Consider the following 72,089-nt stretch of genomic DNA (forward strand, 5'->3'; position numbering starts at 1 on the left):
GATTGAAAAGTCATGTCTGTCATTTTTGCAGAAGTTATTACCTGTGGGAATTCGTGGGAAGCTGACATCTAATGTATGTGTCGCCATATCCAAACTTTGTATATTTTTTAAGGATTTGTGCGCTCGGGTAGTAAATCAAGATGTGTTACAGAAATTAAAAGAAGACATTGCTATTATATTATGTAAATTCGAGCAGATCTTTCCACCATCAATTTTTGATGTCATGGTCCATTTGACAATACATTTACAGTGAGAGGTACTATTGGGTGGACCGATGCAGTTCTGTAGGATGTATCCAGTTGAAAGATATTTGGGTCAACTGAAGCAGAGGCCTGTATACACGATGAATGGTTAACATTTTGCTCTCTATATCTTTGTGGTGTTGAGACACGATTTAATTGTCAAGAGAGAAATGTTGATCTTGCTGCTCCGCCTCCTCGTGAGCTATCAGTGTTTTCTTAGAACGTACAACTCTTGGGTGCACAAACGGGTTACGATTTAATTGATGGAGAGTTAGGTAAAATTTGGTGGTATGTGCTAAATAATTGCCGAGAGACTGATGATTATCTCAGGTATGTCGTTTCATGCTTTGAATAATTCTAATGTTCTTCAAGTTTAACTATAACTATTGTGCTCAAAATAAACTTCTCTTGCATTTATCTATAATAGTGAGCACATTGACAAACTTGGGACGGAAGATGTAAAAAACATAGAGGCAAGACACAAGGAAGAATTTCCCGGATGGTTTGAAGAACGTGTATGAACTAAAATTATATATATATGTGATATTTCGATGGTTTTAACTCTGGATAATGAAATAATAAATATATACTATTTCAATTGTTAGATTTTGGAACAACGTGCTCGTGATTCCGGATCAATTTCTTCTTAATTGTATGCATTGGCCCGTGGTCCCTCCAATAGAGCACTTTGATACACTACATGCACGGTTCGAGATTATAGATTCCATACTCTGGACCTTTAACGTAATAGAAAGACTCAAAATTCTGGTGTGTTGATCGATGGGAGTCATGAAACAGATGATATTGACTATTATGGTGTCATACGTGATATTATCGGATTGAAATATCTGGGTGAGTCTGTAACATATTTCTTTAAACGTGATTGGTGGGATCTAGGCAGTAGACTAGTTTCAATACATAGGGATAATCACTTTACGAGTGTCAATACTGCATCTAAATGATACGAAAATAATCCATTCGTATTGGTTTGTCAAGCTACTGAAGTCTATTATTTGATTGATCCAATGAAAAGTGCTGATGAAGATAGTGGACAGATAACTTCGCGAGTCGTATAAAAATTTATCCTTCGAAATATATATGAAGTAGGAACCAGTGCAAATTATGAGAATAGTGGAGATGAAGATGACACTCTGATTATAGAGGCATACCAGGAAGATGGAGAGGGTATTAACTTGTTTGTTGACCTCGGTGCACTAGAGTTGCTCCCCTTGTGTAGAGATGATGTCCCACCCATCCATCACTATCCGTCCGTATTAAATGATCATTCAATTCAAGTAAGTGAGGAGGAAGAAGAAGAAGAGTCAGAAGATGAAGACAAACTAGAATCTGGCCAGGAGGTGGATAAGGAGGATGAAGAAGAGATGCATGATGATGATGAAGATGTTATTGAGGGAGATTCTGAAATAAGCATGGAAAATACATCCGAAGATGAAGAATAAAAGTAATAAATATTTTATTCATATAAGTGACTATAAAATATCTTGAATTTTTATAATTTCTTCTAATTAGTTTTCTTTGATATCATTAATTATTTTCAAGAACGCCGCCAAAATGACAACGAAGAAATGTGCCTCTGCCAAGTCCAAGTCCCGAACCCATTGAGGACTCCCCACTCGAGGAATCCGCTCCTAAAGATCAAGTTAACATGCAAGAGAACAACAGCGAGTCGACACCTACTAGTAAGGAAATATTATCGTTGATAATTAATTATATAGTTAATACTTTTATCTCAATAACTATATAACTATAATTATACTATCTATTGTCATGTAGTTAATGCATCTGCACGTCGCGGACGTGCCTATACACGTGGCATCTCTCTTGAGAAAAATAGAAGGCATGGAAAACTCAAGATCACCATTCCTGATAATTCTACTGGAGGAGTGGATGATAGTGTAGTAGCGCTTTCCTCCTATATTGATATAGTAGTTCGAGCTTATACTCCATTTTATATGCGCTCATGGCAAGATGTTCCGAATGAGATTAAGGAGCACATTCGAAGTCATGTGCTAGTGAGTTTACTTTGAGAGTACATTTTTTCACCTAGATTAATATATCATATTTTTTACCCGATTCACTTTTTAGGATGAATTCAACCTCAACTTTAGCCGTAGCGAGGATTTGAGAACCGTGAATGAGTTGATGGCTACACTATTCCGACGTCACAAGGGACGATGTCATGACCACTTCAAGAAATTTGAAATGTTGGAAAATGCTGCACAGTCTCCTTTCCAGCAAATGAAATTAGATGATTGGAGAAAATGTTGTGATCTTTTCGCATCTAAAGATTATCAGGTATTTTACATTTATATCTTTTAATTATTTACATTCATATTCATTTTATATATTATATGTATACATATTACAATTAACATTCTTAATATATTTTGTAGCACTTGAGTTATACAAATGCACATAATAGATCTGCTTTGACTGTCCACCATCGTACCGGTTCAAGGTCATTCCACCATCTTGCTGAAAAAATGGTAATTAAAAAATTAAAGAATTCATTTATTTTTTTGATATTCTTTTATTTAAGTACTAATATTATCTTTTTAAAATTGCTAATGTCGCTTTGTTAGAAACGTGATGATTCTGAAAACTTTTCCCTCGTTCATGTCTATGCTACTGCTCACACTGATAAGCACAGTGAGTGGATGGATCCTGTCACTGTAGATAATTATGTAAGCAATGTTAATTTTATTAAATAAATTATGTAACATGTGTATAATTTATTTTTTATTTCTATTTATTTTAATACGTTACTTATTAATGATCATTACCTTTCAAATTGTAGGAAAAAATGATGGAGATGCAATCGGCTTCTGGCAAATCCTCTCCTAGTGACATATACATATTCACGCAAGTGCTCGGGTTGCAGTCTAGTATGGCAACAGGTTTGGAACGATCTATCAAGCATAGATGTTCATCCTCCTCAACCTTATCGACTTCACAAATTAATAATCTTACCAAAGATTTAGAAGGTGCACGGCGTGAGAATGAGTATATGAGGTCGAGATAGCAAGAGTTAGAGTCTCTCTTAGAACGATAGTCTCATTCAGAGACGCGCTTGTAGGACCAACAGAGAGATCAGAAGGAAAGAATACGCAGTGAAGTCCAAGAGCAAGTACAACGGGAGATGATGGTGCAAATGGAGCGTGTTATGTCGTTGCAACAGAATCGTGGTGGGCGAGGAAAAAAGAAGAAATAAATTTTATCAGTAGTGGTGGCTAGTTTTAATATCTAATTTTAAAATTTTATAAGACATTTGTTAATTGATGTTATGTAATATAATACAATTGGTATGCTTTTAAATTTCATGAAATTAGTATTTCTGATATGTACGTCCGAATATAAAGTAAAAACGTTCGAACGTTGCTTCCCATTCGAACCAAATTTCGAATGTGAATACATAAAATTGTATAGTAACATTCAAACATAAGAATCTACGTTCGAACATACTGACCCTCAAACGAACAAAACATTTGAATGATTAGATGATTAACGTTCGAACAAACCTCCGAACGTACCATTTGCATTCGAAATAACGTCTGAACGTTAAACCTGTTATATATGAACATTGGTTCATTAATGTTCTTATGGATATTCGAACGTTTATTATAATTAACGTTCGGATGCATAAACGTTCGAGCGTAAATATGATAAGTTCGAACTATAATCAACGAACGTCAACTTCTCTCATTCGAAAGCCAAACAGTCGGGTTTTCATTCGAACGTTCAATTGGACGTACGAACGTTACTTTTTGTGACAGTTCTCAACTGTCACAAAAAAAGAAAACGTTCGAATGGAAACCAAACGGAACACTTCCAACCGTCACTAAAAAGTGAAGGTTCAACAGTAAATCGTCACCAATTATTTTCTGTGATGTACATTAGGTGACGGTCGTGGTGGCGGTTCAAACCGTCACCAAATATCTTTAGTGACATTTTGGTAATTTTTATTGACGATTTCCTTTGTCACAAAAGAAAAATTGTGTTGTAGTGACCATGCCAAAATTTAGGAGAGAAGGGAAGGATAGAGAGAAAGGTTAAGTAAGATGAGGCACAAACTAAAAAATAAATTAAAAAAAAGAGAGGCTCAAACTAGTGTCTTGAAAGTCTCCCCAATCAGACATAAATGTTGTAGAAAATGCCGCAGTGGCATAAACTCCCCAGGCTCTCTCCAGCCATACTCTCCCATTCCTAACGATGCTATATTTCACAAAGGAAAAACCCATCTGTTCATTCATCAATTGCCTCCCTTGAGCTGTGATCAGCCCACTAATTCCCGTCGAGACTTCTTTTGTTGTTGAGTAAATGGTGCATCCCTATAACAGCAACACATCGATATTCTAATCTTATTGCTTAGCGCACGTACATACAACTTGTGAGATAGATATATAGGTAACTCAGGTTGTTGATTTTTTTTTCTTAGACACTCAGGTTGAATTAGTTCGGTAGTAGTGACAAAGATCGATGCAACCTTCAACCGTAAATGTGCCATTAAGACTTTTACCATCACAACAACTTCTAGGATTGGTAGATGAAAACAAGAAGAATCAATTTCTAGACACCATAAAAGAAGAATTGGTTTCTAACAAGATAGATGAAAACAAGATGATGTTAAAGTAATGCCTAAATGGAAAACAAACTAGCAAAACATGTTCTTGATGGATAAGGTACTCCTACCTCATAGAAAGATCTGGGACTTCCAAAAATGAAATCGATAGATCCTTGGATGAAACATTGTTTGAAATAATGCCTCCCACAGTCATCATTCGTTGTGTCTTGGGCTCCATAAAATCCACATCCATGAAATGTAGCCCTATCACAAGCAATTCAAAGCGCCACTGCTTGCCTTCCAACTATTCCTTGGGGTGGGGAAGGAGCTGTGTTCTTTTAGAAAAAAAAAAAAAAAAAAACATACTAAACGGCAAAAAATGGCACCCAAAGCTAATGTAAACTTCTAGGCTACATCATTATGAATTCAGAAAAGATGGGTTACCTTAAAGCTAATGTTGTAAGCAGTGAAGTTTTGTGCAAAGATGGCAACAGAAGAGCTGTTGGCAGTTCCTCCGGTAGAGTTTGCAGTGCCATTCCATGCTATAGCTATGTTAAGATATCCCTGACCTTGAAATATCAAATTTGACTTGTTGGCATCTACTACCACTTTTTCCCTACCAACATATAAACTTGGTATTCAAGTTTTAATGAATCTGACACATTGTAGCTTCATGCATGACTACACATGAAACTCCTTGTTTCCCTAATCAATTCTGAGGGGCAAAAAAACATAAAGGGGTTGAAGACTTTTGCATGAGATAATGACCTATTGGTACCAAAATCAATAATGATAAGGGTCCTAGAGGGGCTATTCTTAGGAACTGCCTTTGCTGCTTTTTAGACGCTACTAAAATTTGCGCAACCCTTCAAGTCGACTGTAAGAATGAGGGACACTTTGTAGATGTATACGAACCTAGACTGCCATCCTGTTCTTTTCATATTTGCTCTTAGGCTTCTTCCGATGATGGTGGCTCGACACGATATGCAATTCTGCTAGGTACATGCATCTTTGCGTACCAATCGGCGCATGAAGATGACATGGCAGGAGCTTTATTTTTTTAAAAAAAATGAGTTACCGTACTGGAATTTTATCGTTCCTCTCTCCCCTGCAATTCTCTCTCTCTCTCTCTCTATCTCTCTCTCTCTTTCCTCCGCCTCCTTCTTAGAGGTTCCTCGGTGTCTCTCTCTCTGCTTGATCAGCTTGTTGAGTTCCATCGTCACCTTGGCCAAAAGCTCCCCACTCCTCAGTGTCGAATCTGGCAGTTCTGGCAGGTAAGAAGTTTTCTCCCCTGTAGCATCATCCTTCAAATAATTTTCAACACAAGATTACTATGTAAATGGGAAATGACTTTAAATGGAAAAAATCGTTGAACCTTGTTACAAAGAAGAAATGTAACTGTGAAAGTCAGGACGCGGAAAGGGTGATCGAGGTGAATTTTGTTTTTAAACCATATGGGTTAATTTCTCTTTGAATTTGGTTATGACCCTATTCTTCCGGTCTGAAATTAGCATTTGGATTCGCACAATGAGGTTGATTTGTTAAGTATTATATAACATCCAAATATAATTTCTCTCCTGGGTAGCTGCATTCATGCTAGATTTATTGTATATACATAATGCAAAATGGATTTTTTACAAGACTAGATTTATGGTAAAATGGATTGTTGCATTCATTGGACTAGATTTTTTGCAACACTGGATTTTTTGCTAGACTAGATTTCTTTGTGTTGAAACTAGTAAGAAAATAAGTGTAGCACAGGTGTTTGTAAGAATGCATCAAAGAGAAATTATATTTGAATATAAGTGTTCCTCGTCTATTATATTTCCTCAGTACAGTAGCACTACTATTTATAGCAGAAATGTATCATTTACAAGAGAATTATTCTAGAAGGATCTATAATATTCCATATGGAGCAGAGTCAGTTATGGCATGCTGTTGAGAATGATCAGCAGATGAAATGGAGGTGGCATTCTGCTGAGGGCATGCAGCAAATGTAGTGGACTTGGTTTGTGAGGTGTTATCCTCTAAGGCAGGTACACATGGTCCAACATTTTGTCTATGAATTGATGCAAAATGGGTCTTTGGAAATTCAATTGTCTAGTAATAGGTTTGACCATATGAAAGATGGAAGCTTACAAATGTTTTTTAATTAAATAATGCTAATTTCTTTATTTTCCAAATTTAATTGATATGAATAGGACCTTCTCGTGGTTCAGCATTAACTTGGCATAGGTGGATGAAAATTGTTGTGTTTGCAGCAAGGTGAGCTTGTTTGCTATAGTTTTTTTTTTTTTTTCTCTAAATCATTGTATTGGGACTTCTATGTTAACATGTTGGAAAATATTGACCAGATTACAACTCGGTAAAGGAAAGCAAAGAGGTGTGTCTTGAGCGTGAAAATGCTTTGTGTTAAGGCTTTTGAGTTTTAGATTGGATAACATAGTTTAACAGGGTAGGGGACCTGGATGGGACACAACCGGAGGGCGCGGATGGGACACAACTGGAGCGCTTCTTGTAGTTCTGGACTTGGTGTTACAGTCTTGTTGTTGAAGTACCTGAGAAGCTTTGTTGTAATGCTTGAACTTTGTTAGTCAAGTGGTTCGGATTTGGTATTGGGGACTTTGTTAAACTGGGTTGAATACTGTTGGTGTTGTTTGGTTGTTGAAGATCTAGAGTTGGTATTATTAGGTATTTTTGTTGTTATCTTCTTTAAGATTTGGTGTATTTTTGTTGTTATTGAAGCTCCAGATTTGTTATTATAGACTTTGTTATTGACGTTTTAGAGGTTGTGGTGACAAATATTTTGGTTATTGAAGTTACAGTGTTTGTGTTATTAGTGACTTTGGCACTAATGGATTTGGTCCTACTCTCTCAATTAGTTCCAGATTTAGTCTGCTCGATTACAATATGTTTTCGTCAGTGATGTATTTTAGGATTTGTTTCAAAAGACTGAATCTAATGGTATGCATCTCACGTATCCCTCCCATGTATGTCCCCTTATTGTGTTTTTAGTTGTAGCTCGTAGATCAGGTAATATGGGAACAAACAAAGTAATGAGAAATGCACAATATTTGCTTAGATAATGTCAAACAATTTCAATTGTTTAGATGTCAGAGAAAAAGTAACCATAGGAGCAACATTTCATTAAATTAAAGCAAAATATAAAAGGAAGAAATGAGCCACAAATATCATGATACCAAAAATGGGTGGTGAGAAGACCACAATTGAGGTTGAATTTCTAATCTAGTAAAGTATGGTGGCAGACTTACGTGCTTCCTGATTAAAGTGGCTGCGTGGGGCTGAAGCTCCAAATTAATTCATGCATGCAGTGCACACAAAGTTTTAAGAAAGCAAATAGTCATTCACCGGAACTACAGCTAGATTGACCAAAATAAGGTTTATCCTTATCCCCAAACCCTTCATCTGACATCTATACATGAGAGTGAAACCAACATCAAACACCAACACAAATAAAATAAAATAAACACCAAAATCCATCAGCAAGAGGTATTGACATAGTGTACAAACACAACAGTTACTACACAATTTACCACACAAATTACATGATCCAAAAGTCCATTAGATTCCCAACAGCATTCTCATCATTCTCTTGTGAAGCACCATCTCCCTCTTCTTGATCTCATCAATTCTCTTGTGGACCTAGCAATCAAATGACCATAAGTAATAACTTGAAACAAAGCACAGCGCTAAATGCCCGAAACACAATTTTTGAAAGAAATGAACGAATACATATATCAATAAAATTCAGAGAATATGGCATTTGGCAAATCTAACAATGATATCAAATTGATATGGACTAGGAATTAAACCAAATTAAGCAGAAAAAACAGCACTAAAAAAAACCCACCCACATCGCACTTCGGGCAAAGCTAGATCAATAGACAAGTAAGTTGCAAAGACCAAAGTGTGTTTGATTGATTATACCAATGGACAGTTGACGAATCAATAGAATAAATTTCAAAATGCCAGGATATGCAGCACATAGATTGAACCTTCATCCACCTCGCTAAACTCCAAATTAATATCCTTTGAATATTTGTTAAAAAAAAATAGAGAGTGAAAGTAAACGAAAAGGTGTTCAAGAAAATTTGTTGTATAAAAAAAATGCAGCAAATTTTATTGAAACGCTCCCCCTATGACTAGGAGCCAATAAAATACGAGAAAATTTACCCAAGTTGCAATGAAAAGGCTAGCAAGGAAGTCTTCAACATTTCTGGAGAAAAATACATCACATTTGATGGATTAGCAAGAGCCTGTGCAAAGGTAATACTTGCAAATATATATCTCAATGTCCATACAACAAAGAAGCCCAATGATTTTGCTCAAGCACATAAGTTTTTATTTCAAGTAACTTCTCGACAGGGTTGTAGTTCGACAGGGTTAACTTGTCGAGAATAACAACATGTAGCCATTCTTGGTAGAGAAGCAGAGCATAGAAGGAAATTGTGAATTGCGTACACAGTTCTATTCCACATATCCCACCAACGTTTATCTTTGAAAAAGGCATTGCCCCAACGTTTATCCTTGAAAAAGGCATTGCCCGAACGTTTATCTTTGATATTGAACTTGCATAATTGAAAATATAAAACTTCGAACTGCTTTAAAAACCTAAGTAAATACGTACTAGATCAAAAAACCTAAATTCAAAACCTAACTTTTAAAAACCACAAAATCAAAATATATCCACGACAAAAAATTAATCAACTTAAATTTATTGAAACTACTGCTCTGAGAGAGAGAGAGAGAGAGAGAGAGAGATACCTTAGTGAAACCTAAACTGCTGACGAGAATTGACGGGACTTGCAGGGGCACTCCACGGCTTAAGGTTTAGGGTTCATAACAAAAACTGGGAGAGGAGAGAACGAGAATCGATGGAAGAGTAGAAGAGAATGGAGGAGAATGGAGAGGGAGAGAGAAAGAACACGGAGAAGAAACAACCAATGGAAGAGCCTCCCCCAAAACGAACCGTTTTCTGCCCTCCCCCATTTTCGCCTGGCCTTTATCTCCATCATCTCCAAAACATAATCTCCATCCCAAATTAAAACGCACCGTTTCATTAAACGGTACTGGTGGGCAGATTGGTGCACAATCGGTACGCTAAATCGCCTTCATTCGGACTTTTCCAATTAAAACAGTGGGTTTGGGGTGTTGTACTTGTACTTTGTTTTTTTTTATCATGAGCCAACGAGAGTAATTGCTACATTAATTGGTGTGAGATGTACGATATATGTGGGGGACTTTATATGATCGATGTTGGTTGTGAGAAGATGACATGACTCAAAATAGTGGTAGAGGCTAAATAATTTTGCTTAAAGAAGTGATCAAAAGGAGAAAGAGAGAGATGGAGGCAGCAATGAGAAAAGGAAAATTCAAAGATAGGCAGAAATATTGAAAAAAGGAGAATTCAGATGCTGTGCAAAAGCAAATGCAAAATAGCATCAAGTATCAACGATGAAAGCACATAAAGTACAATAGTTGTGGGTGGGTGTGTTTAAATATGGGGCTCTACGTGATCCCATGATCATGATTAAGCTGATTGTGTTCTTCAAGGTTCAGACAAAAGGAAAGGATAGTTTGTATTCTTCAATTGATGATTGTGTGTCTTTGATTCGATCAAAATCTAGCCAGCGATTTTCATTTGACTGCTGGAGGACAAGGCTCTTCACATTCAGGAAAGACGACAGCTTCTCAATGCAAGAAAACAAGATTTGGAAGTAGCCCTATAAGCTAGAGTTCTGTCACATAAAAACTAAAGCTTGTGTGCAACGCTCCGGCCCCATAGGGGTCGGAGAGTTACTTCCTATCACTTACTTCCTGTCACTTAAACTGACATTTCAACAATATAATTATAGACGCCTAATTCCTAGTATCATATAAAAATTTTGACTCAAACTAATTTCTTCAATATAACCAATTTTCTAAAATGCCAAGTCATCATAACACATTAAAATTTCTTAATAAAAATCATCAATACTCATAAAAACTTTCTATGCTTAATCCACTATACTTAAATCATCTCACCCAATGCCTTATAATCTTGATCCTCAACTGAACCATCAAAATATCTGAAAAATATTGTGGAGATAAGAGGTGAGTTATCAACAAATCAGTAAGCAGAGAACATATATTAGTATGTAAACATAAGCATTTACAAGATTCGGAATGCAGAATAAAATATTTTCTTTCAGAATGCAAAATCACAATATTTGCTTTCAGAATGAGTAATCAAAACGTGTTTTCAAAAATATCATAGCAAAACTTTCATAAAACTTTCTTATTCAAAAATCATTTGGCATATCAAAATCTGAAACATCATCTGTATATCATATCAGAGCATCATATTGGGATAGATACCATGTTAACCCCTAAGCCTCATGGTATGGTTATAAACACCGTTATACTTGTAGTTGGGTCATATACCATGTTTAACCCTTATGGTAGGGTTATAAACCACCATTATACTCGTGATTGGACAGTATACCATGTTTCACCCCTATAGTAGAGTTATAAACTACCATTATACCCATGGCTGGGCCATATACCACTATTATACTCATAGTGGGCCCGTAACGAAAACCAAACAAAATATCAAGATCAGACTTTCTTCAGAATACAGATTTAGAATCTCATGCCAAGGTTTTTAGATGCCACAACATATTCAAACAAAGTACTGAACAAATTCAAATCTTTTCACATATTAAAAATAGTTTCAGAACATTTTCGCATCACATGCACAAATTCATAAATTTTATATTCGCTCTTTTTGCATAGTTTAGAAACAGAATGCACAAAATTAGCTCAGGTCTACATCAGTCATGATAGAAATACTTTCTCTTATACAGATTTCATGCATATGCAAAACACATATTCGAGGTTGTTTTCATATTTCTTTTCAAAACAAACATGAATATTTTCAAAATCAATCTCGTTTCATTTTCTTTTTATGAAAATTCTAGTATAGGAACCTCGCTTATCGGGGCTTCTTCGCTTTTCAGCAATTTTCTTCAATAATGCCGAACAAAAATTATTCATCACCTATAAAATAATAACGTAATTTTCGTAAATTTTCAAACCAATACGTATTTCGATATTTAAACTTGAAATGCTAAAATTAACCTATTTTAATTCCTCAATACCTAAAATTCTCATAACCCTAAAATACCATCATTTTCCAAAATATCCACTTAATATAATTAATCTATTTTCAACTAAATTACCAATCTATTTAAGAAAGCAAAACCCAATGGAAAACAAGCGCACTGAAATAAACTTTAAAACTCACATGTTTTGTTTTAAAACCAAGAGGGAAAAATTGTAATTTCAAAAGCAACTCATACTTCAAGAGAAGCCTTACGAGAAGGCAACAACATTCAATTTTATTTAAAAATTATGAAAACACGAAGGTGTGATACGACTGAATGTCACAACCCCGCCCTAATCTTAGGATGAGGCCGCAACAATGTACCTGTTATTTCCTTATCGTTATTTGTACTATTTTTTTTCTACGAGGGTAATAAGGGATATGCATGAACGTGTCACGCATGTACTATGTGCTTCTAGTTTAAAAGAACACCTGATAGACGATCTATTCAATATTTTACATAAAAGACTCTAAAAGTCCATCATTCATTCATCAAACACAACTAGTTTTAAAATAAGAGGGGACTCAGTCCCTACAACACATACAAACAGGCATTTAACCATCTTATGTGGGGTTACCATCACCCCACTATAGAAGTTACGCCATTACCATCACCCCACCATAGTATTTACATCATGCTCGAAAGCATATTGTTTTAAAGTCAAACCAACAAAATGTCCCAACACTATTACACCTTGTGTGTTGGGGTTAGCGGTCTTTTGGACCCGGATTCCACCCGCGACCACAGGTTGGGAATCCCTTTCATGGGAGGCAGTACTGGGTGCACTACCAACACTATTTACCCAGCATTGCATTCTGTTCATTCCTTTGGTACCCTTTCATTCATATGGCCATTACATACTTCATACTTTCATTCATTTCTTTCCTTTCTTTGTAGTCAAACGTTTTCATTATTTTCCTTAGTCCAAATGCATATGCGTTTCTTTGAAAAGAGCATTTCATGTCATGCTACTTATAAGTAAGGCATAATTATTTAAGAGAGCATGCATAAAATCTCATGATGCATTTCCTTACATACACACAATTATAATCAATAGGGTGCTTAACAGGGGCTACCAGAAAAGGCTTGTACATAATATATACTCTTTCTTTAAAAGAATATTTGAAGAGAGAAGAGAGAGACATTCTTTCATAAGAGCATTTTGTGTAAGGTGCATGGTCATAGCTGCTTACCTCGATGCTTTACAAGTAGGTTCCTTGAATCTTGAAAATAAACTCCTATTCAATAAAATGGGATAACATATTAATATTTATTTCACATTAAGGTTACTATTCGACACTCATACGCGCTCACTTAATTTCCAAGTTGGAATTAAAGCGTTTTCCTTAACCCATTTAGCTACATACATGGCATTAACATCCTCATTCCGATATTTAAGGGAACCCATGAAAGTACACAACTTGCTTGTTGTCCCCTTTTTAAAAGCTTATTATTTTCTATATAAGGGGTAGTAGGAATCATAAGTTAAAATGTATAGAATGGTAGGGATGTATTTAAGAATGGTAGGGAACAAGGAAGTACTACCAATCTGAAATCTTAATAAAATGGGCATTTTGACAGCTTTTTAACATCATGTGGAAAGTAAATCCACAAAAGACAATACTTTCAAGAGGTAGGTTTTTGTCACTTGTTTTTCAAGGTTTTTTCATACTAAAGTTTATCATTGATTAAACAAAAGGGGTGAAGTTGAGGAAGGGGTAAAATGGGATGGTTTAGGCTTCCAAAACAGAGCATATTTTCAGAAATTTTGCAATACATTGGCAGCTAGCAAGTCTTAGTACATTCATGGTCTTAAACATCCCTCTCTTAACCAAAACTCAACCATACAATTAAATAATACAAGAGTGGTAGAAAACTTACGAAAAGCCTCATATATTTTTTTGAAAACATAGCATAGATAAAAAGATACAACTCTTGGCAACTTAAAATTCCTGAGTAATCTTACTAGTTTAGATTTAAAACTCTTAGTGGCTTACTTAGGCCATAAACTTGAGGAAAATATGTTTAAAATTCTAAACCTTAACTCTATTAATTTAACACATAAATACATAATTCACTACAACAGATTGTGTTTTTTGAGATAAAATTGTGTCTCAAAAAACACAATTTTCGTCCCAAATTAGATTTGGAGTCAAAAAAATTTTGTTTCAAAATTGTCTCGGAAACACCGTCTCAAAAAGTTTTTGGAGACGAAAATTAAATTTCATCTCAAAAAATCATTTTTAGAGACGAAATTGGGCGGATCCAGTCGAAATCGTTCGAAAGGATAATTTTTTTTAGACGACCCGATTTCGTCTCAATATATTGTTCGAATGGAATATTTATCCGTCCGAACGGAGATGTCCATTAGAACAATATGAAATACTCATTCGAACTAATGTCCATTTTTTATTCTGTTCGAATGAACTAGGTGTTCGAACAAATTTTATGCGTTCGAACTAATAAATTTTTCAAATGACTTGTGTTCGAACAAAACTTATATCTGTTCGAATAGAAATTTTATTTTTGGAAATTATATTCGTTCGAATGGGGTTTTGCACATAAATTTCGTTCGAACAAATAATTTATTGTTCAAACATCCGTATATCTCGTTTATCATTCGAATGAGTTAGTTTTTGTTCGAATGGGTCTGTTTTAGTTCGAATGTGTTAATGGTAATTTACCGTTTGAATTGGTTATTTACCGTTCGAACTGTATTAATCATACAGATCACAATTTAACTAAAAATACGATACTAATATTACACATTGTAATTCATACATCAATTGTTCAAAGTAGTGCAAACTTCATAATATAAATGTAATTAAAGAAAAGATAAATTTGAAAACTATGGTGGTGGCATAGAGTTTTGGGACATCATTGATTGGAATTGTTCAAATATTTTTTGGTTATTCAACTGCATCCTCTCTTCTAATCTCGCCTCCAAGTCCGCTGCTTGATCTAATCGGGTCAGCAACTCTTTTTTTTCGGACCTCAATCGTTCCATCTCAAGTGCTGCTTTCTCCAATTCCTTAATCTTATCATCATTCGATTTGGCTCGAGAATAGGATGATGATGATGATGAGGATGGTTTTACGCAACGTCCTAAACCCCTCAAATATCCAGAACGTGATCCAAGAACTTGAGAAAGGATCTGAGCATCGTTGACAGATGATGGATCAGATGGATCCACAGCAGTTTCCTTAAAAGATATCATATTGTTCTATAAAAACAAAAACATTAAAGTTAGTATAAGTAACAAAAATATTATGTGACAATGAAATTAAAAAAACTTAAACTTACATAATTTGCCTCTGCTTCGAGAGTGACCCAAACACCATCACGATTTTTATGTGTTTTAGCATACAATTGGGTCAAATCATAGTCAGCGGGACTTTCTTCTTTCTGCAAAAGGAAAATCAATACTAGAACTTAAATCAGAAAATGTGTATTATATGTTAATATTTAACGAGTACTAAAATAACTTACCATTTTGTTAGACAAACGACGAAAAGATTGAGAACATGCATGATGGTTTATCTTTAAATTTGATCTATTTGCTTTGTTCACAGTACTCCGTTGCTAAAAGAAAAAAATATTAGTCTATATGTTTAATACATCTGTAATATATTATTAAAAAAAGACAGCAGCAATATTACCAAATAAGCAGGGTCTTCAAACATATCACAAACTTTTTCCCAGTCGTTTGGTGGAATATTTTAAAATGGATTTTGGCGCACCTCTATTGTAGTACTAAACTTCTTATAATGTGCATGGCATCGACCTTTGTACCTCCGAAATGCATTCGACATCAGTTCCTCAACCGTTAATCAATCCTCTCTTCAGCTAAAATTAAGCTCAAACTCATCATTTCAAAAATTATAAACAATTACTATAAATACAAAGTAACTTGAAAGTAACATGTTATATACTTAGTTGCTTGAGATGTAGGTTATTACCAAACAACGATTTTTTATGTGGTCTATCACATCTTGGGGAACTTTAGACCAAGAGGATATAACAATCGGTGCATACGTGCGAGTAAGTGTACCAACATAAGAAGCAAGCCTTGCTGCCGAATCTCCGGAGCCACCGGTGTGATCATCAGGAATGTCAACTTTGATTTTACCAACTTTCCTTACTTTCTCTATGCAGACACCCCTCGTAGTGCCTCTACCTCGACGCTTGTTTACAACAGTTATATATACAACAATTAAAGCATAACTTTTTAATTAAATTAATTTATTTTATAGATATATTACTTAAATTGAGCATAAAATATGATATCTAATTTGATAAAATATCTTGTTCTGGGCCTGGTGATGTTGGCTCACTATTGATGACAGGTGAACCACACGGGGAGTCGATAATGGATGGGGATGGCACACGTGTTGCTTTGCGTTTGGAAGGCATTTCTATTTGAAATTGTAACAAATTATTATTCAAACAAATGTTAAAGATGCTTATATGTTAATATTACTTACAGAAATTCATTCACTATCCGTTTTGCTGGACCAGTCGCCCTCATCCTCACTAGACACTTCAGTTGATTCATCTTCTTCCGATATTTCACTCTCAATTACTTCGGGTTGAACATCTTTTCTACGCAATGGAACCATACATATTGGCTTAAATCAACAAATAGATTGATGCCTACTTCACTTTCTTGATATGCTTCTTCATTTGCTAGACTATCAACTTCTTCATGTGGTTCGTCTGCCTTTGGAATGTAAACATTTACATTTTTTGGTGCAAACTTCTCCACTACTCGCCATGGGTTTCCGTATTCCGGATCATCTAAATAAAATACTTGATTCGCTTGGCAAGCGAGAATGAAAGGATCCTCCTCATACCATGTGTGAGATGTATTGACACTCACAAAATAATCATCTTTATGCACTCCCAACTTAGGATTTGAGACATCCCACCAATTACATTTAAACAACCAAACCATATATCCCTCCACATACTTTAACGCTATGATATTTTCCACAATTCTGTAGAAGTCAATGTTATCATCCCTATGGCTTCCTTCGATTACGACCCTACAATTTTGAGTTTTCCTATATCTTTCTCTATTAGTTGTGTAAAATCTATATTCAAGCACCAAACATCCTGAGTACTGGATGGCCCGTCTGGACGGACCACCTGCTAGAGCATACAGTTCTGGTGAGATTTCTAACGAATTTTCACCATATTTAAATACAACCTATATCAATAAATATTATTATATACAAAAAAAAGTAGAGTTTAGTGGTATGAAATTTGTATTATAAAATGGGGCTTAACAGTAATATCGTATGTTAAACCACGAGGCAAATTCCTCTTCGTACTTTTTTTCTACGCCAGTTACACCATTCGAGCGAAGTAGTAGTATATGTTAGCTGTGCATGTTCATGTTCATGTTTAATTTGTATGAAGTTATACTATATTATTATACATAAGCTTAAAGATAATAGTGATTTACAAAATCATCACTAACCTTAAGTACTGATGAATCTCTGCGCAGTTATTCAAGACATACCATCGAGCTCTTTCAAACTCTTGCGAACATAGATCATAGCCCCCTTGTGCACCTATGGGACGCACGGTCTGGGAAAATACAGTAAATGTTGATGACACTCCCAACTCTCGCCCACCTTCAAAATTTCGGTCCGGTATTGTAAATCTAGTATTAGCCCCGTGAAAATACATTGAACAAAAGGTATGCCACTCATTATCAATATATGACTCTGCAATCGATCCTTTTGGACGAGCTTTATTCTCCACGGATCGCTTAAGTTTTCCTAAAAACCGTTCAATAGGATACATCCATCTATATTGAACTGAGCTAGCGAGTAAAGCCTCACGAGGTAGGTGCACAGCCAAATGAACCATTACATCAAAGAATGAAGGCGGGTACAAACTCTCCAATTTGCACAATATTATTGCAATGTCAGCTTCCATTTTTAACAATGCATCAACTTTTAATGTTCTACTACAAATGTCTCTGAAAAATCTCCCTAATTCTGTGAGAGCTGTACGAACATCTCGAGTAAGCTTTCCACGCACACCAACCGGCAATAGACTCTGCAGAAATACATGACAGTCTTGACTTTTAAGACTAGTTATCTTACAATCATGTGTTCGAACACATCTTGTCATGTTTGAAGCATAGCCATCAGGTAATTTGATTTTCATAAACCAATCACAAAAATTCTTTCTCATCATTTGAAAGTGTATACCATCCGATGGACATATAAGCTGACGATCCATTATCTTACAAATGCAAATCCGGTCCGATCCCCATTGTCTTCCCTTCTATTGACATCCGAGTGCCCAATATATTCTCACATATATTTTTCTCGATTTGCATAACATATAAATTGTGGCGCAGTGTTAAGGTAGACCAGTATGACAATTCAAAGAAAATATTTTTTTTTTCCAATTCAACTCCATTGCTTGTCGTTTTCTCTTTCAAACCCTTGAATCTTTTCCAAATCTATTTTCTGAAACATCCCCAACTGGGCGATAATATCATTCCCAGTCAACTCTGGCGGTGATGCCCTGCGCTCAACCCTTCCATCAAACATCACTCTATTTGTACGCCATCTATGATCATGTGGAAAATAACGACGATGTCCCATAAAACATAATTTCCTACCATGACTCAACCATTGAGACTATTTATCTTTATTGCAAACAGGACAAGCCATTTTACCTTTTGTGCTCCACCCAGACATATTTCCATATACAGGAAAATCATTTATTGTCCACATCACTGCAACATACATCTTGAACTCCCCCGATGAGGCTGCATCATATGTACTGACACCCTAATCCCACAACTCTTTCAACTCTGCAATCAGTGGTTGCAGATATACATCTAATTCATTCCCTAGTGACCTTGGTCCTGGTATCAGTAGAGTCATCATAAAATATGGATCCTTCATACACTTCCAAGGTGGCAAGTTATAGGGCACTAATATGACAGGCCAAGTACTATGAGAAGTGCTCATGTTGCCAAATAGATTAAAACCATCCGTTGCTAAACCAAGACGTACATTGCGAGGTTCTTCAGCAAACCATGGATACTCGATGTCAAATTTCTTCCATTGTAAGAAATCTGCAGGATGCAAGAGAAAGTTTTCATTTTGGAATCTTTCTGTTTGATGCCAAGACATATCTTTGGCAGTCAACCAGGACGTAAACAATCTTTGAAGTCAAGGAATCAATGGAAAATGTCTTAACACTTTATGGGGTACATTACGTTTATCAGATGTCCATCTTGACTCATGACACACTGGGCACGAGTCTAATTATGCATATTGCTGCCAGTAGAAAACACAATCATTTTTACAAGCGTGGATGATATTATAATCAAATCCTAGCCCTCGCTTCAATTGCTTCGCTTCACAAAAATTACGGGGTACTACATTATCCTGAGGAAGAGCCTCTTTAAATAATTATAGCAACATGTCGATGGTCTTGGCAAAAATACAACAAATAGACTTAATATGAAATAACCTCACTGTAAAAAACAATTTGCTATGACGAGTGCACCCCTCGTACAACTCTTTTTGTGCATCCTCCCACAGTCTTGCAAAATTATCATTATTCTCAAATGATTGTACAGATGTTCCTTCTCCATCTCTCATCCCAAATATTCCTGCCCCCAGATCGCCTAACATCTCAGTCATATCCTCTCCATTATCATCATTGTCATCACGATCATTCGCATTAATGTCGTCTATATCGATGCCATTACCCTCCTTCATTTGATTGGTCTGATTGCTAAATCTAACTCCTTTGGAAAATAGTTCGCCATGTAAGACCCAAGGTGAGTATTTAGGATCAATTCCATTTACAAATAAATGATCCTATAAAAACTAAGATTTTTGCACTTCTTGCACAGACATCTTATAAATCCTCAACTGTCAACACTTGTACGAGCAAACTCTATAAAAAACTTCACCCCTTGTGCATACTCCTTATAGTCTCGCCCAAGTCTATCTCCCAGTAGCATCCAACTTTTATCCATTGTATTTCCATTACTTGTCGGATGTCTATCAAAAAACACAAAATTCATGGGATAAACACTATAAAAAAAATCCAACTTTTATAAGGTAATTGGTCATATCCCATTCGAGAGACTATTATCTATATCGCATATATACTCAGTCCTAAACTCTAATGTTTGTACAATTTTTGGCAGCATTTCCCTACTATTCTCCAAGTATGCTAGTCATGATAAGTCGTCAACTCTATTAATGGGCCAAAAAACTTACAGATCACATACTTGAAGAATGTAAGGAATTGCTGAACCAAAATTTTAATTGACTAACACAAGAGTTTAAACTAAATATATCTGTCGTATAGATGATAGAATCCTAAACTGTCCACTTTGGACAATTCAAGAGTTGTACCCAAACATTTTTTAAGATAATATTTGGTCATAACTCTCGAACGGGCCTAAGGTTTAAGTACATATAAAAATAACCCTAAAATTCAAAACTATTTAACTTATAATTCAATTATACAATGAAATCACATTCCAAATCACAAATACATTGCAACATTACATTCCTAATTAATCACCAATTGCTTCATTCTAATTTAATTTTAGTGCATAATATGTTTGTAATTAAACTATATTATTTTTTAATTAAATTTGTTATAAGTTTTATACATTAATTTAACTAATAACAATTGCTATGTTATATCTATATTTTAAGTTTCTAATTTAATTTTAGTGCATAATATTTTGTAATGATACTATATTATTTTGAAATTACATTTTTTATAAGCTTTATACATTAATTTAACTATTAACAATTCCTATGTTATATCTATATTTTAAGTTTCTAATTTAATTTTAGTGCATAATATGTTGTAATTATACTATATTATTTTTAATTAAATTTGTTATAAGTTTTATACATTAATTTAACTATTAACAATTGCTATGTTATATCTATATTTTAAGTTTCTAATTTAATTTTAGTGCATAATATTTTGTAATTATACTATACTATTTTTTAATTACATTTTTTATAAGCATTATACATTAATTTAACTATTAACAATTGCTATGTTATATCTATATTTTAAGTTTCTAATTTAATTTTAGTGCATAATATGTTGTAATTATACTATATTATTTTTAATTAAATTTGTTATAAGTTTTATACATTAATTTAACTATTAACAATTGCTATGTTATATCTATATTTTAAGTTTCTAATTTAATTTTAGTGCATAATATTTTGTAATTATACTATATTATTTTTTAATTACATTTTTTATAAGCTTTATACATTAATTTAACTATTAACAATTGTTATGTTATATCTATATTTTAAGTTTCTAATTTAATTTTAGTGCATAATATGTTGTAATTATACTATATTATTTTTTAATTACATTTTTTATAAGTTTTATACATCAATTTAACTATTAACAATTGCTATGTTATATCTATATTTTAAGTTTCTAATTTAATTTTATATAAACTATGTTGTAATCATATTATATTAATCTATATTTTTATATTTTATTCATTTATAATTTTTGTTATATTAGGATTCTGTTCGAACAATATTTTACTCCCAAAGGATCTCGTTCGAACTAACGTTGTAGCGTTCGAACGGGACAAACCCATATTCCAGACATAAAACAGAGAAAACATTTGTCACAAAACACAATTTTCACAATCACAATCTCATAAGATGTATATTGCCAGAATGCCCATTTTAAATAGGATTACACAAACACAAATATATAGCATGCATCTTAACATAATTAATTAAAGACTATAAATTATCAAAAATCTAAAAATTATAAATATTACCTTGAATTTAAACAATCCAAACAAAAGTATCCATCCACAATACCTACATAAGCAGACAACACATTATGAGAAAACCTAAATCATGTGCAATAAACTAACATTAATGAAACTCGAAATACAAAAAAACATAGAAAGAAAAACATACCTTTTGTTCGAACCTCTCCTCTCTCTCAAGAATCCTTTCTCTCACTAAGTCTATGAATATCTCTCTCTCCACAACACTCTCACACACACAAAATCACAAAGACGTGCTCTGTCTCCTATTAAACATTCATCAACTGTGAAAATGAACTAGAGGTTCAGGTATATGAATTTGTGAAGTCCCGTTCGAACTGGAAATTTACCCATTCGAACATGAAAATTTTGAATTGGCGCCAAATTTGCCGCGATTTATTTCACATTCGAACGTGTCATTTTGTTGTTCGAACTAACAAATCAGAATATTAATTGGCATATTCTTCAAATGTAGACCACCTCAAAGAGTATTTTCGTAACATTGTTCGACCAGAACGTTCGAATGACGAATTTTGACGTTCAAATAAGCTAACATTCAGAGTATTTGGCTCGAAATTTTCCTCCAAACACATTCCACGAGATAACACCGTTCGAACAAGATGTTATTAGGTTCGAACCAATAACAAAATATTTTAATATTATATACTATATAATAACTATATATTTTACCAACTATTTTATATTATAATTGATAATATATAATGTACTACAAGTCTAATAGTTAATATAATACTTATACTATATACTAACTATTAATATATAGTACTTATTACTATATATATACTTTTGGTCTTCTAATTCTGCACTATGTATTATATAACTTACTATCTTGTGATATAAAATATAATAACTATAGTTATAGCAACTTATAATAGTAACTAGTAACTAGTTACTATAGTTATGATAACTTGTATAGTTATCATAACTTATAATACTTGCACTCAAGTAGTTATAGTAACTATTTTAACTATAGTACTTATGATAACTTGTATAGTTATCAAAACTTATAATACTTACACTGTAGTAGCTATATAACTAATAACTACTATATATATTAATTATTTTAACTTGTATAGTTATTGTAACTTATAATACTTACATTGTAGTAACTATATAACTAATAGCTACTATATATATATATATATATTAATTATATCAAGTTGTATAATTATCATAACTTAAAATAGCTATACCTATATAGTAATTATATAATACTTAAGCTACTACCCACTATATCTATATTTATATTAATTATATTAACTTATATAGTTATCATAACTTATAATAGTTATAGCTATATAGTAACTATATATAATATTTACACTGTAGTAGCTATATAACGTATAATTACTATAGTTAATAACTACTATAGCTATATAGTAACTATATATAATACTTACACTGCAGTTATATAACTAGTAACTATAGTTAGTGTTATAATATTATATAAACTATAGGAGTATAGTTATCATAACTTATATATAGTACTTATATAATTCAGCCATTGTAATTATACTAAGTACTCAGAGCATTGGCATTGGACTCATCAAATGAGTTCAATTTTCAAAATTTGATGAATTCATGTTTAAAATCACTGCATTGGATTCACCAAACATTAAAATCTGAAACTTTAACGAATTGTGCATTCAAATTCATCTTCAAATTTGAAGACTCACTATTCACACTCTATAACTATTATTTTTTTTACTTAAATCATTGTTTCTCAATTTTAAGCCACAATATATTTAAGTTGGGAAACAATAATTTAAGTATCAAATTAAATTATTAATTAACATATAGTTAGTATAATTGTAAAATATGAAAAAAATAAATTAAAAATAATACTATTAAAAAAATCATATTATATTATTATTTTGATGAATACAATAGCTAAACCAATGTGGGGTTATGGATAGGGAGATTTTGAGTTTATGGAAAATATGTACTTTTCACCAAATTTTGAAGATGAAGATGATGAATCCAATATTAATGCTCTTAGTATAATAGAAACAATATATTTAAAAATAATATACTAAATATATTAATTAAAGGTATTATAATACTATTACTAGTTTCATTTTTATACTTTTATACTTTGTAATATTATTATTATATATTATTATTAGTAATATAATTATAAATATATTAATATAATAATCGTTTCAACGGATATTTATCCAGTTCAAACGAGACACCATGGTCATTATAGACCCAGTTCGAATACAATGAAACAAAACTCTCTCATTTGAACCAGCAACCACTGAGAGCTTTCGAGTTCGCCCCTTAACTCCACCATGAAATCCGCCACTCAACCACTGTAGGAATCCCACATTTGAACTTCTAAGAGGTATGGGTCAACTCTCCACCTCTATTGTTTAGTTTTTTGCACGAATGGGATGTGTTTGGGGGGGTATGGATTTCGAATCCGAAATCCACCCATTTTGGTGTATTTCGTGGAAATAACATCAAAATAATCGGTAGAAATGATTGGGCTTCACTCCTTAATCATTTCTACCGATTAAAATAAATGATAACATCTAGATATGAAGTCTTTCAGTTCGGGGCTGAGTCGACTCAGTCATGGTTGTTTGGCTTCTTCCGTTCGAACAAATTCTAGTCCGTTCGAACTCCTAGTTGCCAAACAACATTATTTTTGTTCGAACAAAATAAATTCATTCGAATGAACAAAGAAACTCTATTTGAATGAACAGAACAGTCCACTCGAATAGAGTTTTCTAGTTCGAACAGACTATGTTCTGTTCGAAAGAATTATTTCAATTCAGTTCAATATACTATAATTCTTCAATAATATAATTTAAATATTATGGTTAATTATATTCTTACTTTTATTATGGTTAAATAGTATATCAATGGCATCTAATGGAAGAAAACATACGAGAGATCAGCCCAACCAAAGTAGTGGATCAGCAGCTCATGCTCTGGAGACGAGGGCTACACTTGTCGAGCGTCCAGTCATTTTGTCTGACTTATTCGATCTTTCATGGAAGGGACGAAGCATACAGTCCATCTTACCGAGGGACTGCTTATGCAGAGATGGTCGGTGAGTTCTATCGTGCCATAGGAGAACTTAGCGCTGATGCTCTGTTCTACACCATATCAGTCCGGGGAGTGAGTATTAATTTCTCTCCCAGTATTATTGCTGAGTTACTTGACATTCCCCGTATAGCCGACGCATATCCTGCAGCGGCTACACGGGGACTAGCGGCTGCACCATTTGATTTCGACATACCGGCCGCATCCTCCACGCTAGCCCTGAATGTAGATTCGGATGCTACTTCAGATGGTAGTGAGGATGAGGATCTACCTGATGATGGTCTCACAGATGATCAGGTGCGTCAGCTAGTGCGAGACCCATCGGTTCCTCCATATGATGAGAGCAAGGTGATCCGACAGGCCGATTGTATAGGATTTTTTAGAATGCTTAATTTGATTGTTGGCTATAACATCGACCCGAAAAAATACAAGACTGATTTCGGGATCGATCGAGCCAGATTTTTGCAACGGATAGCACGGGGGGATCCCATTGATCTGGCATTGTATTTATTCCTCTGCATTCAATCGGAGTCACACTTTTCTAGTAGAGGTAGTCTACCATTTGCACTGCTGATATCTAACCTCCTACTTCGATCGGGGGTTACAGTGTCGGCCACTGAGCGGAGGTCACCACAGATGGGGCCCCTTAACAAGATCACATTCAGCAAGAGCTAGGGGAACTTGCGGAAGACTGCACCAGAATAGCCTAGTTCCTCCCACAGATCCAACTTCTAGTAGTGCTGCCGCTGTTGAGAGACAGCCTCTTGGGGCTACTTTGGATCAAGTACGAGCTCTGTTTGTGGAGTTCGTTGAGCCCATCATAGAGAAGCTTAGGGATCTGGAAGGATCTATTAAAATGTTGCAAGAGGATGTTGATATACTAAGGAATCAATAATTATGATCGTTTTAGTTATTATTTTACTTTTTTATGTTGTATTGAACATTATATATTTGAGATGTAATTAATGTATGGTTTTTATTTCTCGTGTTTACTACTTTGTTTATTTTTTTCATTTTACTTGTTGTTCATGATAATATAAAAAATGATACTCTCTTTAAAGTTATATTTGTATAAATTTAACATAAAAGAAATCATTATAAAGTTTTGAAGTTAATTACATAAAAGTAATTTATAAATTTATAAATATTTTAACTCACCGCAAATCATAATATATAATATATACAACATTTTTATATTTTGAAAATAATAACAAATTAATCGAAAAAATATTTTTTACTTTAATGGAAAAATATATGCACAAATCCATATTAATGAAAAAATTAATTGAATCTCTATCCGTTCGAACAAAGAAATTTAAGTTCGAACGATTAATAACTTACCCCGGGAAAAATAAATTAATTTCCCACCAATAATATTATTCGAACAGATTATATACTGTTCGAACGGACATTAATTCCGTGTTTGAATCTATTTTGTTCCGTTCGAACGGTTTTCCTTTTTTGAGACGATTTTGTTCGTCACAAAATATCTTGTTCAAATGGATATTTTTCCGTTCAAACGAATGGAGTAGCTCAGGTATTTTTGGGGACAAATGTAAATTTCATCTCCAAAAATGACTTTTAGGGATGAAATTTATTTCGTACCTAACAAATTTCGTCCCTAAAAGTCAAATTTCTTGTAGTGATTAAAACATGGCTTGGACTCAAGGGAACACAAGAAAAGGACTATAAAATTTGCCTTGCAACACACGGCTGGAACACACCCCAAAACAGAGCATGACCCACGGCTTCTTCATCTACATATATACACAACAAATCAATTAACCACCACTTGTGACTAACCAAGTTAAATAAGAAATATATCATTTTCGAGTGGTAGAAATACGTGGCAAAAACAACCTCAAGATACTCGGTCTGATCAGAAAACAGAGCTTTCGGTTACTACCCACTAGATCAACCATTAGAGAAAACAAATGAGAAACTAGTCTAGGAAATACCACATAATAATTGGCTAGCCCAGAAATTCGAAAACCCCTAATTACAAGACACAAACTTGCTTAGCAAAACCTCAATCGCAAGAAAGTCTTACGGAAGGACCATCACCTGCTTTGGCTCCCTTTCAAGCCACGGAGACATACATCAGACGAGAAGAGGAGAGAAATCCGAAAGACCCAAAGCTGGAAGACAGCAGGAAATTTCAAAAAGAAACCCTAGGTCAAACCCATAGATCTAAGATTCCAAACTAGAGATTTGAGTCATAGAAATTCACTTACGAGGTTGATTTCCTTGAAGATTTTCGGTGGAAATCTTAGGTTTAGGAAGTTGAAGGAATCAACTTTGAGAAAAGAGAGAACGTGCGAACTAGAGGAAACCGAAAGCCTCTCGTGTGAAGGAAGGAAACTTGAGAAGTTTTCTCTTTTGTGTGCCTTAGAACCGACGGGTGCAGGGAAATGAGGAAAAGAAATTACTTACTTGTCTTGGAAGCCGTCGTGTAGGAGAAGGAAATGAGATTTAATTTGGCTTGTGTAGGAAGCTACGGTAAAGGAGAAGAAAAATCAATGGATTTAAATCAAACTTGTCCCATAAGTTAGGGAATGAATGGTGGAGATCAAATGTGGGAGATCAAAAAGAGTTTGGGCCATTCCTTGAGTAAATAAAAATTAAAGGGTTTAAAAGAAATATTGCAAGGTCATAAAAATCACACCTTTAAAATATTTAATAACCCACATAAATAAAAATACACCCATCTTAAAATAATTTAATAAAATAAAAAAGTATTTATCTCAAAATACTTAACTTAAAATATTTAATAGATGACGTAAGGACCTATGTAGTAGGATTCGGGTATTATACTGAGGCATACTGAGAGGTACGTGTAGTGGCGGCCTGGTGACTGTTGATGACGGCGCTTCAAGGAGCTACGGTAGTGCATGTGAGGAGGACAACGAACCCGGGGTCGCAGAGACAGCGGTTTCTGTGACTCGTCTAGGTGGTTTTCGGCAAGAACGGTGGCTGTCGAAGGAGGGGAAGCGGCTTGCTTTCTCTTGGTAATGCTCTATTTTTGAGAGCCGAAACATAGGTGCTTTTAGGTGGATGTGGTGTGGAGGTTGGCAGTGACTGGTGGTGGGTGGTTGTGCGTGGGACGTATTTGAGCTGAGAGCACAAAATTGCTCTGTTTTGGTGCTTTAAAACAAAGAAGTAATGGCAACGGGGAGGTTTGTTGGGCTATTTTCATAGAGTCTCCAACATGAAGCAGTGCCATGCAAGATGATTGGAGTTTCTATGCATGAAGGGATTCACTTGTGGAGACAACAACTACTAGATGGAGATGCTTCACTGAAGCTTGAAGGTTTGTGGCAGTGGTAGTGAGGATGTGGCCTGGAGTTGAATGATGGCTTGGTGGTCATGGCCAGGTAGCCCAAGGCTGGCAGCTGGACACGAGGGTGCTGATCGTAGTGTACGGGGAGGAAGTCAAAGTGGAGTGGAGGTGCAACAAGGTAGGCTGCAGCAACCCTATTCTGGGAGTTTCTTCATGCGAGAGGGATAAAAGTATGTATATACAGGTGTTTAAAAACAAAGAAAAAAGCATAACTACTGTCTTTAAAGAAAGAGAGACGTATGTGCATGGGACTATGGGAGTGGAAATTGTGCACGGTGGGGGTTAAAAAAAATAACTGACATTGGTTCTCACGGGTTGGGTTTCGAGGTGATCGAGTTGGCTCATTTCAAGTATTTGGGCTTACGTCTTAGATAATGTGTGAAAATAATAAATGAGTTATTCTCTGAGTTTTGGGTCTCCAATCATGCTCTAAAATACTCCTACTCTTCCCAAAAATTTCTCGACCCAATAAAAGATTCCACCTAATCCAATAATATTTAAAGATTTTCACTTAATAAGCAAACCCAATAAATATTCTATATCCACCAAAATATATATAAAAAAAAAAAAAAGAGTCCAGGTGTGTTACATCATCGTGCCAGTATTGCATTAGGTATCTACTAACTTCACTTTCAGAGTGGTATTGAATCTAGAAGGGAATACTTAATAGTTGCAAATATAGTTCAACAAGCACGATTCAACAACATACACCAATGGTAGTCGTCACGAACATAGGAATAAGTTTCAACTCTTTGTGAATACTAGAATGGCCCTATCTGCATCTTTCTTTTTTCTTTTTTTTCTTAAAGGATAAAATACACTTTTCATTCTCTAACTAATAGACATTTTACATTTAGCACTTGGAAATAGTAACAATTGCACGTTACACCCTCCAAATATTAATGAAGTTGCAAATAGTGCAAAATTGGATGAGGGTGCCTATTGCAACTTTTTTATAGTTGGAAGGTGCCATGTGTCATTTGTAATTTTGGGACAAAGTGTGAAATACTTATTAGTTTGAGGTGATAAGTGTATTTTCCCACTTTTAATTAGGGAAACAAACTTACAACAAACAACAACAGTGTTAGATATTTACAACAGGGATTGCTTTTAACCCCCTGAATTTTGTCATCACTGCCAATTTTCCAATTGAATTTATTAAAGATAATTTCATTGTTCGTTCTACCAATGAACTATTTCTAATACCACTGATTTCTAGAATGTGAATTACATGTTTGTACATGCATGCAACAGCCATATTAAGATTGCAGAGCAAAACTTCACCACCAAAATACGAAAACAACAGATTGGGGAGTCCATTTGTAAATCCAGAAAAAAAATTGTAAAAACATGCAGTCAATGGCAGTAATGTATTGAACAGTAATATATTAAGGTAGATTATGAAACTCAAGTAGTTTGATTATGAGCTGTAATGTTTTGACTTCCACAGCACAGAGACAGGGTAAATGGTAAAGATTATTAGCCAAGCAGTGCGCATTAGCTTCTCACCATCCCATGGTTACCATTACTTGTTGCAACTAAAGGGAGTTCCACAACATCTCGGCCAAATACTCGGAGAATTCCAGGTGATAGAACATATGAGCTGCAATGTAAGCAAAACAGACTGCTATCATATCTTAAAGTAAGACAACATAAAAGGTTAGACCTTAGACAAGACTAGCTCTTGACCATTAATAGCGCACAGTACATTCTCCCAAATTCCTAGCCCCTTCCATTCTGTTTGGAGAAGTGTTTAAGTTAATACAAAGAGTAATAAACTGGATAGAAATGGCTTAACATGGGCTTTAAAAATGCATTATCATTTGAAAAAAAAAATTATTAAATGCTCACCCCGTAAACCATGGCGGGAATAAGGTCACTCACGTCCACTAATTGAATCAATTATAGGGGCAAAACAATCTTGAAATGTATAGAAAAGTATCTCCAATTAAATATTGCACTTCTTTATGCTTATTCCACCAACACAAAGAATGATTCATTTGTCTCCCCTGTATTTAAGCATTAGAAAGATCATATCAATAAGCATAAAGCTTAAAAGAAATTATGAATGCTAGAGGTACAAAAAAAACCAGTATATATCTCCAGAGTTCAACCATGAGACGAGATGAATGGTCAAACCATCCATCAAAATCAGGAACTTTATGGGATGGTGGTAATTTCAAGTGGACAAGTGCAACTGAGAAGAGTTTTGAAGTCCTGAAAAGGATGGTGACTGAAGCTCCAATTCTCTCTTTACCCGATCTTGATAAAATGTTTGAGGTTGATTGTGATGCTTCAAATGTGGGTATTGGTGCTATTCTTAGCCAAGAAGGTAAGCCTATAGCCTTCTTTAGTGAAAAGTTGAGTGATTCATGGAAGAAGTATTCGACTTATGACAAAGAGTTATATGTCATTGTTCGTTCCTTACACTATTGGAGTCATTATCTTCTTCCTAAGGAATTTATTCTCTTCTCTGATCACAAAGCTTTGAAGTACTTAAATAGCCAATAGAAGCTCAATAGTCAACATGCCAAATGGAGTGAGTTCTTGTAGTCATTTTCATTTCTTCTCAAGCATAAGGTGGGTGTTCAAAATCAAGTGGTTGATGCTTTAAGTCATCGACATTACCTGCTTTCCACTATGCGAGTAAATGTTGTAGGTTTTGAAATGGTGAAGGGGTATACCAAGATGATCCTTTCTTTGCAAAGGTATGAGAAGAGTTTTCAAATGGTCCTCATCATCCTTTTTTCTTAAAAGATGACTATCTATTCAAGGGCAACTATTTTTATGTATCCCACATTGCTCTTTAATGAATTTCATTATTATTGAAGCTCATGGCAGTGGACTTGCTGGACACTTTGGAAGAGACAAGGCACTTGCTCTTGTCAAGGAAAGCTTCTATTGGCCAAAGATGGAGAAAGATGTTATGCGACACTTGGAGCGTTGTTGAACTTTTCACATTGCCAAGAGTCATGGCCAAAATACGGGGTTGTACACTCCACTTCCAGTTCCTGAGTCTCCATGGGAAGACGTAAGTATGGATTTTGTTGTGGATTTGCCAAAGATTCAAAGGAACAAAGATTTTGTTATGGTGGTTGTTGATTGCTTCTCCAAAATGGCACATTTTGTTCCTTGTAATAAGACACTTGATGCTTCTCATATGGCTGATCTTTACTTTCGAGAGATTGTCAGACTTCATGATATTCCTAAGACAATCACTTCAGGTCAAGACACCAAATTCCCAAACCATGCCCACGTTACTAGAACTGGTGCCAACCAGCTGGAAGAGAAACGAGGTGACAATTGAACCAATTGTTGTGTTTTATGGCAACAAACACAATATATATCCTTTCGAACAATTTTCATAAAAATAAAAAGTAATCACTTTTCATTCGCATCTTTTGGCCATCTATAAATAGACCCATTGGCCTGTCAAAGACTCAAAATGGGGGACACTTGGTAGACTTCCTTACGAGCCTAGACTTCCATATGTTCTTGTCACATTTGCTCTTAGGCTTCTTCCGATGATGGTGGCTCGATATGATATATATGTGTTAGGCGAGACAAGAAATCCCCAACAGCTAGCACTCTACTCAACAACCTTATTCAAAATAGCAAGATTGAAAATATCTCGAGAATTAATGGCATTAGTATTAGTAATGGAAGGAGGGATGGTACAATTGAGGATGTCATGTACAACGAAATGGATAATATATAGAGAAATTATATTTACAGTACTGAGGGGGAGACTGCATGGTCCCATTGAAGAATTGAGATAAAAGAAGAAAAAACATCATTTTAAAATGGATATTATTATAATTTTTTATTTTTTTTAAATATAACTGTATGGACTTGTATGAGTAGTTCCCATTTAAGGACTGTATATAAACTAACTCTAATATATATCAATAATCATTTGCCAAGAGATGAGATTTTTTTCTCCATTAATTTTTGACTGCTCCTGCAAGATAAAAAACAAACCAATAATATTGCTTCAGAGTATTGGTATTGTATTAGTCATTCCATTTTTTAAAATTTGACTAATATGTAACTTTTTTATTTTTAATTAATCACTCAAAACCAAAAGCCTACATTGGATTAATCATATTCACAATGATTTCTATAATAATAAAATATTATTATTTTTTATATAATTTCTTTAATTAATTTTTTCATAATCTTTAATAACCTCCAACAATCATATTCATTTTCATTTTTCCAATCTAATAATCTATAATATAACAATCTCATATGTAAATAAAAATCTCATAATTCATACATGAGCGAGGCAGCGCAAAATGGATGAGACAGATTCAAAAGTCGACCTACTAATCAACTATGTTGATTTCGACCTAAAATTATTCTCAATTCATAGGCTAGTACTTATAAATAATGAGGAGTTGCGCGCACGCCGGGTCGAAAGCTTGCGACTCGGAACCAATTCAGAATGAACAATTAACGTACTTGGACGGATCGTCACGTACAAAGAAATAATCTTGCGCGTGTGAAAATTGCCTCGTCATGGACGCAAATTGACGCCAACGGTTGAAATTGTCAATTTTCTGAATCGTTGTCAACCAAGCTAGCTCAAGGAATCAGACCACCTCGCGCGCGCCCATATATGGCCAGCAGAATGCAACCCATTTTACTCGACATCACATGCAATTTGGTGACCAAAACAAAATCCATCGTTACCTGCTGTTGCAACCACTATCATTGATCATTTCTTGCTCTCTGCAATGGCTTCCATGATAACCAGCCAACCTCACTTTGTTTTGATACCACTCATGGCACAAGGCCACATGATACCGATGATAGACATGGCCAGACACTTTGCAGAGAGTGGCGTGATTGTCAGCTTGGTCACTACCCCCTACAATGCCTCCAGATTCGAAACAGCCATTCATCGAGCAACAGAATCTGGCCTCCCGATTCTACTTGTTCAACTGGAATTTCCATGCCAACAAGTGGGACTTCCTATTGGGTACGAGAATCTTGACATCCTCCCTTCACGAGACCTACTGACCAAGTTCTATGAAGGTCTAAGCATGCTACAACAACCTTTAGAAAAGCAACTCCAAAATCAAAGGCACCCTCCAACTTGCATCATATCTGACAAGTGCCTCTCTTGGACATCCGAAACAGCTCAAAAGTTCAATATCCCAAGGCTTGTTTTCCACGGGATGGGTTGTTTCTCGCTTCTAAGCTCCCATAATATCAAATTTTACAATGCTCACCGTTCTGTCAGTTCCGACTCAGAACCCTTCGTGATCCCAGGACTGCCCCAAAGAATTGAGATAACAAGAGCCCAGCTTCCAGGTTCATTATTTGCTATGCTGCCCGGCTTGGATGATGTCCGCGACAAGATGCAAGAGGCCGAATCAACGGCTTATGGGGTTGTTGTGAATACTTTTAATGAATTGGAGCCAGGGATCATTGAGGAGTACGAGAAGGCCATCAAGAAGAAGGTGTGGTGCGTTGGTCCAGTTTCTTTATATAACAAAGAGAGTTTGGACAAGTTCGAGAGAGGTGACAAACCCTTAATTAACGAGCAACAATGCTTGGGATGGCTTAACTCGATGGAACCAAGCTCTGTTATTTATGCTTGTCTGGGCAGTTTATGCCACCTGGTTCCCTCACAAATAATCGAGCTTGGGTTGGGTCTTGAGGCATCAAAACAACCATTTATTTGGGTGATTAAAACAGGAGAGAGATATTTAGAGTTGGAGGAGTGGCTCAAGAAGGAAAGATTTGAGGAAAGGAACAAAGGGAGGGGACTCTTAATCAAGGGATGGGCTCCCCAAGATTTCATTCTGTCTCATCCGGCAATCGGAGGTTTCATCACCCACTGCGGTTGGAACTCAACGATAGAAAGTGTGTGTCGTGGGGTGCCAATGATCACTTGGCCTCTCTTTTCGGAGCAGTTCTTGAATGAAAAACTGGTGGTAGAAATTTTGAGAATTGGGATTCAAGTAGGGGTGGAGATCCCTGTCAGATGGGGGGAAGAAGAGAAAGTTGGGGTTCTTGTGAAGAAAGAAAAAGTGGAGAAGGCAATAGCGTTGTTGATGGATGGGGGAGATGAAGGCATAAGGAGAAGAAAGAAAGCAAGAGAGCTTGGAGAGATGGCAAGAAGGGCAATGGAAAAAGGAGGATCCTCTCAATTGAACATGTTATCTCTTATCAAAGATATATCCAAATTACGATCCGTTTAAGACAAGGAATAGTACGTACATACGGTACTCCCTTAGAATAAAAAGGCAAACCATAAATAGGATGTTATGTATTTAATTTGCCAATCAACAAGTGTAAGTTATAAAGTTCTCGTCTGGTAGAATAGATTATAATTAATTTTCATGAGATTATTATGTAGGGAGATCGATGGAATAAAAGAATCACTAGGGTTTCTTTTTATTGCATGTTTTCAATTTATCATGTATGTTTGAAATGAATAAAAATATATCTATATATATATATATATTATATTTGTCTTGATCGGGTCGTACATTAATGATTGAAATCACACTACGTTCGTGACAATAAAATACCTGAAATCATACGCAATTGTACCTTCTTCTTTTTTTTTTTTTTTTCATATTCTTTCATGCTTTTGTATTATAGCTACCTCGCATGTGAAGTTATGAATACGTGGAAAGATGAGTGGCTTGGAATAAATAAGGATTGATATTTAGACAAGATATGCAGCTCGCGGAACTGTGGGAATTGTAACACCCAGGCCGAGTAAGGCTCAGGCTCACCGAAAACCCAAGCCCAGACCCAGGCCTGGCCCATGAGAAGCCCAGCAATTGAGGGCCGAAAACGGGGCCATTTGGGTAAGTTTATTTTTTCCTCCTTCAGTTTCCTTCTCCACCCTCCCCAGTTTTCTCTCCTCTGATATTTCCTCTCTCGTTCACGGCCCCACCCACAATTATATCTTTATCCCTCCTAAAGCTCTCTCATTCCCCACAACTACTCTCCTTGCCCCACTCCCTCAGATTTTCTCATAGGTTTCTCCCTCTACCTCTCCCTCTCTCTCTCTCTCTCTCTCTCTGAGTCTCTCCCATTCACAGACCACCAGCGACCACCGCTTGAGACCTATCCTCATCGACGCTAGCCACCGTAAACCGAACCATCCCAACGCAAACTACCCAGTCCTCCCACGCCCAAGGCCACGGCAACCACCAAGTGGCACGACCACGCACGACCACCTGCACCCTTCAAAATCGCTGCCTCGCGAGACTACCTCCACATAAAACCAACGCCACAGCTCGGCCATGTGTCACCCACTTACACCACCCAGTCACGGCCTCGCACCACGACTACCCACCCTCCGTTAACCCACCATAAAGCCTCTGCTTTTCCACCCTCAAAACAGAGCACTGCTCTCCCATAACTCCCCTAAGCAGCTGCCCCACGTCGGAGCCACCCTGGTGAGCCTCTACTACTTAGACCTACCCTTGTGAGTCTCACTCACCAACCCGAGTAGCTCCACCATGAAGAGCTCAAACAACCATTGTTGTCGTCCAGTTGAGAATCACCGCGGGATTGGAAGGCAACCATCGGCACAACTCCATATTGTGGGAGATCGTCGGATTACAGCCCCCACCGTTCTGTCGTACTCCGCCCCTCACCACGGTTGCACAGCCTAAGCCAAGCCAAGCCTCGGTTTCTCCCTCTATCTCGGTACAAATTGTCATCTCTCTCTCTCTCTCTACGTTAGACACACCTCACTATGTGTATTTTATCTGGAATTTATTTCCTAGTTTTTTTATTTTACGCACATATATGTCACTATAATTACAAAGACTGCCCTTAAGAAATAAAATAAAATAACCCACTTTGCCGTGTAGCTATCTGAACCTTTTAAGTGTATTGATCAAGATGACTCTAACCTCTTTAGACGGGTTGAATTCACATGGACTTTTGTTCTAGTTGGGCTTACTCCAATTCCAACTTTAGTTAACTGTCAAAAATACTATTTTGAAGTTGGGCTTATTTTACTTCGGGTAAACCTAGAAACTTTATTTTACAAAATAATTTAGAATTTATGTATTAGTCGGAGAAATTAAGTGGATATTGATGAAGTTGAGAAGCGATGGTATTATAGTGTTACGAGAATTTTAGATTGTTAGGAAAAATAAGTTATTTTGGTATATCAGGCATAAATATCATAATACGTGTTTAGAGGTTTAAGCGAGTTGTGGCTATTTTATAGGTGATGCTTGAAAATTGTTCAGCTCAGTTGTGAAAAAAATAAAAAAAAATTTAAAAGTGTAGGTAAGCGAGGTTTCTATGCTAAACTTTGCATAAAAGAAAATAAATGAACTGAGGATAATTTGTGAAAATATGCATGTTTTCTTTTAAGAACTGTGAAAACAACTTTAGTTATGTATTCTACATTACTCATGAAATCCATACAAAAGAGAAAGTAGAGTATTTTCTATCATGACGGGTGTAAACATGAGCAATATTTTGACATTCTATTTTTAAACTATACAAAAATAGCGAATATGAAATTGGAAAACTTGTGCGTGTTATATGAAGATGCTATGAATCCGTTTTGATTATGTGAATATGCTCTGAATATGCTTTGATTATGTGAAAATGATATGAATCTATTTAATACTCTGTTTTGATATAATGTGGTATGTAACAGCCCACTAGAAATTCATCGGTAGAATTTCTATTGATTTTAGGAACCTCATGAAAACCCCATAAGTTTTTACGAATCTACCAATCGCGCATGTTTTGATCTATCAACATAGTCAGTGTTATCACTCACTATGATGTTAGAAATATGAGTTTAATTATTTGAGGTAGTTAGACGTGTCAGAATGTGTTTTGTTTTACGCCATTAGACTCAGTTGATTATTTAAGATTTTATGGCGCAATAGCCAATTTTCATAATTTCGAACGAAACAGCTGTTCGAAATTGTGAAATTGTTTTTAAGGGCACTTCGAGATTGAATTCGGTAAACGATTTTCACTACAGGTTAATATGAATATTTAGGATTTTTCAGTACTAAGTTTATTATGTATTTTTTCGGAGTGAATAGCAACCTCGATAAGCGTACCTAGTGCAGTGTTTTCAAAATCACAGTATGGAATGCCCATATTAGGTTGGAGAAATTTTATTTGAACACTTAACAAGATCTTAGCCACACATAGTGAATAGTATTAGACATTTGGCACCATGAGGAGCCATTAGATAGATTTGTAAAGGAAGTTAAGGTGTGAGATCATGTCACTTAAGCAAAACTTTGTTTCATCTGATCAACCAAATTGTGTCAGACCAAATAAGGTTTCAACCCTAGAAAAATCCTAAATGGTTGGAATCCAATTGAAATCCTAAAAGCTTAATTGAAACCAAAACCCTAAACGGTTTCCCCAAACCCTAAAGTTGGCCTCCAAACCCTTTTTAATATGATTTCTAGCATTGTGTTTAATCACTTGATAAAATCACTTCCATATGCTATTAATTAATCAAACCCTTGTTATGACATCATTATCCAACCTTTAAAACCTTGGAAATTTGATTGGGCCAAAAAAATTAGTTTTGGGCTTAATAGCATCTCAAACCCTAACCAAACCACCTTTAAACCCCAAATTGAAGCCCACTTGGTTGGAGCCCACCAAGGCCCATGAATTTGGCCACCTTGGCAAAGTTTCTTGAAGAAGTTTCCTCCCCCACATGGCAGACCATCCACTGCCATTGGCTGCAACCTAGTAGTGCCTTGATGTGAAGAGAAGTCCACTCTATCAACCTTCATCTCTCACAGCTGCTGCAGGCAGTCCTTTGCCCTAATTACTCTCCACTTTATGTCACATAGCCAACTCCAATCAAAGGTCTTTCAAGCCCATAAATTCCCCCTCCAGGAGTCTAAAGTTGTGCAAGACACACTTCTCTCCATGTTATCACTTCTTCCCCCCATTCTTAGAGAGAGACCCAAAAGAGCTCTCTCGTGCAGATTCCTGAGTCATTTTACGTGACTATTTCCGACCATTTCTAAGTATTTTCTCACGATTACTCCTTCATAAAAGTTGTTCATCTTTGCGTCTAGTTTCCGTAGATATCTTATTAGTCTCATTCCATGCTCATTTGGTCGGTCAAAAATATTTTTAACCATAGAATGGTCATTCTAGGCGTGAAACTGGAGAGTATGATATGTTTTGAAATTTTTTACCAAGCTAGAGGACATATCATGGTCCAAAATTTTATGAAGTATTTTAGCATGTGTTTTTGTTAATGTTCATTGAGTTTTTTTTGCATGGATAAAGCTTTTGATGATAGATTTCTTTAGATTTAGAAACTTGAAAACTAGAAGTGGAAAATCAGTTTTTGTTTTGTGAAAGTTGGAATATTTCGTGGTTTGATCTCATTCCAAAGGCTTTGATTTTTTTATATGATGATCCTAAGCCTCTTATATACATGTTAGGATGTTATTTTAAAGATATTTAGTATTATTTTTAAAGGTATGATTTTTCTATTCAAGAGGATTTCGGTTAGGTTTAAGATTTGATGTTTTTGGATTAGATCCATGTTTTATTAAGTTTTTGCCTTGTGATTTTAAGTTTGATGGTTAGATCTTCTTTAGAACACATTTTTAAACCATGAGATGTTTTAGTTTGAAGATCACATTTCTTTAAGCCATGGATCAAGATATTAATCAAAGTTAGTGGAGAGAAAAATTTCTGTTTTGGACTAAGTTTAAAACCAAAAACAACAAGTGTTGTTTTGTGATTTTTGGTGGCGTTTGTTTGATGTTTTAAAGCATGGTTGATCTTAGGATGATGTTATGAATGTGTTAGAAGTAAGATTTTTTTTTTGGAATTCTTGGAGATGTTTTTATTAAGGTCAAAACTTGTGATTTAATGGTTTACTTTTTGTTAAAAAGTTTGGTGTTGATGATTAGCTTTTCTTAATGGATATTTTAAGTGTATTTTTAAACTTAGAATATGAAGATCCATGTTACAAAATTTTGGTTTAATCATGGGTTTTGAAGATGACAGAAATTACAACCAAAATAAGAAAAATGGCTTATGAATGTTTCATCCATTGTGAGTTTTCTCTAGTTGTGAATGGTTTTAAATTTTTCTGAGTTGATATTTGAGTCTAGGACAAAATTTACATTAGGAATGTAAATTTTGGTAAGTTTTAGAGTTAGGATGTGAAATCCTTAAGTTAGGGGTAAAATGGTCATTTTTTTACATGTAGAAGGTAAAGTGGTAATTTTACTCTAAGGTATCGTTTGGATTCGAAGATGAGTTGAGATGAGTTGTCTCTTTTCACATTTCTAATTGTTAGTAATTAAAGTTCTAACTTTTAGAATACCCTCTTACAGGTCATCGTGTTTCACGCTCTAATCGCGTAGAGTGCGACAATCGAGGTAGGTTAGCTCTTAACTTACTATCAGTTTACTGTGTATGTGATGGGTAAGAGAACTATAGTTTATATTCGTATGTGGTTATATATGCCAGGTCATTACATGTTTATCTATTATACAAATTATTCTATCACGAAATACTTATATATTACACAATATATTATGTCTCATGTTACTATCTGTTGCAAGTATGTTAACTTACATATGCCATCATGTTACATGTATATCATGTCACGTAATATTCACTGTCACATGTTATGTCATGTTACGAAATATTGTCTGTTACATGTTATGCCATGTTACGAAATATTGCATGTTATATGTTATGTCATGTTACGGGATATTGTCTATTATATGTATGTCATGTTCTGAAATATTGTCTGTTATATTTATGTCTTAAAGTATGTCATGTCTGTTGGCTTACGTTCATGTCACATTACGCTACGCCAAGACTTTTATCGTTTATGTCACGTCACGTTACGAAATGTCATGTATGCCAGTTAAGTTATTTATGTCAATCACTACCCTAAGCGGTAGGATGGGATAATATCTTAGTAGAACTCTTTTGTTCGCGCTTGAGTGTCTAAATAGGTGTGAAATTTCCTGGGTTGATAAAGTACAGTCAATAGGTTGCGAATGGGGCCTAACTAGCTGGTCACCGGAGCGGGTTAGGCACTAACGCCGATGGAGCCACACATTATGTTACGTGTGTCTACAGCAAGTGTGGCACAAACAATTTATTGGGCCACAACAACTGTGGAGCATACACTACGTGAGACACAACAATTGTGATACTTAGAATACGTGGGGCCACAACAATTGTGGAGTACGTATTAACGCACTCACAGCTAATATTGACACATGTGTTGTGATGCGGTAATCAGCAAGGACACATAGTTCAAGGAGACCCGTGTAGCACCCGTATGGTCACTTTATTAATTAAGTCCATTGAATAAGATTTCAAGTTCATGTATTTCATGTTTAAGTCATATTTTACGTCTTGTTATGTTCAAATTTACGTCTATGTCAAGTTTCAAGTTCATATCAATCATGGTAACCCTATAAGACAAGAATATATTTCAAGTTCATGTTTATGTCATGTCATGTTCAAGTTCACGTTCATGTTATGTCATGTTCACGTTCACGTTATGTTCCAAGTTCATATTGATGTTATGTTATGCTCAGGTACATGTTATGTTCAAGTTCACATTCATGTTATGTCATGTTCACGATCACGTTATGTTCCAAGTTCACATTTATGTTATGTCATGCTCAGGTTCATGTTATGTTCAATTTCATGTTCAAATTATGTATGTTCACATTCATGCTATGTTTCAAGTTTACGTTCATGCTATGTTGCTAGTCTATATTATGTTTTAAGTTCACGTACATGCCATGTCACGTCAAGCTAATTTTTAGTTTCAGTTCAAGTTATGTCATTTATGCCATGTTGTATGTCAAGTTATGCTATGCTTACTTATGATTTTGATTATGCATTCATGCTTTTACTGCCATGCATGCATCATTAACCTGTGTGGAAATTTTCTGTTAACTTGCTAAGATTTGTAATCAAATCTCACCATGGTAGTCTCAACTACCATTCCTCCCAAATGGTAGGCGATATGTCAGGATCAAAGAAGGGAGCAGACACTAGCAGATTGGAAGAGGTTGACTAGACACCGTAGATGCAACACGGAGCTTGCAACCTCCATAGTTAGGTCTTTGGATAGTATTCCAGCATCGTTAGTCGAGTTACGCGAGTTACTCAACGAACTAGCCCAATAGTATATTTTGACAATGTAATTATGGAGCCAGGTCTTCGTTGTTTTAAGATTACAGTCTTCTGAGACCCGTGCTGTAATTGTGGATGTTTTAAGTATGCATGGTTTATGTTTTAACTATTTGGAATATTATAAGTTTGGTGCATAGTATTGCTAAAAAAAATTATCCGTTGCGAATATTACATAATGCTATATGCATGTTAGGAACATTGCATCTTATAGATCATGAACAGAGGTAGGTAACCTTGTATTGCATGTCCCGACGCTTCGGATGTCTGTCCGATCCCAAGCAGAATCTGGGGGCGTCACATGGTATCTGAAAAACTTTTGGCACAACATTCTAATTTTGTTTTGGTTCTAATCCGTTGATTCTAATTCTGTTATATGGCTGGTACTGACATTTCTGTTTCTGAGTGCACCAACTTTTGAAGCAAAGTGGTTTTTTCTGCGTGGCCTTTCATGTGTGCACACTCGGGGCACCAAGAATGAATGAGGGAAAGATTCACATTTTGATACGTTCTAGTTTGGTCACAGGGATAGCGCAACCCTACCACGGAGGTTAAATATGGTCTATGTTCTGATATGATGCAATGATATGAGATGATATGGTATGATATGATAAGATGATGATATTTAGTTATGCTACGCCAAACGATTTTTTAATATGAACATTTTGAGTTGTCGCTCTAATATTCTGATAACAATATTTTTCAGATAATTTAAATGTTTAGTTGAGAATAAAGATTAGGGACCATGGATGAGATTAATTAAGCATAGTGGATTAAGTACAAAAGGATGCCAGGGTTATTGGAAAATATTATTCAGTAAATTTGTTGTGTTCTGTTGGTGTGGTAAGTTGAAAGGTTGACATTTACATTATAATTTGTGGTTTTATTAGTTAATTATTTTGAAATTTTTGGTTTAAAACATTGAGATCTATGTGTAATTGAGAATTTGGAGTTTATATCTATATATAGTGAGATATGGTTTTATGTGACATGAAATAACTCTCCATCCCACTCAAAATCATGGCGTTACAGGAATACCATCTTTCATCTCCTTTAATATGAAGATCAGTAATACGGCCTCTTGGAACGCACAAAATTACTGAATACTTTAAAATTAATAGGTCAAAATTACAAGATCAAATATAATTTTTTTTTTTCTCAAGAGACAAGTATCTTTTTTAGCCCTATCAAGAGGAATGGATGAAATGGTCTGATGATGCATCGAGAAGCCATTCATATCAATTAATAAAGATAATGTCCATGACGAGAGCTGCTTCAGATTAGCCAAGTTGCTTTCCAAACGAGGCCCTATATGTGTAATTTGCTCCGGGTCCAAAATGCTGATACTCTCTATAGAAGACCATTCTATGTCCAAAATCATAATTAACAACCTTAAAAAAACTTTGATAGAAGAAAACAACTAAAATTCTTGGGACCTTTCCCTATCAACCCTTACACGTTTTCATGTCCATGTCTTAAAAGTATCACTACCATGGTTATCTCACCATTATATTGGTTTTTATGCAAGTGCAGAATAGGTTGAAAATATTTGACTATGATATATATTAAGGAAGTTCAGAAGTATTACATCAACAAAAAGACACGTCAGTTTATAGGTATGGATTCATATGATATATTAGACCTACTTTACAGTAAAAGTAATTTTATAATCTACCATACCATATCAAAGACACGTCAGTTTATAGATTTATTTTTTTAGAATTATTTTTTACTATTAAAGCATTTCTCATAATCAGTTTATGGCTACCATGCCATGATTTAGGAGAGAAGGGAAGGATAGAGAGAAAGGTTAAGTAAGATGAGGCACAAACCAAAAAATAAATTAAAAAAAAAAAAGGCACAAACTGGTGTCTTGAAAGTTTCCCCAATTAGACATAAATATTGTAGAAAACGCCGTAGTGGCATAAACTCCCCAGGCTCTCTCCAGCCATACTCTCCCACTCCCAACGATGCTACATTTCACAAAGGAAAAACCCGTCTGTTCATTCATCGACTGCCTCCCTTGAGCTGTGATCGACCCACTAATTCCCCTCGAGACTTCTTTTGCTGTTGAGTAAATGGTGCATCCCTATAATAGCAACACATCGATATTCTAATCTTATTGCTTAGCATACGTACATATAACTAGTGAGATACATATATAGGTAACTCAGGTCGTTGATTTTTTTTTTCTTAGACACTCAGGTTGAATTAGTTCGGTAGTAGTGACAAAGATCGATGCAACTTTCAACCGTAAATGTGTCATTAAGACTTTTACCATCACAACAACTTCTAGGATTGGTAGATGAAAACAAGAAGAATCAATTTCTAGACACCATAAAAGAAGAATTGGTTTCTAACAGGATAGATGAAAACAAGATGATGTTAAAGTAATGCCTAAACGGGAAACAAACTAGCAAAACATGTTCTTGATGGTGGCTCGACACGATATGTGTTAGGTGAGATAAGAAATCCCCAATAGCACTCTACTCAACAACCTTATTCAAAATAACAAGATTGAAAATATCTCGAGAATAATGTCATTGGTATTAGTAATGGAATGAAGGATGGTATACAAAGAGATGAACATGGAAAGGAGTGCAATGGCAAAGGCAGAGAGCCGAAATAAGGTTGTTTTGATTCTCATGGTTGATGGTTTAGGCTTTGTAATTGATGAATGTACTGTACCTTTGAGTTTAAATTAAAAAAGGAGCTATATACACTTGTGAAATGTGCAAGCGTTGTACAGTCGTTGTAAAAAAAAGTGGGGTCTACTATTAAAAAATTAATTTTATTTTTATGTGGGTCTCATATTTATTCATTTTTTTAAAGTGATTGCACGGTACTTACACATTCACGACTAAAACTATCATTTCTCTTAAAGAAGTGGGTTTGGGTGTTGTACCTGTACTGTGTTTGTTTTTTATCATGAGCCAACGAGAGTGAGTGCTACATTAATTGGTTGAATAATTTTGCTCAAAGAAGTGATCAAAAGGAGAAAGAGAGAGATGGAGGCAGCGATGGGAAAAGGAAAATCCACTGGTTGAGAATCGAAGTTAGGGTTCTTCCTTTTTGGCGACAATGCACAATTCAAAGATCATTGACATTGTCGATTCAAACATGTATGATGTGCCCTGGTCAATTGGAGATGCTTGCTTTTGGTGGCAAATCCCAATAAGGAAATGCTACCATATGGATGGTCGCGTAAAGCTTGTACTTTTAGTTCCCAGTCCTATTGAGTGCTTGCTTTTGGCTGTGGGAAGTCTCTTGCTTCCTCTTGATAACATCCAAAAGAGACTTTGGGAGCTTCTCAGGTCCTCTTACTAGTAACTTTTGCAAAGTAGAATTTATCCTGGTGCAATCCATGCTATAGAACCACTTCCCTTCTGGCAATTCCTGTCATGAAAGTGCATCAACATTTGGATCCCAAAATAGAGTTGTATGTCCCACTTGACAGAAGAATGAATCACTCATACAAAGTAATCCATATAAAAACAACATACAATGTATCTTGATGTGCACACCTTCAGATATGCCATTTTGTGCTCCCTCAAACAGCCTAACATGAAATTCCATCTCACACTGGCAGGTTAATAAAGCCAAAAGAGTATGGAAAAAAGAAGAAGCCTAACAGTTAGTTATTTAAGCATGAGCAGCAACGAATTCACAAATAGCATGCCATGCTCTCATTACTTGAGAACTTAAATGTGAATATAACACTCACAAAGGCTGCTGCCTAAACTAATACAAAACCCAATGAGAATTGTTATTTAAGCACATCATTATACAAATGGTTTCATCTATTTATCCTCAAAACCCAAATAAACTCCAATAAGAGGAATATTATTTAGTCAACCTTCAATATCCTTCTTGAACTACTACAGGGTATTATGTATCTACACTGATATAAACAGTAATACTCCTAATGAGAATTGTTACTCTTACCTCCTAGATAACAATTTGGCTTGCAAACTAAACTCTTGTCCGATGCTTCAGTCGCTAAAATAATGATGTGCTTAAAACAAACACCATACAAGCTACAAACTTCAATGGCTAAGCTTAGCTACAAAATAAAGCAGTACTACTACTAGTCGTAGTCAAACTAATCTTAGCTAAGCTTAACAACACATAGGTCTTAGAAAATGCTAGTGATGATGCCAGCTTCTTTAGTTTATGGGGCGTTAGCAATTGTGTCTCCCAAAATGACAACGTACACTCTAACAGGTACTTGGCGTTGTGGTTGTTGTTTTCTGAGCACCTCCATCAGTAATGAAGAGTTTCCACTCTCCCTTGTCCTCCATCCATTGGAGGATTTTGTTCCTCCTAGTTGTTGCCTCCACCGGGTTTTCTCGGTACTCTTCTATGCACCATGTGTTACTTGTTGAAACACATGCTTATATGTATCATGTTGAGAGTCCCCTTCCAAATTCTAAAAATTCAAGCTTATAAGATAATGCTAGTATTCCTATCTTAGCTTGATTATATCATATACCAATAAATAAATACGTCATTCCTCTTTGCTAGCTACATATTTATTCAGAGATCTAATAGAATAATTTCCTAAAGTCTACACAATCTACAACCTGGAATTGGATCATATTCAACTTTCAAAATTTGCACTCAATCCATAACTTAATCGAAGGTAAGATCATTATCCAAAGTTTGTAGGTTCATCAGGAATGAACTTCTTAAACCAATCCTTGACATTGGAGAACCGTTGTTCAAGGCATTCAACCCAAAACCTATGTCGGAACCTAAAACTACACATGTTGCCCTCATGACCATGTATCTAGTGGGTATAGAAAAACTTTCTAGTGAGTTGTAATCCATTCGAGAACATCATGGGGTCCAAAGCCACCTTCTTTGCGAGCCACTTCGAGTCCACAACACCTTGATGGGATCCTTACACCTCTAGAGTAATATAGTCTGATACCCCAAATGAGACATGAACAACATTCAGATCTGAACGAGAGCTGGATGTAATCCAGTGGTACTCCTCAAAATACTGGGAAGCATCATGGGACATGTGTCCCAAGTTCTTAAAGGCATTCAGAATGCGAGGGATGCAATTCTCGAGATGAGAGGCAAGAAGCCTTTTTAGGGGCCATTCCCAAGGGTTTGAGCGTCGTTGAAGGACGGGAACAAGGAAAGGGAAAGCGTAGGAATAATGGAAAGGAAAGAAATGATTGTAAGGGAAGGGAAGGATTGCTGACCTAAGCTAAGGTTGCAAATAAGCCTGCTAAACCGATTGGACGGTTTTCGAAGGAAAGGTGACAAGTGTCAGACAAGGTGGGATGCCATAATCGAGGCCCATAACTCCCTTCACATTATTGGATGAGGAAGACGAATAGTCGCACATTATCCTAGGCATAATGGCGCGAGCTATAGAAGGCAATGGTCATGGCAGCATGCAAATGTCACGGGACAGAAAGAATAAATCACACTGCTCACACGGTAAGAATTGGTGGGGTAACTGGAAGGGATATTTCTCCTCCCACATGATTGAGCCTGTGTCCGTAGGGATCATGAGGAGAAGGCCCTGGTCCAAGTGTTTCTCAAAGACACATGCCAAATTAAATACGCCGGCATGGAGCACAAGCCTAGAATACCCATTGAAGATCATGTTCCTAACAAGAGACTGCAACATTAAATGCAGTTGTATGACAATCTAAGTAGACAAGACCCTGAAGAGAAGAATATAAATCATATAAAGTCGATAATGAAAGTAGGTTAATCACTCTGAACTTACTCTTTACTTTTTCTCTCTTCTCCCCAACACTCGAGATCTTCTTACTTTTGCATCGAAGGTGTCATGGACACACCCGGCCACTACATTTTTCTCTTTTACAAGCATTCGGAGAGATTCGATGCTGGTGGTTACAAATACGCTTTAATAGGGTTGTTTGCAAATTTCTATTTTTGGAAGTTTTGAAGTTGATGATGAGTTTTTATGGTTTATTAAATGGTCCCTAACCTTAGTGTGTATTAATTACAACCTTTGGAAATTTTATGTAACAAAAGTTAAGAGCAATCTGAAAGTTAGCTTCTAAGTTACTCTTGGCTTATGTTAGTATGTTTAATGATAAATGTCATGTTAGTGATTAATGTTATTATTCTAAGTTCCATTAATATCTTAAACATTCATGTCATATTATATTGTCATTTGTCATGTAACATGAATATCTGTCATGAAGCATGAGTCAAGCATGTAAATTATTTTTATCACAAACCCAATGCTAGAATAGGGGATTATCGTAGTGGAACTCCTCTATCCACTCAGGAGGTGTAATAATGGGTTGACAAAGAACAGTCAATAGGCTTACGTAGTGAAGTCATAGCACCTAATGTTGATGGATAAGATGCTTACAGTGAAGGCGTTGTGATCTACCGAAGCAGTTAGTTAATAGCTTTTAGTGAAGGAAATTCGTTCTACCAAAAGCTAAAGGGTTCTCATGGTGAAGGCATTACGATCTGTTAGAGTATTCCTTCTTTGTATGACGCATTCATAACTAGTTAAAGGGATTGTGATGTGGTAAGGTAACCAGCAGAAGCACACGGTCTATTGGGAACCGTGAGGCTTGCACCCTCTCTAAGAATAAGAACAAGAATAAACAAAGATGTTTTACGAAAGTAAGCATGTCATGAATGTATGAAATTCTAATGAAGAAAATGTTTATGAAAGGAGGACTGTCATGAAAGTATGAAGCTTTGATGATAATGATATTTTCTTTTTTTAGAAGCAAGTTCACGTCATGCATGCATTCACGTCATGTTTATTATTGTCTATATTTTGTAAATTGTTGGTATGTTAGTAGTTATAACTTACTGAGATTTATAAAGATATCACTATGGTAGTCCCAACTACTATTTCCACATCAGAATGGTAGAATCTGTGACAGGGTATGAAGAGTCGGGCCTCAATCAAGAAGAGACCATTGGATTGGATGAAATTGGCTAAGAAATGTCTTTGATTGGATGGAGGAATGCTATTGCATATACGCTATCAATTGTTTATGGTTTAAGGTGCTAAGTATGTGTTATGGAGACAAAGATGAAGTATGTTGTAATTAAGGAGTTTCCCACTCCCATACGATATCTTATGTTTTGGGTTATGCCCTTTCATGGAGAATGAACAAGTAAGTATGTATGCTTAATGTTATGAAGAATATCTTGGAATTCTAGTTTATTCTAACCGGACCGGAGGTTAAGGGTGTTACACCCTATACACAATGTATTTTAAAAGCATGAGTTTTATTAAGATGAGAAATCACCCTCCGCTACAGTATGTGAAATTCATAAAGTCAAAGATTTTCCAAGGGCGCAATCATCATCACACAAAGGTAGCATGTTGCATTGGAGAAAAGTTCAACCGGCCAACCAACTCGAAGACACTAACACATGATACACTAAGGGATTCTACAACCTGACTATCAGGCAAGGCAAACACAACACTACTCCACCCCAATCACCATGAGAGCATTCTCCTTCCCTTGTGAAGCTTATGGCAACGTCTCGCATAATTCATTCGGGGAAATCTCTATCCCACCCCATTATGATTGTTGACCCACCTTCAAGATTTCTCACACGGAGATAATAGTTCCACATGGAGATAATGTTTTCTATGCGAAAACAGTAAAACAAGTGACACCCCATTTAAAAGCAACTTAGGACTTAACCACAGTAAACATGACCCTAGTCTAGTAGAAGTTGTGACCCTTGGGAAGAATGAAAATTTTGAAGTTTGAGTTGGCAAAAGAGCTTAACCTTTGGTTTAGTTAGAATTATTAGAAAATTCCAGTGCTTTATTAAATTTAAGAAAAATGTGCCAAGAGGCCAATGGAAGGATGACACATGGCATATGAGAGACTTGCCACCTTGGTGGGTTAAGTGACTTGGTTAAAATACTAGATGGATTTTGAGAAGGCCCAAGAGTGATTTAATAAGGGCCTTAGCTTACTAAGATAAGAGGGTTAAGGGTAGACACAAAGACATTAGGTCGAACTTAGTAGACATAAGACTATTGGGGGGCCCAACTTAGTAACATCCAAGGTTATAGGCCCAAGTTGGTGAAATCCAAGAAAAAGACCCACCTAGTGTACTATTGAGGTAGTACAAGAGATTGTACCTGTAGAATGGGAAGAAACAAAGAAGCGCCAAATGGAAGATAACAAGTGGTTGAAGATCAGACAAAAAGTGGAAGGAAAGGAAGGACTAGAAGAATTCACAATCAGAAAGGATGGTATATTGTACTACTAGGATCAAAAGATTCTCCTGATAGATCCTGAGATTAAGGACAAGATATTGAGGGAAGCACATCAGACTCCATACACTGCTCACCCGAGAAGTACGAAAATGTACAAGGACTTGAAGTAACATTTTTGGTGGGAAGGCATGAAAAAGGACGTGGTGGATTATGTAAATAAATGTTCTATATGTAGAGTAGTCAAGGCAAAACATCAGAAACCCGTGGGAGAATTACAATCACTACCAATCCTAGAATGGAAATGGGAAGATATTTCTATGGACTTTGTAATCGAACTACCGAGAACCGCAACAGGAAATAACTCTATATGGGTTGTTCTTGATTGCTTAACAAAAGGTACTCACTTTTTGTCTATTAAAAATACCAACCCTATGGAGAAGTTAACCCAATTGTTCATAGCAGAAATAGTACGCTTGCATGGAGTCCCAAAGACAATCTTGTTAGACAAGGATGAGCATTTTACCTCCCAATTTTGGCAAGGTCTTCAAGACGAGATGGACACAAAGATGAAGTTCATTAATGCTTATCATCCAAAAATTGATGGACACGGACAATACAAACTTTGGAGGACATGCTAAGAGTCTGCATTTTGCAAGTGAAGGGCGATTGGGAGAAACATTTGCCACTAATAGAATTTGCTTACAATAATAGCTTTTAAGCCACCATTCAAATGGCGCCCTATGAAGATTTGTATGGAAGGAAATGCTTATCTCCCTTATAGTCGGATGAGGTAGGAGAAAGAAAGATATATGGTGTGGAGATTCTACAAGAAATGAGAGAGCAAATTTTGTTGATAAAAGGAAAGGATGAAGGCAGCTCAAGGCAAACAAAAGAGTTATGCAGAACACAGAAGAAGGAGCATTGAGTTTGAAGTTGGTGACTAGGTCTATATCAAAGTATCACTTGTGAAAAGGGTGATCCATTTTGGAAAGAATGGCAAACTAAGTCCAAGATATGTGGGACCATATGAAATACTAGAAAGAATGGGTTCAATTGCTTATAGGTTGGACCTTCTAGCTAAATTCCAAGGGATTCACGACGTATTCCATATATCTTCGCTCAAGCAAAGCTTTGGAGAACAACTGCCAGCAATCATAAGTGCAGAGGACATTTCGTTACAACCCAACTTGGCATACAAAGAAGTTCCTGTTCAAATCATGGATTGGAAAGAAGGAACTTAGGAGTTGAAAAATTCCTTTGATAAAGGTGCTTTGGCAAAATCACAATATTGAAGAAGCCACTTGGGAAAAAGAGGATGAAATGAAAACCAAGTACCCTTAGTCGTTTGGTTTGTAACCTGTTTGAAATCACATCACTCTTCTAAGAGTCCACATCCATACATGTACTCATGGCATCCATTTCTTTTCGTAAGTGTAACCTAATTCCCTTATCTATTATTTTCATTTTGATATGGCTCAAAGCAAGAGAGTAGTGCATCAATTTATTTTATCTCCTAGGTAGGTATGGAGACAGAGAGAAGAGCGCAGAAGGAGGAGGTTTAATAATATGGTTGACTCATATTGGATTCAACGAGAAAAGTTGGAATATCACAGGACTCACATATTGGGTCACGACGAGCAAGGAAACCTTAGAACCAGAAGTGCATTGTCCCATGAGGAATGCCAACCAACACTAGACCCTACCAATTAGACTAGTGAAACCCAAACCTGATGGCTTAGACGTCACGAGGAAAGACATAACCCAACCAACCACACATTACATGACTGACTAGAATCTAGCCGAGTGGCCGAGCTACGCCAGGCAAACCAAGAACCATCATTGTATCCCGTTGTCTCTTTCCTGGATATCTCAAAACTATCTGACTCCTCTATTCACCACAACCAATACTGTGAGGAGGAATCTTCAAAGATAAAGGACGCATCAATAGAACACTAGAGGGAGTTAGAAGAACAAGTTAACATGTACCACAACTCATAGGAAGATACCCTTTTCTATCATACGCAAGGAGGTATTGGAGGCTGAGAACATCGTTGAGGATTCCTCATCTAGTACGGGACTTTAGAGTCTTTTGTAAGTGCATATATATAATATAAATATATTATATGCATTATTGATTCGCTCTAACTCATACTCCGATTTCAAGGACGAAATCTTCTTTTAAGGGGGGAGGATGTAACACCCCACTTAAAAGCACCGTAGGACTTAACCATAGTAACCATGACCCTAGCCTAATAGAAGTTGTGATCCTCGAGAAGAAGGGAAATTTTGAAGTTTGAGTTGGCAAAAGAGCTTGCACCTTTGGTTTAGTTAGAATTATTAGAAAATTCAAGTGCTTTATTAATTTAAAAAAAAATGTGCTAAGAGGCCAAAGGAAGGATGACACATGGCATATGGGAGACTTGCCACATTGGTGGGCTAAATGACTTGGTTAAAATACTAAATGGATTTGGAGAAGGTCCAAGAGTGGTTTAATAAGAGCCCTAGCTTACTAAAAAGAGAGGGCTAAGGATAGACACAGAGACATTAGGCTGAACTTAATAGACATAAGACTATTGGACCCAACTTAGTAAGATCCAAGGCCATAGGCCCAACTTGGTGAAATCCAAGACAAAGATCCAACCTAGTGGACTATTGTGGTCAAGGAAAGGCCCAATAAAAATCTTGACATGGGGCCCATGGATAAGTCCACTTCTAAGCCCACACAAAAGGAATTATAGTTGGCCCATTGAGAACTCAACACTTGAAGCCCAAACTTAGTGTTCATATCACTCTTCCAATTGGACGTTACATACACTATACTATTGGTTTCCTTTCTTCCCAAGCCCATCCCACACACCCCTAGGGTTTTCCTCTCAACCATGGTAAGACCTTTAACTTGAGTTAAGGTTACTATTTCAAAACCCTCATCATTTTCATGAATAGTAACCCAAGCATCATGACTTGCATAGTTTTCTTCAAGCTCTTTTCTTCATAACTTTTTATATATAATTTTTGTCTTTTTCATTTTTTTTACATCACTCTTGGGTAACCCTTGAATGTTAGGACAAACCCAACCCATAAAACTTGAAGAAAAGGCATGTCAATGCCACAAAAACCCCTCAATTGGCACCATTGGTGCAAAACCAAGCAACCCTTTAAACAACCAAGACCATGACCCTTCCACAAGCTTTCATGAAGGTTTTTTGCACCACTCAACCCCCATTATGTCACCTAAAATAAGACCTAAGAGTTGGCCAAAAACAATTCCATGAACCAAGCCAAAAACACAACTATTCACCTAGGAAATGAAGAATGGACCAAATCGAATACCCTTGCTTTTTCAAAAACTTTCTGCACCTAAATTAACCACCACCTCTGCCACTTCAACCTAAGGAAGAGATTCAAAGCACTCCATTACATGTTTTGCCTATCCCATTCCATGAGCATAAAAAACAATTGGCAAATGGGATGGTGATGTTGAATCACTTGATTGAAACCTATGTACTCAAACATTTTCTTCATTTGCTACCCAAGCTTAACCAATTGGCAACCCAATCACACCTCATTACCCACATGGGAAGGCTACTCAATAGTGGTAATTATGCCAATAGTGGTAAGAAAACTTATAATACTTACACTGTAGTAGCTATATAACTAATAACTACTATATATATTAATTATTTTGACTTGTATAGTTATTATAACTTATAATACTTACACTGTAGTAACTATATAACTAATAGCTACTATATATATATTAATTATATTAAGTTGTATAATTATTATAACTTATAATAGCTATAACTATATAGTAATTATATAATACTTACATTGTAGTAGCTATATAGCTAATATCCACTATATCTATATTTATATTAATTATATTAACTTGTATAGTTATCATAACTTATAATAGTTATAGCTATATAGTAACTATATATAATATTTACACTGTAGTTGTTATATAACGTCTAACTACTATAGTTAATAACTACTATAGCTATATAGTAACTATATATAATACTTACACTGCAGTTATATAACTAGTAACTATAGTTAGTGTTATAATATTATATAAACTATAGGAGTATAGTTATCATAACTTATATATAGTACTTATATAATTCAACCATTGTAATTATACTAAGTACTCAAAGCATTGGCATTTGACTCATCAAATGAGTTCAATTTTCAAAATTTGATGAATTCATGTTTAAAATCACTGTATTGGATTCACCAAACATTAAAATCTGAAACTTTGACGAATTGTGCATTCCAATTCATCTTCAAATTTGAAGACTCACTATTCACACTCTATAACTATTATTTTTTTTACTTAAATCATTGTTTCTCAATTTTGAGCCACAACATATTTAAGTTGGGAAACAATAATTTAAGTATAAAATAAAATTATTAATTAACATATAGTTAGTATAATTGTAAAATATGAAAAAAATAAATTAAAAACAATATTATTAAAAAAACCATATTATATTATTATTTTGATGATTCCAATGGCTAAACCAATGTGGGGTTATGGATAGGGAGATTTTAAGTTTATGGAAAATATGTACTTTTCACCAAATTTTAAAGATGAAAATGATGAATCCAATATTAATGCTCTTAGTATAATAGAAACAATATATTTAAAAATAATATACTAAATATATTAATTAAAGGTATTATAATACTATTATTAGTTTCATTTTTATACTTTTATACTTTGTAATATTATTATTATATATTATTATTAGTAATATAATTATAAATATATTAATATAATAATCGTTTCAACGGATATTTATCCAGTTCGAACGAGACGCCATGGTCATTATAGACCCAGTTCGAATACAATGAAACAAAACTCTCTCATTTGAACCAGCAACCACCGAGAGCCTTCGAGTTCGCCTCTTAACTCCACCATGAAAACCGCCACTCAACCACTGTAGGAACCCCACATTTGAACCTCTAAGAGGTATGGGTCAACTCTTCACCTCTATTGTTTAGTTTTTTGCACGAATGGGATGTGTTTGGGGGGGTATGGATTTCGAATCCGAAATCCACCCATTTTAGTGTATTTCATGGAAATAACATCAAAATAATCGATAGAAATGATTGGGCTTCACTCCTTAATCATTTCTACCGATTAAAATAAAGGATAACATCTAGATATGAAGTCTTTCAGTTCAGGGCTGAGTCGACTCAGCCATGGCTGTTTGGCTTCTTCCGTTCGAACAAACTCTAGTCCGTTCGAACTCCGAGTTGCCAAACAACATTATTTCTGTTTGAACAAAATAAATTCGTTCGAATGAACAAAGAAACTCTATTCGAATGAACATAATAGTCCATTCGAATAGAGTTTTCTAGTTCGAACAGACTATGTTCTGTTCGAAAGAATTATTTCAATTCAGTTCAATATACTATAATTCTTAAATAATATAATTTAAATATTATGGTTAGATATATTCTTACTTTCATTATGGTTAAACAGTATATCAATGGCATCCAGTGGAAGAAAACGTGCGAGAGATCAGCCCAACCAAAGTAGTGGATCAGCAGCTCATGCTCCGGAGACGAGGACTACACTTGTCGAGCGTTCAGTCATTTTGTATGACTTCTCCAATCTTTCATGGAAGGGACGAAGCATACAGTCCATCTTACCGAGCGGGGATGGATACCGATCTGTGAGCAGCGAGGGACTGCATATGCAGAGATGGTCGGTGAGTTCTACCGTGCTATGGGAGAACTTAGTGCTGATGCTCTGTTCTACACCATATCAGTCCGGGGAATGAGTATTAATTTCTCTCCCAACATTATTGTTGAGTTCCTTGACATTCCCCGTATAGCCGACGCATATCCTGCAGCGGCTACACGGGGACTAGCTGCTGCACCATTTGATTCTGACATACTGACCGCATCCTCCATGCTAGCCCTGAATGTAGATTCGGATGCTACTTCGGATGGTAGTGAGGATGAGGATCTACCTGATGATGGTCTCACAGACGATCAGGTGCGTCAGCTACTGCAAGACCCATTGGCTCCTCCATATGATGAGAGCAAGGTGATCCGACAGGCTGATTGTATAGGATTTTTTATAATGCTTAATTTGATTGTTGGCTATAACATCAATCCGAAAAAACACAAGACTGATTTGGGATCGATCGAGCCAGATTTTTGCTGTGGATAATAGCACGGGGGATCCCATTGATCTGGCATTGTATTTATTCCTCTGCATTCGATCGGAGTCACACTTTTCCAGTGGAGGTAGTCTACCATTTGCACTGCTGATATCTAACCTCCTACTTCGATCGGGGGTTACAGTGTCGGCCACTGAGCGGTGGTCACCACAGAGGGGGCCCCTTAACAAGATCACATTTAGCAAGAGCTAGGGGCACTTGCGGAAGACTGCACCAGTTCCTCCCACAGATATCTAGCTTCTAGTAGTGCTGCCGCTGTTGAGAGACAGCCTCCTGGGGCTACTTTGGATCAGGTACGAGCTCTGTTTGTGAAGTTCGTTGAGCCCATCATGGAGAAGCTTAGGGATCTGAAAGGATCTATTAAAATGTTGCAAGAGGATGTTGATATACTAAGGAATTAATAATTATGATCGTTTTAGTTATTATTTTACTTTTTTATGTTGTATTGAACATTATATATTTGAAATGTAATTGATGTATGGTTTTTATTTCTCGTGTTTACTACTTTGTTTATTTTTTTCATTTTACTTGCCGTTCATGATAATATAAAAAATGATACTCTCTTTAAAGTTATATTTGTATAAATTTAACATAGAAGAAATCATTATAAAGTTTTGAAGTTAATTACATAAAAGTAATTTATGAATTTATAAATATTTTAACTCTCCGCAAATCATAATATATGATATATACACATTTTTATATTTTGAAAATGATAACAAATTAATGGAAAAAATATTTATTACTTTAATGGAAAAATATATGCACAAATCCATATTAATAAAAAAATTAATTGAATCTCTATCCGTTCCAACAAAGAAATTTAAGTTCAAACGGTTAATAACTTACGTCTTAGATAATGTGTGAAAATAATAAATGAGTTATTCCCCGAGTTTTGGGTCTCCAATCATGCTCTAAAATACTCCTACTCTTCCCAAAAATTTCTCAACCCAATAAAAGATTCCACCTAATCCAATAATATTTAAAGATTTTCACTTAATAAGCAAACCCAATAAATATTCTATATCCACCAAAAAAAAAAAAAGAGTCTAGGTGTGTTACATCGTGCCAGTATTGCATCAGGTAACTACTAACTTCACTTTCAGAGTGGTATTGAATCTGAAAGGGAACACTTAATAGTTGCAATATAGTTCAACAAGCACGATTCAACAACATACACCAATGGTAGTCGTCACGAACATAGGAATAAGGTTCAACTCTTTGTGAATGCTAGAATGGCCCTATCTGCATCTTTCTTTTTTCTATTTTTTCTTAAAGGATAAAATACACTTTTCATTCTCTAACTAATAGACATTTTACATTTGGCACTTGGAAATAGTAACAATTGGACGTTACACCCTCCAAATATTAATGAAGTTGCAAATAGCACAAAATTGGATGAGGGTGCATATTGCAACTTTTTTATAGTTGGAAGGTGCCATGTGTCATTTGTAATTTTGGGACAAAGTGTGAAATACTTAATAGTTTGAGGTGATAAGTGTATTTTCCCATTTTTAATTAGGGAAACAAACTTACAACAGACAGCAACAGTGTTAGATATTTACAACAGGGATTGCTTTTAACTCCCTGAATTTTGTCATCACTGCCAATTTTCCAATTGAATTTATTAAAGATAATTTCATTGTTCATTCCACCAATGACTATTTCTAATACCACTGATTTCTAGAATGTGAATTACATGTTAAGATTGCAGAGCAAAACTTCACCACCAAAATATGAAAACAACAGACTGGGGAGTCCATTTGTAAATCCAGGAAAAAAATTGTAAAAACATGCAGTCAATGGCAGTAATATGTTGAACAGTAATAAATTAAGGTAGATTATGAAACTCAAGTAGTTTGATTATGAGCTGTAATGTTTTGACTTCCACAGCACAGAGACAGGGTAAATGGTAAAGATTATTAGCCAAGCTGTGCGCATTAGCTTCTCACCTTCCCATGGTTACCATTACTTGTTGCAACTAAAGGGAGTTCCACAACATCTTGGCCAAATACTCAGAGAATTCCGGGTGATACAACATATGAGCTGCAATGTAAGCAAAACAGACTGCTATCATATCTTAAAGTAAGACAACATGAAATGTTAGAACTTAGAGAAGACTAGCTCTTACTTGACCATTAATAGCGCACAGTACATTCTCCCAAATTCCTGGCCCCTTCCATTCTGTTTGGAGAAGTGTTTAAGTTAATACAAAGAGTAACAGACTGGATAGAAATGGCTTAACATGGGCTTTAAAAATGCATTATCATTTGAAAAAAAAAATTTATTAAATGCTCACCCCGTAAACCATGGCGGGAATAAGGTCACTCACGTCCACTAATTGAATCAATTATAGGGGCAAAGCAATCCTGAAATGTAAAGAAAAGTATCTCCAATTAAATATTGCACTTCTTTATGCTTATTCCACCTACACAAAGAATGATTCATTTGTCTCCCCTGTATGCAAGCATTAGAAAGATCATATCAATAAGCATAAAGCTTAAAAGAAATTATGAATGCTAGAGGTACAAAAAGAACCAGTATATATCTCTAGAGTTCAACCATGAGACGAGATGAATGGTCAAACCATCCATCAAAATCAGGAACTTTATGGGATGGTGGTAATTTCAAGTGGACAAGTGCAACTGAGAAGAGTTTTGAAGTCCTGAAAAGGATGGTGACTGAAGCTCCAATTCTCTCTTTACCCGATTTTGATAAAATGTTTTAGGTTGATTGTGATGCTTCAAATGTGGGTATTGGTGCTATTCTTAGCCAAGAAGGTAAGCCTATAGCCTTCTTTAGTGAAAAGTTGAGTGATTCATGGAAGAAGTATTCGACTTATGACAAAGAGTTATATGTCATTGTTCGTTCCTTACACTATTGGAGTCATTATCTTCTTCCTAAGGAGTTTATTCTCTTCTCTGATTACGAAGCTTTGAAGTACTTAAATAGCCAATAGAAGCTCAATAGTCAACATGCCAAATGGAGTGAGTTCTTGTAGTCATTTTCATTTCTTCTCAAGCATAAGGCGGGTGTTCAAAATCAAGTGGGTGATGCTTTAAGTCATCGACATTACCTACTTTCCACTATGCGAGTAAATGTTGTAGGTTTTAAAATAGTGAAGGGGTATACCAGGATGACCCTTTCTTTGCAAAGGTATGAGAAGAGTTTTCAAATGGTCCTCATCATCCTTTTTTCTTACAAGATGACTATCTATTCAAGGGCAACTATTTATGTATCCCACATTGCTCTTTAATGAATTTCATTATTATTGAAGCTCATGGCAGTGGACTTGCTGGACACTTTGGAAGAGACAAGACACTTGCTCTTGTCAAGGAAAGCTTCTATTGGCCAAAGATGGAGAAAGATGTTATGCGACACTTGGAGCGTTGTTGAACTTTTCACATTGCCAAGAGTCATGGCCAAAATACGGGGTTGTACACTCCACTTCCAGTTCCTGAGTCTCCATGGGAAGACGTAAGTATGGATTTTGTTGTGGGTTTGCCAAAGATTCAAAGGAACAAAGATTTTGTTATGGTGGTTGTTGATTGCTTCTCCAAAATGGCACATTTTGTTCCTTGTAATAAGACACTTGATGCTTCTCATATGGCTGATCTTTACTTTCGAGAGATTGTCAAATTTCATGGTATTCCTAAGACAATCACTTCAGGTCAAGACACCAAGTTCATGAGTCATTTCTGGCATACCCTTTGGCAAAAACTTGGAACTAATCTTCAATTTAGTTCTACTTGCCATCCCTAAATAGATGGTCAAACAGAAGTTGTCAATTGAAACTTGGGCAATTTGTTGAGAAGTTTTGAGGGAAAAAATAGTAGACAATGAGATCTCTTGTTAACACAAGCTGAGTTTGCATATAATCAATCCAGAAGTCAAACTACTGGCCATAGTCCAGTTGAGGTTGTCTATGGACAAAATCTCATTAGTCCTCTAGAGTTGGCACCACTCCTTACTACCCAGCAGTTTAGTTGAGATGTTGAAGACAGGTAGTTCATTAAGAAGCTACACGAATAGGTTCGAGATCGCATTCTCAAGCAAACTGAGAAGCACAAGAAGCAAGCCAACAAACATTGATTTTGGAAATATTTAGAAATGGGCTTGGCTTGGTCCGGGTGTTACAAGCAGCCCCTCCAAGCTCCAATTGAATTTACAGTGTCATTCCATGCTACAACTGTGTTTAGATATCCCTTGTTGGAAATATTTTTGAAATAATTAATTATATAATATTTATTAATAATATTTTTGGGTTGATTTTGGAAGTTGTGAATTATTTTGAAAATAAAATATATGGTAAGTTTAATTATGAGGTTTATAATACTTTGTGTCCGTTTATGCATCGTGAGCCATTCATTGGTTTTATGGTATTGATGTCCTTGGTTTGCCCAAAGGGTTGGGGTTAGTCACCCCATGACAAGAGTGGTTTTTAATTTCTCTCTAATAGAATTTGCAGTGTCATTCCATGCTATAGTTGTGTTCAGATATTCCTTGTTGGAAATATTTTCAAAATAATTAATTATATATTATATTTATTAATAATATTTTTGGGTTGATTTTGGAAGTTGTGAATTAGTTTGAAAAGAGAATATATGGAAAGTTTAATGATAAGGTTTATAATAGTTTGGGTTCGTTCATGCATCATGAACCGTTCACTAGTTTAGTGGTATTGATGTCCTTGGTTTACTGAGAGGGCTGCGATTGGTCACCCCATGACAATAGTAGTTTTAAATTTCTCTCCATGCGTGCTGCCCAGCACCAAGGCGTGCATGCGTGAAGCACTGCAACGGTTAGGAAAATAAAATTCCCAAAGCATGCCCCACGTTACTAGAACTGGTGCCAACCAGCTGGAAGAGAAACGAGGTGACAATTGAACCAAGTTCAATTGTTGTGTTTTATGGCAACAAACACAATATATATCCTTTTCGAACAATTTTCATAAAAATAAAAAGTAATCACTTTTCATTTTCATCTTTTGGCCATCTATAAATAGACCCATTGGCCTGTCAAAGACTCAAAATGGGGGACACTTGGTAGACTTCCATACGAGCCTAGACTTCCATATGTTCTTGTCACATTTGCTCTTAGGCTTCTTCCAATGATGGTGGCTCGATATGATATATATGTGTTAGGCGAGACAAGAAATCCCCAACAGCTAGCACTCTGCTCAACAACCTTATTCAAAATAGCAAGATTGAAAATATCTCGAGAATTAATGGCATTGGTATTAGTAATGGAAGGAGGCATGGTACACAGAGGGATGGTACAATTGAGGATGTCACGTACAACGAAACAGATAATATATAGAGAAATTATATTTACAGTACTGAGGGAGAGACTGCATGGTCCCATTGAAGAATTGGAATAAAAGAAGAAAAAACATCATTTTAAAAAGGATATTATTGTAATTTTTATTTTTTTTAAATATAACTGTATGGACTTGTATGAGTAGTTCCCATTTGAGAACTGTATGTAAACTAACTCTAATATATATCAATAATCATTCCCAAGAGATAAGATTTTTTTTCTCCATTAATTTTTTACTGCTCCTGCAAGATAAAAAACAAACCAATGATATTGCTTCAGAGTATTGGTATTGGATTAGTCATTCCATTTTCTAAAATTTGACTAATATGTAACTTTTTTATTTTTAATTAATCACTCAAAACCTAAAGCCTACATTGGATTAATCATATTCACAATGATTTCTATAATAATAAAATATTATTATTTTTTATATAATTTCTTTAATTAATTTTTATTTTTTAATTAATTAATTTTTTCATAATCTTTAATAACCTCCAACAATCATATTCATTTTCATTTTTACAATCCAATAATCTATAATATAACAATCTCATATGTAAATAAAAATCTCATAATTTATACATGAGCGAGGCAGCGCAAACTGGACGAGACAGATTCAAAAGTCGACCTACTAATCAACTATGTTGATTTCGACCTAAAATTATTCTCAATTCATAGGCTAGTACTTATAAATAATGAGGAGTTGCGCGCACGCCGGGTCGAAAGCTTGCGACTCGGAACCAATTCAGAATGAACAATTAACGTACTTGGAAGGATCGTCACGTACAAAGAAATAATTTTGCGCGTGTGAAAATTGCCTCGTCATGGACGCAAATTGACGCCAACGGTTGAAATTGTCAATTTTCTGAATCGTTGTCAACCAAGCTAGCTCAAGGAATCAGACCACCTCGCGCGCGCCCATATATGGCCAGCAGAATGCAACCCATTTTACTCGACATCACATGCAATTTGGTGAACAAAATCCATCGTTACCTGCTGTTGCAACCACTATCATTGATCATTTCTTGCTCTCTGCAATGGCTTCCATGATAACCAGCCAACCTCACTTTGTTTTGATACCACTCATGGCACAAGGCCACATGATACCGATGATAGACATGGCCAGACACTTTGCAGAGAGTGGCGTGATTGTCAGCTTGGTCACTACCCCCTACAATGCCTCCAGATTCGAAACAGCCATTCATCGAGCAACGGAATCTGGCCTCCCGATTCTACTTGTTCAACTGGAATTTCCATGCCAACAAGTGGGACTTCCTATTGGGTACGAGAATCTTGACATCCTCCCTTCACGAGACCTACTGACCAAGTTCTATGAAGGTCTAAGCATGCTACAACAACCTTTAGAAAAACACCTCCAAAATCAAAGGCACCCTCCAACTTGCATCATATCTGACAAGTGCCTCTCTTGGACATCCGAAACAGCTCAAAAGTTCAATATCCCAAGGCTTGTTTTCCACGGGATGGGTTGTTTCTCGCTTCTAAGCTCCCATAATATCAAATTTTACAATGCTCACCATTCTGTCAGTTCCGACTCAGAACCTTTCGTGATCCCAGGACTGCCCCAAAGAATTGAGATAACAAGAGCCCAGCTTCCAGGTTCATTATTTGCTATGCTGCCCGGCTTGGATGATGTCCGAGACAAGATGCAAGAGGCCGAGTCAATGGCTTATGGGGTTGTTATGAATACTTTTAATGAATTGGAGCCAGGGATCATTGAGGAGTACGAGAAGGCCATCAAGAAGAAGGTGTGGTGCGTTGGTCCGGTTTCTTTATATAACAAAGAGAGTTTGGACAAGTTCGAGAGAGGTGACAAACCCTTAATTAATGAGCAACAATGCTTGGGATGGCTTAACTCGATGGAACCAAGCTCTGTTATTTATGCTTGTCTGGGCAGTTTATGCCACCTGGTTCCCTCACAAATAATCGAGCTTGGGTTGGGTCTTGAGGCGTCAAAACAACCATTTATTTGGGTGATTAAAACAGGAGAGAGATATTTAGAGTTGGTGGAGTGGCTCGAGAATGAAAGATTTGAGGAAAGGAACAAAGGGAGGGGACTCTTGATCAAGGGATGGGCTCCCCAAGATTTCATTCTGTCTCATCCGGCAATCGGAGGTTTCATCACCCACTGCGGTTGGAACTCAACGATAGAAAGTGTGTGTCGTGGGGTGCCAATGATCACTTGGCCTCTCTTTTCGGAGCAGTTCTTGAATGAAAAACTGGTGGTAGAAATTTTGAGAATTGGGATTCGAGTAGGGGTGGAGATCCCTGTCAGATGGGGGGAAGAAGAGAAAGTTGGGGTTCTTGTGAAGAAAGAAAAAGTAGAGAAGGCAATAGCGTTGTTGATGGAGGGGGGAGATGAAGGCATAAGGAGAAGAAAGAAAGCAAGAGAGCTTGGAGAGATGGCAAGAAGGGTAGTGAAAAAAGGAGGATCCTCTCAATTGAACATGTCATCCCTTATCGAAGATATATCCAAATTACGATTCGTTTAAGACAAGGAGTAGTACGTACATACGGTACTCCCTTAGAATAAAAAGGCAAACCATAAATAGGATGTTATGTATTTAATTTGCCAATCAACAAGTGTAAGTTATAAAGTTCTCGTCTGGTAGAATAGATTATAATTAATTTTCATGAGATTATTATGTAGGGAGATCGATGGAATAAAAGAATCACTAGGGTTTCTTTTTATTGCATGTTTTCAATTTATCATGTATGTTTGAAATGAATAAAAATATATCTATATATATATATTATATTTGTCTTGATCGGGTCGTACATTAATGACGGAAATCACACAACGTTCGTGACAATATAATACCTGAAATCATATGCAATTGTACCTCCTTTTTTTTTTTTTTTTTTTTTGTCCATATTCTTTCATTCTTTTGTATTATAGCTACCTCGCATGTGAAGTTATGAATACATGGAAAGATGAGTGGCTTGGAATAAATAAGGATTGATATTTAGACAAGATATGCAGCTCGCGGACCTGTGGGAATTGTAACACCCAGGCCGAGTAAGGCTCAGGCTCACCGAAAACCCAAGCCCAGACCCAGGCCTGGCCCATGAGAAGCCCAGCAATTGAGGGCCGAAAACGGGGCCATTTGGGTAAGTTTATTTTTTCCTCCTTCAGTTTCCTTCTCCACCCTCGCCTGTTTTCTCATTCACGCCCCCACCCACAATTATATCTTTATCCCTCCTAAAGCTCTCTCATTCCCCACAACTACTCTCCATGCCCCAGTCCCTCAGATTTTCTAATAGGTTTCTCCCTCTACCTCTCTCTCTCTCTCTCTCTCTCTCCCATTCACAGACCACCAGTGACCACCGCTTGAGACCTATCCTCATCGACCCTAGCCACCGTAAACCGAACCATCCCAATGCAAACTACCCAGTCCTCCCACGCCCAAGGCCACGACAATCACCAAGTGATACGACCACGCACGACCACCTGCACCCTTCAAAATCGCTGCCTCGCGAGACTACCTCCACATAAAACCAACGCCACAGCTCGGCCACGAGTCACCCACTTACACCACTCAGTCACGGCCTTGCACCACGACTACCCACCCTACGTAAACCACCATAAAGCCTCTGCTTTTCCACACTCAAAACAGAGCACTGCTCTCCCATAACTCCCCTAAGCAGCTGCCCCACGTCAGAGCCACCCTGGTGAGCCTCACTCACCAACCCGAGTAGCTCCACCATGAAGAGCTCAAACAACCATTGTTGTCGTCCAGTTGAGCATCACCGCGGGATTGGAAGGCAACCATCAGCACAACTCCATATTGTGGGAGATCGTCGGATTACAGCACCCACCGTTCTGTCGTACTCCGCCCCTCACCACGGTTGCACAGCCTAAGCCAAGCCAAGCCTCGGTTTCTCCCTCTATCTCGGTACAAATTGTCATCTCTCTCTCTCTCTCTCTCTCTCTACGTTAGTTACACCTCAGTATGTGTATTTTATCTGGAATTTATTTCCTAGTTTTTTTATTTTACGCACATATATGTTACTATAATTACAAAGACTGCCCTTAAGAAATAAAATAAAATAACCCACTTTGCCGTGTAGATATCTGAACCTTTTAAGTGTATTGATCAAGATGACTCTAACCTCTTTAGACGGGTTGAATTCACATGGACTTTTGTTCTAGTTGGGCTTATTCCAATTCCAACTTTAGTTGACTATCAAAAATACTATTTTGAAGTTGGGCTTATTTTACTTCGAGTAAACCTAGAAACTTTATTTTACAAAATAATTTAGAATTTATGTATTAGTCGGAGAAATTAAGTGGATATTGATAAAGTTGAGAAGCGATGGTATTGTAGTGTTATGAGAATTTTAGATTGTTAGGAAAAAGTAAATTATTTTAGTATATCAGGCTTAAATATCATAATACGTGTTTAGAGGTTTAAGCGAGTTGTGCCTATTTTATAGGTGATGCTTGAAAATTGTTTGGCTCAGTTGTAAAAAAAATAAAAAAAAATTAAAAAGTGTAGGTAAGCGAGGTTTCTATGCTAAACTTTGCATAAAAGAAAATAAATGAACTGAGGTTAATTTGTGAAAATATGCATGTTTTCTTTTAAGAACTTTGAAAACAACTTCAGTTATGTATTCTACATTACTCATGAAATCTGTACAAAAGAGAAAGTAAAGTATTTTCTATCATGACGGGTGTAAACATGAGCAATATTTTGACATTCTATTTTTAAACTATACAAAAATAGCGAATATGAAATTGGAAAACTTGTGCGTGTAATATGAAGATGCTCTGAATCCGTTTTGATTATGTGAATATGCTCTGAATATGCTTTGATTATCTGAAAATGATATGAATCTATTTAGTACTCTGTTTTGATATGATGTGGTATGTAACAACCCACTAGAAATTCATTGGTGGAATTTCTATTGACTTTAGGAACCTCGTGAAAACCCCATAAGTTTTTACGAATCTACCAATCGTGCATGTTTTGGTCTGTCAACATAGTCAGCGTTATCACTCACTGTGATACTAGAAATATGAGTTTAATTATTTGAGGTAGTTAGACCGTGTCAGAATGTGTTTTGTTCTACGCCATTAGACTAAGTTGATTATTTAAGATTTTATGGCACAATAGCCAATTTTCATAATTTCGAACGAAACAGCTGTTCGAAATTGTGAAATTATTTTTAAGGGCATTTCGGGATTGAATTTCGGTAAACAATTTTCACAACAGGTTAATATGAATATTTAGGATTTTTCAGTACTAAGTTTATTATGCATTTTTTCAGAGTGAATAGCAACCTCGATAAGTGTACCCAGTGCAGTGTTTTCAAAATCACAGTGTAGAATGCCCAAATTAGGTTAGAAAAGTTTTATTTGGACACTTAACAAGATCTTAGCCACACATAGTAAATAGTAGTAGACATTTGGCACCATGAGAAGCCATTAGATGGATTTGTAAAGGAAGTTAAGGTGTGAGATCATGTCACTTAAGCAAAACTTTGTTTCATCCGATCAACCAAATTATGTCAGACCAAAGAGGGTTTCAACCCTAGAAAAACCCTAAATGGTTGGAATCCAATTAAAACCCCAAAAGCTTGATTGAAACCAAAACCCTAAACGGTTTTCCCAAACCCTAAAGTTGGCCTCCAAACCCTTTTTAATATGATTTCTAGCATTGTGTTTAACCACTTGATTAAATTACTTCCACATGCTATTAATTAATCAAACCCTTGTTATGACATCATTATCCAACTTTTAAAATCTTGAAAATTTGATTGGGCCAAATCTTTGGTTTTGGGCTTGATAGCATCTCAAACCTTAACCAAACCACCTTTAAACCCCAAATTGAAGCCCACTTGGTTGGGGTCCACCAAGGCCCACGAATTTGGCCGCCTTGGCAAAGTTTCTTGAAGAAGTTTCCTCCCCCACATGGCAGACCATCCACTGCCATTGGCTGCAACCCAGTAGTGCCTTGATGTGAAGAGAAGTCCACTCTATCAACCTTCATCTCTCACAGCTGCTGCAGGCAGTCCTTTGCCCTTATCACTCTCCACTTTATGTCACATAGCCAACTCCAATCAAGGGTCTTTCAAGCCCATAACTTTCCCCTCTAGGAGTCTAAAGTTGTGCAAGACACACTTCTCTCCATTTTATCACTTCTTCCCCCCATTCTTAGAGAGAGACCCAAAAGTGCTCTTTCGAGTAGATTCCTGGGTCTTTTTACGTGACTATTTCCGACCCTTTATAAGTATTTTATCATGATTACTCCTTCATAAAATTTGTTTGTCTTTGTGTCTTGTTTCCGTAGATATCTTATTTGTCTCTTTCCATGCTCATTTGGTTGGTCAAAACTATTTTTAACCATAGAAAGGTCATTCTAGGCGTGAAATTAGAGAGTATGATATGTTTTAGAATTTTTTACCAAGCTAGAGGACATATCATGGTCTGAAAATTTAATGAAGTATTTTTAGCATATGTTTTTGTTAATGTTCATTGAGGTTTTTTTCATGGATAAAGCTTTTGATGATAGATTTCCTTAGATTTAGAAACTTGAAAACTGGAAGTGGAAAAATAGTTTTTGTTTTATGAAAGTTTGAATATTTCGTGGTTTGATCTTATTCCAAAGGCTATGATTTTTTATATGATGATCCTAAGTCTCTTGTATACATGTTAGAATGTTATTTTGAAGATATTTAGTATTATTTTTAAAGGTATGATTTTTCTATGCAAGAGGATTTCGATTAGGTCTAAGATTTGATGTTTTTGGGTTAGATCCATGTTTTATTGAGTTTTAGCCGTGTGATTTTAAGTTTGATGGTTGGATCTTCTTTAGTCCACATTTTTAAACCATGAGATGCTTTAGTTTGAAGATCACATGTGTTTAAGCCATGGATCAAGATATTGATCAAAGTTAGTAGAGAGAAAAGTTTCTGTTTTAGACTAAGTTTAAAACCAAAAACTACAAGTGTTGTTTTGTGATTTTTGGTGGCTTTTGTTTGATGTTTTAAAGCATGGTTGATCTTAGGATGATGTTATGAATGTGTTAGAAGTAAGATTTTTTTGTTGGAATTCTTGAAGAATTTTTATTAAGGGGTAAAATGGTCATTTTTTTACATGTAGAAGGTAAAATGGTAATTTTACTCAAAGTTGTCTCTTTTCACATTTCTAATTGTTAGTAATTAAAGTTCTAACTTTTAGAATACCCTCTTACAGTTCATCGTGTTTCACGCTCTAATCTCGTAGAGTGCGACAATCGAGGTAAGTTAGCTCTTAACTTACTATCAGTTTACTGTGTGTGTGATGGGTAAGAGAACTATAGTTTATGTTCGTATGTGGTTATATATGCTAGGTCATTACATGTTTATCTATTACACAAATTATTCTATCACGAAATACTTATATGTTACACAATATATTATGTCTCATGTTACTATCTGTTGCAAGTATGTCAAATTACATATGCCATCATGTTACATGTATATCATGTCACGTAATATTCACTGTCACATGTTATGTTATGTTACAAAATATTGTCTGTTACATGTTATGTCATGTTACGAAATATTGCATGTTATATGTTATGTCATGTTATGGAATATTGTATGTTACATGTATGCCATGTTATGAAATATTGTCTGTTATATTTATGTCTTAAAGTATGTCATGTCTGTTGTCTTATGTACATGTCACATTACGCTACGCCAGGACTTCTGTCGTTTATGTCACGTCACGTTACGAAATGTCATGTATGCCAGTTAAGTTATTTATGTCAATCAAGACCCTAAGCGCTAGGATGGGATAATATCCTAATAGAACTCCTTTGTTCGTGCTTAAGTGTCTAAATATGTGTGAAATTTCCTGAGTTAACGAAGTACAGTCAATAGGTTGCGAATGAGGCCTAACTAGCTGGTCACCGGAGCGCGCCAAGCACTAACGCCGATGGAGTCACACATTATGTTACGTGTGTCCACAACAAGTGTGGCACAAACAATTCATGGGGCCATAACAACTGTGGAGCATACACTATGTGAGACACAACAATTGTGACACTTAGAACACGTGGGGCTACAACAATTGTGGAGTACGTATTAACGCACTCATAACTAATATAGACACATGTGTTGTGATGCGATAATCAGCAGGAACACAAAGCTCAAGGAGACCCGTGTAGCACCCGTATGGTCACTTTATTAATTAAGTCCATTGAATAAGATTTCAAGTTCATGTATTTCATGTTCAAGTCATGTTTTACGTCTTGTTATGTTCAAGTTCATGTCAATCATGGTAACCCCATGAGACAAGAATATATTTCAAGTTCATGTTTATGTCATGTCATGTTCAAGTTTACGTTCATGTTATGTCATGTTCACGTTCACGTTCACGTTATGTTCCAAGTTCATATTGATGTTATGTTATGCTCAGGTACATGTTACGTTCAAATTCACATTCATGTTATGTCATGTTCACGTTCACGTTATGTTCCAAGTTCACATTTATATTATGTCATGCTCAGGTTCATGTTATGTTCAAGTTCATGTTCAAATTATGTATGTTCACGTTCATGCTATGTTTCAAGTTTACGTTCATTCTATGTCACGTCAAGCTAATTTTCAGTTTCAGTTCAAGTTATATCATTTATGCCATGTTGTATGTCAAGTTATGCTATGCTTACTTATGACTTTGATTATGCATTCATGCTTTTACTGCTATGCATGCATCATTAACCTGTGTGGAAGTTTCCTGTTAACTTGCTAAGATTTGTAATCAAATCTCACCGTGGTAGTCTCAACTACTATTCCCCCCCGAATGGTAGGCGATGTGTCAGGATCAGAGCAAGGAGCATACACTGGCAGATTGGAGAAGGTTGACTAGACGCCGTAAACGCAATACGGAGCTTGCAGCCGCCATAGTTAGGTCTTTGGATAGTATTCCGGCATCGTTAGTCGAGTTACGCGAGTTACTCAACGAACTAGCCCAATAGTATATTTTGACAATGTAATTATGGAGCCAGGTCTTCATTGTTTTAATATTACAGTCTTCTGAGACTCGTGCTGTAATTGTGGATGTTTTAAGTATGCATGGTTTATGTTTTAACTATTTGTGATATTATAAGTTTGGTGTGTAGTATTTCTCAAAAAAAATTATCCGTTGCGAATATTGCATATTGCTATATGCATGTTAGGAACATTGCATCTTATATGTCATGAAAGGAGGCAGGTAACCTTGTGTTGCATGTCCCGACGCTTCGGATGTCTGTCCGATCCCAAGCGGAATCTGGGGGCGTCACATGGTATCTGAAAAACTTTTGGCACAACATTCCAATTTTGTTCTGGTTCTAATCCGTTGATTCTAATTTTGTTATATGGCTAGTACTGACATTTCTGTTTATGAGTGCACCAACTTTTGAAGCAAAGTGGTTTTTCTACGTGGCCTTTCATGTGTGCACACTTGAGGTTCCAAGAATGAATGAGGGGAAGATTCACATTTTGATACGGTCTGGTTCGGTCACCAGGGATAGCGCAACCCTACCACGGAGGTTAAATATGATCTATGTTCTGATATGATGCAATAATATGAGATCATATGGTATGCTATGATCAGATGATGATATTTAGTTATGCTATGCCAAACGATTTTTTAATATGAATATTTTGAGCTGTCGCTCTAATATTCTTATAACAATATTTTTCAGATAATTTAAATGTTTAGTTGAGAATAAAGATTAGGGACCATGGATGAGATTAACTAAGCATAGTGGATTAAGTACAAAAGGATATCAGGGTTATTGGAAAATATTATTTAGTAAATTCGTTGTGTTTTGATGGTGTGGTATGTTGAGAAGTTGACATTTACATTAATAATTTGTGGTGTTATTAGTTAATTATTTTGAAATTTTTGGTTTAAAACATTGAGATCTATGTGTAATTGAGAATTTGGAGTTTATATCTATATATAGTGAGATATGGTTTTATGTGACATGAAATAACTCTCCATCCCACTCAAAACCATGGCGTTACAGGAATACCATCTTTCATCTCCTTTAATATGAAGATCAGTAATACGGCCTCTTGGAACGCGTAAAATTACTGGATACTTTAAAATTAATAGGTCAAAATTACAAGATCAAATATAATTTTTTTTTCTCAAGAGACAGTTATCTTTTTTAGCCCTATCAAGAGGAATGGATGAAATGGTCTGATGATACATCGAGAAGCCATTCATATCCATTAATAAAGGTAATGTCCAGGTCGAGAGCTGCTTCAGATTGGCCAAGTTGCTTTCCATACGAGGCCCTATATGTGTAATTTGCTCCGGGTCCAAAACGCTGATACTCTCTATAGAAGACCGTTCTATGTCCAAAATCATAATTAACAACCTTAAAAAAACTTTGATAGAAGAAAACAACTAAAATTCTTGGGTGCTTTCCCTACCAACCCTTACACGTTTTCATGTCCATGTCTTAAAAGTATCACTACCATGGTTACCTCATTATACTGGTTTTTATGCAAGTGCAGAATAGGTTGAAAATATTTGACTATGATATATATTAAGGAAGTTCAGAAGTATTCATCAACAAAAAGACACGTCAGTTTATAGGTATGGATTCATATGATATATTAGACCTACTTTACAGTAAAAGTAATTTTATAATCTACCATACCATATCAAAGACACGTCAGTTTATTGGTTTTTTTTTTTTAGAATTATTTTTTACTATTAAAGCATTTCTCATAATCAGTTTATGGCTACCATGCCATGATTTAGTTGAGAAGGGAAGGATAGAGAGAAAGGTTAAGTAAGATGAGGCACAAACTAAAAAATAAATTAAAAAAAAAAGAGGCACAAACTGGTGTCTTGAAAGTTTCTCCAATCAGACATAAATGTTGTAGAAAACACCGCAGTGGCATAAACTCCCCAGGCTCTCTCTAGCCATACTCTCCCACTCCCAACGATGCTACATTTCACAAA

General features: G+C 35.8%; 2 protein-coding genes, 1 long non-coding RNA gene and 1 pseudogene across 3 annotated transcripts; 2 read left to right on the forward strand and 2 right to left on the reverse strand.

Moving 5' to 3' along the window:
• Positions 1-4,345: 4,345 nt before the first annotated feature.
• Positions 4,346-5,765, reverse strand: LOC121265835 (annotated as a pseudogene).
• A 4,728-nt stretch (positions 5,766-10,493) lies between these two features.
• Positions 10,494-29,908, reverse strand: LOC121266564. The gene is made up of 3 exons (XR_005940832.1): positions 29,895-29,908; positions 29,738-29,831; positions 10,494-10,568 (listed from the first exon to the last, which is right to left on the reverse strand). It is a non-coding gene; the product is annotated as an uncharacterized LOC121266564 (long non-coding RNA).
• Positions 29,909-32,890: 2,982 nt separating this feature from the next.
• Positions 32,891-34,440, forward strand: LOC121265836 (UDP-glycosyltransferase 73D1-like). The gene has a single exon (XM_041169504.1). It carries the CDS (start codon positions 32,968-32,970, stop codon positions 34,438-34,440), a length of 1,473 nt encoding a protein of 490 aa, XP_041025438.1. The 5' UTR covers positions 32,891-32,967.
• A 27,682-nt stretch (positions 34,441-62,122) lies between these two features.
• LOC121265837 (UDP-glycosyltransferase 73D1-like) lies at positions 62,123-63,627 on the forward strand. The gene has a single exon (XM_041169505.1). The coding sequence runs from the start codon at positions 62,155-62,157 to the stop codon at positions 63,625-63,627; it is 1,473 nt and encodes a 490-aa protein (XP_041025439.1). The 5' UTR covers positions 62,123-62,154.
• The last annotated feature ends 8,462 nt before the right edge of the window (positions 63,628-72,089 follow it).

The sequence above is a fragment of the Juglans microcarpa x Juglans regia genome, chromosome 5D (assembly GCF_004785595.1).
Source record: "Juglans microcarpa x Juglans regia isolate MS1-56 chromosome 5D, Jm3101_v1.0, whole genome shotgun sequence".
NCBI classification, from domain to species: domain Eukaryota; kingdom Viridiplantae; phylum Streptophyta; class Magnoliopsida; order Fagales; family Juglandaceae; genus Juglans; species Juglans microcarpa x Juglans regia.

Excerpts from the sequence above, each read along its gene's own strand:
- LOC121265836 (XM_041169504.1), top strand. The coding sequence starts at position 32,968 with ATGGCTTCCATGATAACCAGCCAACCTCACTTTGTTTTGATACCACTC.
- LOC121265837 (XM_041169505.1), top strand. The coding sequence starts at position 62,155 with ATGGCTTCCATGATAACCAGCCAACCTCACTTTGTTTTGATACCACTC.